The sequence below is a fragment of the Phalacrocorax carbo genome, chromosome 9 (genome assembly GCF_963921805.1).
Source record: "Phalacrocorax carbo chromosome 9, bPhaCar2.1, whole genome shotgun sequence".
NCBI classification, from domain to species: domain Eukaryota; kingdom Metazoa; phylum Chordata; class Aves; order Suliformes; family Phalacrocoracidae; genus Phalacrocorax; species Phalacrocorax carbo.
The window spans coordinates 29,128,203-29,198,446 of record NC_087521.1 but is presented as its reverse complement, the minus strand read 5'-3'; the positions used below and the strand labels follow the sequence as shown (position 1 = coordinate 29,198,446).

The following is a 70,244-nucleotide window of genomic DNA, read 5'->3' as shown; positions in this document are numbered from 1 at the left end:
ATTTGTATATTATATTATTATACTCAAATTTGAAACTATATAGTTCCAAATCCCACTATCTTGTGCATGTCAGTAAAAATGGTCGGTCTGCTGGGTGGAGCCATTGATGCTTTTCCTTTGTATGCTGAGCCTTGCTTATAGAATTACTTCATCTACTAATTTGCTTAAGAAACCACAAACATTTCTCCTACTTTCAAGCAGAGCAAATAATCCTCAGCAGTTTCTTACTTTCTATTAAAGTTAACAGACACAAAAGCTAGTGGCTGGAAAATTTAATAGTTCATAAAGTTTACAGACAGGTAATGTAGGTTCTGCATGAGAAAGAGAAGCCCAGGTTCAGAAGAGGAGTGATATCACTGGTGATGAGTATTGTAGATGGCATATCTCTCATAGCTGGGAACTGATGTCTTACGATACTAGGTTTGAGTGGTCAGGCTGACATCATGTTACTATTCTCGTATCACATAGTTACAGTAGCACATGCTGTGAAGGAAAGCACACAAAACCACTCAGGAGAAACTCAGGTCCTGTTTCACTGAAGGTTGATTTATTCTTTAAAACATGCAGATTGTTATCCTTTCCAAATACTGGAGACAGGAAGGAAGGTGTGAAGGGATGGTGTGTTTTTATCTTAACCATTATAAGCATGACTTTTTAAAAGATTATTCTTAATATCCACATAAACTCGTCAAAATTTTCAGCTCTAACAATAATCCTTGGCTTAGAAGGACGATCAGAAAATTATTAGAAAATTAAAAATATATAATGTGCTCCGCTGATCTAATGGTACCCATGTTATGGATTTCACTGTGTCTTTTTTCTCTTCTGTCCCTCTATACCTCAGGTGAATTAATCCAAAGACTTCCAACCAGTGATTTCTTCAACTATTTTGCTTTTTTTGACTTCTCCCTCTCTTCCCTGTAACTGTACCTGCACTTTGCTTTTTTCCCTTTCTTAATAGGGGTTACTTTTATCACTCCAACTTCTTTGTTGGAAGTTGAAACAGTTTTACATGAGTAGCTAACAGGCAAATAAAATAAAAAAGGGGGCAAAATGAAGCCTTTGCTTTTCCCCTTGTTTTCACTTCCCTCTTTACACCTCAGTGTTAGCAAAAACACTTCAGTCTCTTGAGGGAAGACCAAATATTAATGCACTGGCCTGAATGAGCAGCAAGAACACCCAAACCCAATAAGTCTCTGCACCTCTCAGGACCCTGTTCTGCTTCATTCAGGGACCAGAGTCCAGTGAAGATCTTAACATTCACTCGGAAGTGATAAGCTCTAAGCCAACAGAGTCACCAAAGTCCACATGTTTCTCAGGGCTTAGCAGTGGCATTTTCAAGGCAAAATAATTGAAGACAGCGATGTGGTTAGAGATGCTGTCCACCTCCAGGTGACTCCAACAGCCAGATGCACTGTTTATCCAAAGTGGTCTGCTTAGCATTTGCAGTGCCCACAGAGAAGGTGCCTGGTTGGGTAAATCAACAAAATTAGAATAGAATAGAATAGAATAGAATAGAACAGAACAGAACAGAACAGAATAGAATAGAATTATTAAGGTTAGAAAAGACCTCTAAGATCATCAAGTCCAACAGTCAACCCAACACCCCCAGGCCTCCTAAACCATGTCCCAGATTGCCACATTTACACATTTTGTAACACCTCCAGGAATGGAGACTCCAACAGCTCGCTGGGCAGCCTGTTCCACTGCTTGACTACAACTCGGTTGCAAAGACCCCTAAATAGTCAGCAGGGATCAGTAGTGCCTCTGGAGACTGATGGAGGGTGCAGCTCACACTACCGCCAGACTGCTCTCAGTACATCCCCTACCTCCACCTGCCTTTGGCTGCTCCACTCCTGGCAATGTGCTACTTACTGCTAATTCCCTTATGCCAGCCCTGTTGCTGTGACCCTAGTGAGCCACTGCAGAAAGGCCAACTGGTGGACAGCTGACCCAGATAGAAAAAGGGGATAGTTTTCTGCTAGCTTACCACTCTGTGCACTACTCTGTGCATGTTCATTGCATGTAACCTACTGGTCAGGGACAAGGCAGAAAGGAAAATAGATGACAGACAGGTTGTTATTCTGGTGTGTCTGTGATCTGAAACCACACCATCACAGCATCCCAGGTTCATGATTTAACCTCCCATGACATGCAGGGCATGTCTGTTCAATGATCCCTGATGCTGGGTAGGAGAGAAGACAGGCGACCATTGCACAGGCTTTCCTGCACAGCAAAGCCGTGTTTTGGCCCCTGTCCACAAGATGGAAGTTCTGATTTCTAGACCAGATACCTTCTGGTATTTGAAATCTGTGACTTTCTAGGAAAGCCTGAGAAAGAGCACCTTTCCATTGCTCCTGGTAAATCCAGGCCACCTGCCACGAGGAATGCAAGGTACACTGGATCAAAGAGAAGGTAAGGAACGGGCAGTCAATCTCAATCTGGTTTCAGCCCTGCTTGGTAGGACTGCAGCAAGACACTTCTGCTGCTTTCTCACCACACTCCAGGAAAATGGGATTTCACATCTGTCATGCCTCTTCCATCTACAACCCTTTTCCCTTGAGCATCTCCAGGTGCCCTGCCCTTTTCCAGGATTTTCCCTCCATAAGTTCTCAATAGATTACAGCGTGTAGGCACTCCATTTTAGGAGTAAGAAATGTAATTATCTATTCATCTAACAGTGTGAACATGACACAACAACATTAGAAATGCTAGGTCTACTGAGCCCAATATTGTAGCTATAACCTAGCCCAAGAGCAGATGTCCAGGGAAGAGTGTAAATACGGAGCAGGCACACAGCAAATCTTCCTTAGTGGATTACCCCACCTTCACATTTGTCCTCAGGCATTTCCTGAGCCAGAGGTGATGTCTCTGTCCTGGAAGATGAGATATTTTGCACGTCTTGAAGGTGAGAAACATGCACATGCTGACTGCGGTTTGTCAAGTGCAGCAAGTCGCACAGAGCAAGGAGCCTCAGAATGCTGCTAAATGTATGTTGAGCTGTTGATGCAAAACACAGCCAGGACCTGGTGTAGCACTTAGTAATGGTTAGTGAGCCCTAGCAGAATAGGAAAGTCACAGAAAGATGAGAACAGCTACTTTGGACAGGCTTTGCTCAATTGAAAGCTACAAAACATCTAAGAAAACTAATGCATTGAAACAGCTTGTGTCTTACAAATGCATTCTTGGATATTGCTCATCCTTGGCATCACAGCTATGTTTGACCCTTTATGAATGCTTGAAAATTGCTGGATGTGATAATTCTCTTAAGTTCTGCTCTTCCAACTAATCAATGTTTCTATTACTAAAATTGTTCATCACAAATATTAGCAGAAAATGAACCCAGAAATGTTGTGTGTTTTTTTTCAGCTGTGTAATTATTATTATTTGTAATTTGAATTTATATTTAAGATTCAGTCCTGCACCAGTGTGGGACCACAACAAAGTGCTTGCAGATAACCGGGTGCCTCTTTAGATAAAGCAGTACAGTTATTAATTCTACATTAGAGAGATGTGAGGATACATCCATCATAGCCCAGTCACCACAGAAGAAGACAGAACTGGGAATCTTCTGGGCTAAGCCAAGTATCAAAACAGCAAACTCTAAAGGCCTAACAACAGGACGAAAATGTGCATTCAGTTGCAGATGGGCAATGTCACAGGGAGAAATTTCATAAATTGTCTGCTGCATGTTGCTTTCTGATCTTCAGTTTAAGGAGGAAACACCTCCACAGGCCTCAAGAGCTAAACAGAGACAAGTGAAGCTCAGAACTGGGGCTGGATGCAGTGGCCAGGGCCAGAAGACTTCCCTGGACAGGGCAGAGAGTCAGGAGAAGGTGAGGGAGGGAAGTAAATGGATGTTCTCTCCTCCTTCCTGGTATAGGGCTGAGACATAAAGTATTACTGCTGGGAAGGATCCAGGCTCCTGAGGTGACAGGCCAGACCTTCAGGAGAGGCATTCAGCACGTTTTTTTTCTACAAGTGTAAATTCACATCTATAGCTGCACTTTGCCAGTTAAGGCTTTGCGCTTGGTGGCTGACAGCCATTTAAGGGTGAAGGTCTCTTCAGCTCAGTCTCAGCCCTGTGGCTTAGGCCTTATGCCAAAAGCCAAGAAAAAAGCATGCCCCATGCAGGCAGCTTAAAAAGTCGCAGACATCTCCTTCCTGAGGCTCACTCACGGGTGCTAAGCGTGGAAAGGAGACTTGCAGCAGGGAGGAGGCAAAGGAAGGAGGCAGGAGAAAGAAACATTGGGAGCCATGTGTCTACAGAATAACTCTTCTACCACTTCCTTCCTGCCCTGCACCATCGCTGGCTGCTTGCTGGCGAGACAGGTACCTCTGGGGGAAGCATGCCTTCGCACAACGAGCAATGAACAGCAGGCATAGGCAGTGCAGAAAGGAGAACATTCAGACAAACACAGGATCAAGAGAAGTGTACAAAGCCCAGGGGGTGGGAAGAAGAGGGCACCTTCAACCACTCTTGAAGGTTTTTTTGCTCAGGCACAAGGGGTAGACAGCTGCTGAGCAACCAAGATGGGTGCGACTGTGCAGCGTCCCCACCTCAGCTGCTGCCATCTCCTTCACGTATGAATCCTATTCACCTGCTGTGCTTCACCTTAGAAGGGGAGGTCTCCAAGACCGCTTTGTGGTGTGCAGGTGTACAGCAGCTCTCACATCAGTCAGACATGTCTGAGTCGAAGGCAAGTTTTCATATGCCACAACCCAGGTGAGGTCTGGGCAGAGAACTGCTGCTGACCCTAAAACCAAGCTCTCTTTTTATCCCCTCTCTACAGCAGTTTAGTAGGTGGCCCAGAGAAGGCCCCACCTCGTTCACCAAGGGTGGCAGATGCCCAGAGGCAGCAAAAAAATCAGGTCACCACCAGCCCTTATCACAACCATCGTTTTTCTAAGTTAACACCAGCTATCAGTACACTTTCACTGCTAGGAAAGAAAGGAAGTAATTTTACACCCTCTCACGCAGAAACCTTGCAGCAGCCCTGCTGAGTTCCGTGCCATCTTCCTCCCACACAGCAGTGAGGATCCTCTTCTACAGTTGTTCTTACGGTGGGACATTTGAAACTAAAGGAAACATCAGATCCCTCTTGAGAGGGCCTGAACATACCCACTGGACTCTAGATGGTCCGATTCTCACACGTGGAGGGATACAGCCCTCTGGTAAGACACTTTGGTCCAACCAGCACAGCAACCGCTGCCTGCTAACCCTCATCAACTTGTCAGTACACAAGCGCAGCATGTTTTGCCACAAGGGGAAGTAGAAGGTAGTCGCAGAATGTGGTCCCACCCTCCAGTGTACTTCTTACACACACAGAGCACCTTCTCAGTTCCTCTGTCTGTGGAGGCCCCTTCCAAACATCCTCACCCGGGGAAACAGCTCACAACTGCTGCTGGGGATGGGGATGACAGGTACTGCTGCCTCTGCCCCGCCTGCTTGCTCGCTGGGACGTCTTCACTCAGAAGCTGCTGTCATTGAGCGGGCTCTGACTGCATCGGGGTACTTGCTGCAAACAAATGCCTCTTGGCATGGGCAGGGTGAACCTCTCTTGGTGTTTGTGGCTAGCACCATTCTGCTGTAAGGGTCTCGCAGGCAACTTGTGTCCATTTTCTCATACCATTCTCATCATCTGGTAACTAAAGTCAGGGGACCTGATTGCCCTTCAAGCTGTAGGGATCTCGCATGGCAGGTGCTCTGTAAGGCATTCACGGTGGATCTGCTTGTGCCACCCCAGGGACTGCTCTTGCCCATATGGAGGGGAAGGTCGGTCCCCACCAGCTTGTCCACCCTTCCAGAGATGCAGGAGATAGTCTCACTGCCCTGGGAGCAGACTGCTTCTCCTTGGTCTGCTGGAGGTGGGCCCAAAGAAGCAACAAATAAATGTTCCGAGGCTACTAAAAGCTGCCTTCTCCCCTGCATGAACTCAGTGTTAAAGAAACTGCTCATACACAGTGTAGACCAAGAAAGCTCACGCCCCTCCTCTGTCTGCAGGGACTCAATCTCTGTCAACACATCTCCTGCTTCTGGAGTTAGCTGACTATTCCCTGGAGCAGGTATCCATCCCATAAGGGAACACCCAAAAGATTAGATCAGACAAGACCTTTTTTTTAATCAAGGATGTTATACAGTGGACACTTTCAACTCATAAATACAGCAAAGTACAATTTTAAGGGCACACAACACTGTTATGGTACACCCACCTCCATATTCTACTCTCCACTTGGAGTAGAATTCTGCATGGAAATCATCATATGACTTTGCAAGACACGCTTCTCCTAGCACTACTTAACACTAACCAAATACCAGGTCTGCTCTTGTGTATGTTATCATGGAAAGGTGGAATTTTTTTGTAACCGCACCTGTTCAAAGAGAATTAATTTTCTTCACCTCCATTTCTTCAATGTGTGTATATTCTTCTTTTTGGTCTTGTTTACTTCCTCCAACTGTTCTTATTTCCTGTTGTTTCCCAGAGGCACCAAACAGATGTGGTAGGCAGTTTCACTGGTTTACTATGGTCAGGATTATAGAGCACTACAAGTTTTTGTTCTTCAGCTACTGTTATTAATTAAGAGCAGGGAGAAGTATGAATTAGCTAGATCTGAACCACTATGTTGTAATACAGTGTGAAGGTACACACCAGTGGCCAGATTCCAGTTCCTGTATGCCGGGTAGTCTCTGACACAACAACTACCACCACCCACTTCAGAGAGTTCCCCCATCTGACCAACCATAAATGATAGCTTCTTTGGAAGTCTGCCTCTGAAATCTCTACAGTTTACATTTTTTCTTTCTCAGTGAGAAAAAAATTAATTGAAGACTAATCCCCTTAATTTCCTCTGGGAATTTACTAAGTAACTGATCAGCAGCCCTGTCTTATTTATGAGGCAGCCTGGTTTAGGGACAGTCCCCAGTACCCTGTTTTAGAGAATAGGCATTCTGTAGTCAAGAAATTCCTTGTGAAGAAAGGCGTTTTACCTGGAAGTAAATCAGACCTGATTCCCAGAAGACCAGCAGGTTTCGGAAAACTTGCCTGTCTCAGACACTTCCCCAAGACAAACACACCACTTGTTCCCCTGACATGTCCTGTTGGCACCTATGGGACGATAAACTTTACTGACACATTATTAAGTGATGCAAATGCTAACTTTCCACCTTGTCTTCTGATTCTCAGGAAACACCAGCTGGAAAAAGAATAATGGAAAATTGTACAGACACAAATAATAGTTCCATCTGCCACAAGATGTCCTTTGGAGAAACCAAGACACTTCTGGTTGCTGTTTACAGCATCGTTTTTGCCGTAGGCCTTCCAGCAAATTGCTTAACTTCCCTGCTTACATGTGTACAAATCCAAAGGAATAACGCAATTGGCATCTACATTTTTAGTTTATCATTGTGTGAGCTGATGTATTTAAGTACCTTGCCTCTCTGGATTATCTATGTGCAAAATAATCACAAGTGGAATATGGGTACAATGGCTTGCAGAATAACAGGATACATCTTTTTCTGCAACATATACATCAGCATTCTGCTTTTGTGCTGCATTTCTCTGGATCGTTATGTGGCAGTGGTGTATGCTCTGGAGTCAAGGGGGAGAAGAAGAAAGAAAATAGCAATCACAATAGTGTGTATGCTCTTTGTTCTCGTTGCAATAATCCACACTCCTGTATTTTACATGGATGATGCAGAACAAAAACTTCAGACCTGCTTTGAGACTTTGCCCCTCAACATACAATTGGCTTCTTTGAGCATTGCTAGATTCCTATTTGGATTTGCCATACCTTTCACAATCCTCATTTTCACAAACTACAAAATTTTCCAAAATACAAAAACAAGCAGCAGCTTGACTTGCCATGAAAAAGCCAAAGTGAAGTATCTGGCAATTGCCATTATTGTCATTTTCCTGATCTGCTTTGCTCCCTACCATGTGGTACTCGTAATAAGATCCATATACTTTATGTTTCATCAGAATTGCTCATGTCCATTTGAAAAAAAAATATATTCCGTTTTTACAGCATTTCTGTGTTTAGCCACCGCAAACAGTGTTGCTGATCCAATCCTCTACGTACTGGTTAGTGAAAATGTCAGAAAAGATTTTTATAGGAGTCTGAGAAGATGGAGACTGAACTCATCCAGGCTGAATTCATCCATTAATCACAAGACGGAGAGCATTGAATCAAAAATGTCAAAAGAATCACAGGAAGAAGGGCTAAGAGAAGAAAACAAAGAAATACCAGAATCATCTGACATTCAAAAGACATATAATGGCAAAGACCAAGAAGGTGACAGCTAGCATTTAGCTGCTGGCACAAATAAGAAGTTCCGAACACCAGCTATAGGCTGCAGACAGCAGCACACAAGTATTTACATGTTGACATCCATAGGAAGTTTTGCCACATGCATGAGCCAGTAACTCCTTGAGGATGCTACAGGAGTGATGCTTCTTATTTCTGCTCGTCTCCTACTATAAAGCTTGCCCACGAGTATCATTGGTGAAAATACTGCTTTGCTAAGAACATGCGGAATAAACTAAGTAATTTACTTTGACTCAAACTGAAATCTTAAAAGCTTATTTTTTGGACTGGCTCTTTTTCTCATGTAAATTCAGAACCAGTTTTATCTTCTGAGATGGACAAAAAAATAAAAAGTCCCTGCTGAGAAGAACAATGTAGGGCCCATTCTTCTGGTTGACATTTTTAGTTCTTGAGGAGTTCAGGTTCAGGTTCTCATACACGTACTCTTGTTGTTTATGATCGTGGTTAACCAGTGGAAAATATTAAAAATGAGGAAGTCTTTCAACAAGAGCCTTGAAAATGTTCCTAATGCTTCAGTATGCAGCTTTATCTACCTTGCACATTCTGGGGAGAATTAAAAGGGCCTGATAATGCAGACCAGCAGCACTTCTACTGTATTAGTCAAGACCCTGCACTGTCCTGAAATTCCTAAAATGTACAAATCTAATGCTTGATATTTTACAGTTAGTAGATTTTACTTACTTTGCAGTCAAATCTGGAATGCACTGAAAATGTATACATTTCTGAGTGGTGTCATGGAGTGGTTTTACGCCATCTCCGAATGTTTGTTGAAGTTGTGTTTCATTTCTGACTAAGCTAACGCTTCCCTTTTGGTATTGATACAACTTTTAGTGTGTAGGAGTCTATACAAGTGCTAAGTGCCTTACTGGCAAGGAAGGGATGGCAGCATGGAGGACACAGTCCCTTCTCCCCATAGATGGGAACTCCCTCGGACATGCTGGTGGTGCATACATGATGCTATGCTGGGTAGATTTTGTTGTTGCTGCTGCCACTTTTGCTATTAATAAATTATTGATGGTAGTTTCCTGTGCCTTCAAACCAGAAATTAAAAGTAAGAATGATATGAATCTGGCAAGACTGTGGGGTTTGTATTTTCATATGCATCCCAGAGATCAAACTCTTTAAGGTATCAAGAGATCTGCAAAGTGCAGAATATCTGTAACTTTGCTGAAAATCAAACTTTCCATTATTAAAAAATCAGCAGCAGGCATTGCTTGTAACAGTCCAGTCACGCAGGGCATTGGTGATTAATCTCTGAACATGTATATGCAAACTGCGCCAGCCTCAGGATATTCATAGTCTAAATGTAAAACTCCGATAAATAATAGCAGTGAATTTAGAAGAAACCAAAGATACAGACTTCTGGACTGATTGAAATGGAAGCAAAATAAATATTCACCTCAATGAATTCTGAAATCTCTTTGATGTTTTTCCTCTGAAAAAATGTGAGTGTCTTTAGAGCAACCAATATTGGAGCCCAGTGCCGTAGGTGCAGGGGACAGGGATTAGAAGGGTGCGATGCAACACCTGTAATTCTTTTGCCTTGCCTAATTTACATAATGTTCTAAACTATTACATCGTTATGCATCTTCTTTTAATGAAAATCCTTGGATCATCTTTGTTCAGATGCGGGCTGAAGTAAAAGCCTTAGGGGTGACAAGGTCCTGTACATCCCCATCCAACTTTGAAGATGACCTAGATGATCTCCAGAGGTGCTTTCCAAACTAAAATATTCCACGACAGGGATTAGGGGGCAGGTACCAAGCAATGTATCCACATTGGAAAACAGCAAATCCTGACTAAAGACTGCAGTATTTAAGTAATTTTTTGGGGGTAACTCATAAAACTCTATTCCTGTTTAAGAAATGCTTTCATGGTCAGTATTAAATTTTCCTTCAAGACAATAGTTGTGAAAAACAGGCAAAACCAGATATGAATGAACTCAGACTCTCCATGCATTACAAAGTTTCATCTGCAGCTGGTGACCCAGTAGCCAGTCTGATTTAGTCCCTGCTGTCATGTACAAGCCAATGTCAAATTTCTGTTGGGAGGTGAGTGATGAAACCTAACTCAGAACTAGGCTCTCAAAAACATCCACAATCTAATTGCTTTTCTTCATGAGCATATTGTCATCCTACAGGTCACGCTGTGTGATAGGTCTTTTAGGAAACACCCTCTATATAGTGAAATGACACCAAAGTTACCGCACAACTTGGAATACCTGTCTTATTTTCAAACCAGCACAAACTAAAGGTAGCAGATAAGGGTGGGGGGGAGGGATTCCATGAGAGATGGAATAATTTTTTTAACTTCTTTGGTGTTCAGGGAAGCATACAGGTGGCAGCAACCCCAAAGCTGGATCTCCCAGCACGTCTTCTGCAACTAGTGTCTAGAGATGAGGATGTCATATCTACCAGTCCTCTCCACCTCTTCTAGTGCCTCCTGGGGTGGTTTGCATCCCGCTGCAATCCCTTTCCCCTGCACGATTAACCTTTGCACAGGAGAGGGCGCTTCTCATACTCTATTTGCACCAGGGATGCAGTATGGCCTCACCATGCAATCTTCAAGTGAAAGGAACGTGAACCATAAAAAGAGAAATCCGCTATCCCAAATTAGACTAATACCGATATCGTGGTAATAGATGTTAGTTGCTGCTATCATGAGCTATTGGTAAGAAAGATTAGGACTCTAAACTCATTGTGTCTCATCACTGTAATTCAGATCACTGATAACTTCTAGGGTTTTACTCTCTTACTCCATCCTGTAAGAAATGATTAGAGGTAATGAAGCAAAAAACAGCCTTGCAGACAGACGAAAAGTCTGCTGAGGAGAGATGATAAGCTATGTAGTAAGAACTTCACAAAACATCACATGAATATCATCTACACGAGCAACCGCCAAATAAGCCTTCTCAGTACATCATGAAATTACCCATCCTGTTTGGCAGCCTCAGTCTGTGGCAGGGCCCAGGCATTTCAGCCCAAGATCACAGAGCATCCCCTGTATGTTCAAAGGCCTGTCTTGAAACATTTTCTTGAGGGAGGTGAAGAATCAAAGGGAAGAGATATACTGTGGGAAAAGGGTGTTGTATGATATACAACGTCCTGGAAAGCCTTGTAAACCTGAAGTCGCAGATGTTCTGAACAAGTATGCAAATACTTGAGTGTTAAGAAAACTACTTCGAAATGCATCAGCCTGCATCACAGTTCCCCATCTGTAAAATGGGACACTTCTTCCCTTGAGCATTGTCTGTCCTCTTGGTTTAAAATAAAAGCCTTTGCAGGAGACACTAGAAAGAGATACCAGGTGTGTCATATTCATATTCAGAGTTTACTGCAATGGAGCAGTGAATGGCATGGAGGCAAATAAAAGGCACCCGAGCACAGTGAGTCAGCACTTTCAGGGTCAGATTCAAAGCACTTTATTTGCTTCTATTTATGTTGGGGCATCAGAAAAAAAATATGCAGACTTTCCTTTTACCTTTGGGTCTCCTACTGGTATCATGGGCACTAGATCCTTGGGGACTTCACTGGGATTTTTCCTTACTGGGATATTTTGGTGTGTGGAGGTGTTTTGTTTCTCAAAAAAGTTAAGAGTAATACTGTTGTAGAGAGTTGCCTTCCAGACTGGAAACACTGAGGGCCAAGCGCTCACAAGGCTCATAGTACCTCTCTGGGTAAAGAACTGAAAACAATCAGTAATGCTAATAGCATTTGCTGTTGCAACTTCTGTACACAGTAGGCCACCAGTAATAATCTCTAAAATCCTTAGTGCTTTGAGATTTACCCATGTGGACACTTCCTCTCAAGTTCTTCCCTTCCTGGCATTCCTATTTTTGTGGGTTAGGAAGCACTTTCTTAGCACCAGATTACTTAAATGGGTCTCTGACAGTGTGAGCCTGATATGCTTGAGGCAACAGCACTATTGCTTACCTATCTGATTAATTTAGGGGGGGGTTTAGCCTTTCTTAAACATAGTCCAGAAGACTAGGCTCACACTACCCACTACAGGTAGCTTTTATTATTGTATGTTTGACATTTATAGGTGACGTGACAATAGGTTGGATAAAGGATATTTAATAAGGCATTAAAAAAAATGCTGTAATTTTCCTTTTAGCTGCATGTATGGTCCTGTCTACTTATAATTACTTTGATCAAGTCTTTCCTAAAATAAGGCTTATGAGAGCCCACAGCTCTCAATGGAATGGTGCACTTAACTGCACTGCTCGCAGTAAGAGCTGTGTCCCAAAGACAACAAATGCACAAGCCTCAAACTAAAGTCAGGAGTGGATGAAGCAACATACTAAAGGGAAGAAAAATATACATTAAATAACAAGGGAACTCAGGAGTGTGACTGACTTCTTGCCTTCTTGACTCTTACTGTGGGGAAGGCAGGCGATTCTAGCCAGGCCAAGTACAAATCTGAAGTTTCTATCAGAAACAAGAAAAAGCGGGTGAAAGGGGAACTTCTTTTGTAGACAAGGGTGTGAAGCACATATAGGCAGACTGTAACATAATAACAGAAAAGATCAGATGAGAAACGAAAGGTCAGCAGGTAACTTCAGTACTCCACAAAAACAGAATTCAAAGGCTGGTGTGATTTTATAACTCAGCAAGGGGCTTTCCCCTGATGAGAGGCTGAGTGGACCCTGCTTGCTTTATTCAAAGATGAGTCACTCCCTCTCCTCACCAGAAACATTCCCCTCTCATGAGAGGGAAGAAGCCGGAAGTTGTACTAAATACTTGTCTTTTTGTTTTCTTAGCATTCAGTTTCAGACACTAGAACCATTTCTCAGTGAAATTCCAAGATTAGAAAAAAAACATTGTACAACATAAAACCATAGAAAATAATCTCTTTTTTTCCTCTGGAGATACTGAAAACCATTACAAATAAATCAATGTGAAGTTAAAGCAAAGCTGTGAAACCAGCCCTCCTCCCCTGAAAGCTCTGGAAGAATGAATGTGAATCTGAGCTTTTTTTGCTGGCCTATAGTTTCAGATCATAATGACTTTAAACCTCCAGAATTTGGAGAAAATACTATTTTTTTTTAATGTAGAAATGTAGTTTGGACATATCCTTCCATGATACAAAACAATATTAATGTATAATCCTGACTTGTCAGTGCTTCAGCATCCTACATCTAATTGACTAACATGAAGAAAAGTTTTTACGAAAGCACGTATCATTCAAATATTCAACACGTCAGTCAACTACAGGTCGTGAGTCTACTGCCTCTCTGCTGAACCACGCAGCAGAAGTTTCATTTCAGAAATGACACTGAGAGGTTAATTTCCCTTTTCTATACTTCCAGCTTTTGTTTTGAATAAATCTCTTCAGGTTTTCCAGTGTAATTCAAGCCCTGATCCCTTTTAGGACACAGGATGATGGCTTTTCCAGAAGTTTAACATAGTCACAAGAGGGCACCAGACTCTAGCCTATTTCTCCTGCTGACCATGGTGAACTTCACCGTGGAAGAAAAAAAAATAGTCTCTCATATCTCTTACGTTCACAGCCTTTAACCATAAATTTGTAAGACTTTGAGCTGCTAGGTAATACAGTCCATACAGATGCACGTGTGCATGGTCATGCTTACCATACAGATGAGGCAGACTTACCATGCTGTTGAGGCAGATGCAAGATTGGGTTATAATGTTTATCCAGCTATGGAAGAAACATGCAACATTTTTCAAATGGTGGTTACAAATAGGCAGGAAAAACAAGAAGCAAAAAAAACAGAAATGAAAACAAGCAAGAAAAATCATGGGGATTAAAAAAGTGAGTCAATTCTCTTGCATCACGCAATAAAAAACAGAGGATGATGGAACTTGCCAGGATCTGCCCTTGATTCTCTGGATAGGATGCAAGTGGCAGGAGACAAACATACCATCTAAGGCATTCAGCTGAGCCAGCCCCTGTGGTATCTGAACACCCAGCAAATTCTAAACAACTCTTTCAGGAGCCCCACTCTGCCTCCCTGCCTCGGCAAACCACTCCACATAGTCCAGCACCACTGCTCACTGCAGCTCCGGTGACTTTATCCCAAGTCTATTGGCATTTGGTACTACTTGTTAGTCAGATTAAGTAAGGCCAATTAAAGATTTATTATTCTGTTAACATTAGAAATGTTGAAATGATTGCTGGGAAACCACTGGCTACCGACAGAGCACCAGGAGATGTGAGTTAACATTCCTTTATTGCTACAAAAGTCAAAGCTGTCATTCCCATCAAGGCACAGGAGCAGAGCAGAGAACAAGAGCAGCTCACAGCCTGCTATCTGTGTTCATACTCACGCTTCTAATTGGGTTAACCCTTTAGCCAGATAAGGCAGACAGGCATTAGCAATCATTCTCTTAGGAAAAAACCAGGGTAAAAAATACTTTTTAAATACGCCCTTTCGTGCCCTAGCTCACCTACTACTTATGCTCATTTTCGGATACCCTCCCTAAACTACAATTACTATGTTCCTACTATAATTTATGACATATGTTTTCTTATAGGCTGTGTAATTCAGATAAGTCACCGTCAAATCAACATCAGCAATAATCTGTGTACAGTATATTTTCCAGTTTAACCTATCAACTCACCAGACCCTAAAACAATATTTTGAAACACTCCAACAAGCCATCACACGTCCACTCTTCCAAGAAGCTCAGAGAATCAATTTAACTTGGAGATAAAGCGTTAACTTCTATACCAGCATATTTCTCTTATGGATGCTTAATTTTATTCTCCTTGATATTAATGATGGGTCTAAAGAAAATCACATTTCACTAATATTGTCAATGGCTTGTTACTGAAGTCTCAACCACTAGAGTTAAGTTACTGATAAGAAGCTAATCTTTATTTTTCTAATGTCTTTATTTTTCTAATTTTTCCCCTGGTTTTCATGGTCCAAATGCTTAACAACTTTAAGGCAAACTTAAAAATAAACAACTGACCTACATATTCTTAAAAGTTTTGTTAGATTTAACTGTGGTTTTGAATTATGACTCTCCAGTTTGTCACTACTGCAGAAATTAGTTTCCCACCAACACTGTAATTTTCAGGGACACAACTTCTAGAAACAGCACAGTGCCTTCCAAAAGGCTGGTTTCAAGAGTAAAACACTGTACACAGCAAAGGTGTCAGCCTCAAATCTGGCCTAAAAGATCTGAAAGCCATACTGTAATGTATGTTCAAGGATATACAAAAAAGGAATTATTCATTAACTTCTTCAGCTTGCAATCGCTTCAGGCTATTTTGTTCTTACAGTATCTGCAGTTTTCAAAGGAAGGTAGAGCTGGTGGGGGGAAAAAAAGATCTTCATACGCACATGCCTCAGAAACAGACTAACTCCCAAGATGAAGATATGGTACTTAGCTTGCTGCAAAGAAAGGAATACCTTGTGTAGTGACAGGCTGCACATGTTTTCTGCGCTTGTGGGTGCTATTTAATAGTAGATGCTTAGTTGCTATAGCAACTGTCATGCCCTGTGGTATTTATGCTTAGATATGGAACACATATTTTAAGCCACATCATACAACATGGCATTCAAGTGTCCAAAGTGTATGTTTAAAAGCAAATCCCTTTTATGAAGGAAATAGGTGTGTTCCTCTGGTTATTGGAAAACCTCTATAAAGCAACACTTTTGCAACAACAGTCTTGTCCCTCACAAACATAGAACTACCATGATGATTCAGAAGAGGGCTTAGAAGCCTTGAAATAAAACCCCAAACAACATTCTGTGCTTTAAAATCCATTGTTGCTGGATGCCACTGCGTATTCTGAAGACTTTTGCTCTTTGGTCAGTGTATGGTGCTTTGCCACTAGAGGTTTCTATTGTAGTTTTAGTATCTCGCTAGGTACTGCTTTGAAAATCTTAACTTTGTGTCACCTGGGCTTTGTTCCTACCACAGATGCCCACCAACAACACAAAGCCACATACTGGCTGTTGGCCCCTGCCTGCCAGTGCACATACCTGTTGTTTGTGGTTTCATGGCTGGAATTTCTCAAGCGTGCTTTGTAGCCCCTTTGGCTTTTGTAGCTTTGCATATCACCCAGTGGAGAACACTTTCACTGAATTGGCTGACAACTGTAAACCTTGCTGAAAACACCTCTTTTATTTTGTCACATCGTGGTGGTTATGGTGCATAAGCAAATATTGCAATATGAGCGTACTCTTTCTTTCAGGTCCTTTCCACCATAAGAGGAAAGTGATGGTCAGTAACTTCTACAGCTGTCTGTGAAGGGTCCTCAGCTCCAACATAACCACTTTAGCCAGGCGAACTAAAAATGTTTGCAGACTAGTACAAACCTAACAGCTTTCACATGTCCTGTTTCCACTGTACTTCCTGCAGTCAAAATATATTCATACCACTCCTCACCAATTTATTATCAGTTCCATAAAGTTGCCAGCTGAGCTGGATAAACAATGGTGCCAGTTTTAGCGCATAGGGTTTCTTAGTCTGAACAAGTTCTTTTTAGCTCATTCTTTGCTCATTTCATAGCTCATGTCATCCCTAATCCCCCTGGCCTCCTAGTAGATAGATCAGATACCCACAGCCATAAAACCTAGGGCTGGAGGCTGGTGGCCTGAGGCAGAGACTTCTGCCTAGGAACAGATTTGCTTTGCCACTCTTGTGCTGACAGCCACACACCCTCTCTCCCATCACCTGTCTGCTACTGCTCTTCAGTTTTCCGCCAGCACAAACACCCAGCCGAGCCAATGCAGCCAGCCAGTTGCTGCCATGTTCAGACATTCATTAGGTGGAGCATGGATTAGTTAGTGTGATGAGTGCTCTGACTAGTCTATTCTCCTTTTGTAAGCCACTAGCATTTGATGCCAGCATCATTATCATCCAACATCAAGCTACAGTTAGCCCACAAACATTCACTCACTCACTATGAATGCTTTGGTTTGTGTTACAGGCACCAGATGCCTGCTGTTCTTTGTCCAGCCCCCCTCTACAGGTAGCGCAACAGCCTTTCCAGGCTCAGAGCAGTGAAGGAAAATATTACCCTCACTGAAGGCTGAGCAGAACTTTCAGCCACCTTTGGTGGTCCACATATTAACACACTGTAACAATACAAAAACACTTTCTCTTAAATTCAGTGCACCATGACTGCAGACCACACGCAATGAAGTTGTACCCTGTACCTGGCTTACAGGGCCCAGCTGAGCGGCTACAACAGGCTTACTTCTTAGGGAACAGCCACGTTTAATTACCCTCCTTAGCCTTCCTTCCATCTGCTCCTGGATTTTTTAGGCTAGCTCTGCTGCAGGAATGTGCTCCTCTGCAGAAGCACTCAGGACTGTTTCATAATGCTGCGTATCTCAGAGGTAATCAGAATTTGCGAGGTTCGTCTTAAAGGAAATGGGACATTGTAAGTGGGCCTCCTGCCCTACTCCGGAGCCAAATTAAGACAAACATGTCTTAAACACTTTAATCAAACAGTAATTATGAGAGAAACAATACAGACTCAGAGCAAGTCCACATTGCCTTTAGCAGGCAGAGGCAAGCAAGCTCTGTCCCCGCTCTGAACCAGCGGGATCACAGCCAAAACTCTTCCAAACCTCACGCAGTCGTGCCGGTACAGCACAGAGCGTAGGCCAACACACCTAGTCTCTCAATGAGACTCGCTAGCCAGAGCACAGCGCTACACTGACGACAGCTCACGGCTTCCAGTTCAGGGCTGAGTCATGTCTGGTTGGCCCCAAGCACCACCCATGCAAGCACACATTTTCCTGGCTCTGACTGCACCGCCGTACTCTGAACTATTTAACTATTTGCCCAGCTACATAAACCCCAGGGCCCTCAGACCAGAGACAGAAAACACTGCAGCCACACAGAGTGCAGAGCGAAAAACGCTTCACTGTCAGCTCAGTATTGGTATTGAGACAACTCCATCCTATCTCGCTGAAACCGTTTGTTTCAAAGCTTAAGCAAACTCCTGACTTCTTTTCCTGCCCTCTGTCTGAGAGCTTACAAGGCACCAGTTGTGAAACTCTGCACTAAGCCTCATACAAACATCGAGTAAAAGACAGTGCCTGTCAGAACCCAAGAAACACTCCGAGAAACCTTTCCACGGGCTAGAAATAATATCAATGCAGTGACCCAGTAGAAAGTGAGGAACTTCACCCTATATATATTTCTGTTTCTTATATACCTATATAAAGATTATCTGCATTAGCCCATTAAAAATATTAAAACCCATTATTATTATAATAATTTGTAATGCAGAAATATCATGGACTGAGATCCTCTGTGGAGCTTGAAATTGCACAAATATACTGGAAATTCTGTCTACTTTTTTTTTCATTTTTCAAAACCACAGTTTCAGCCCTGCTCCCGGCCATTGGGTTCCTATTAATTTCTGCGGTTTTATAAACACTGTCCAACTCTAAAGCAGCCTTCCCGTCACCGCTGATGTGTAAAAGTCTGGCCAGCTCAGCAGGGGCTGAGCAGCTCTGAGAAGGAAGCAGCAAATCTCCCGAGGCATCAAGCACAGCCCAGCACAGGCTTGCTCCAGAAGGGAAGGGAGGGGGCTGGGAGGGAGGGGGTAGTGGCAGCTTTCCAACGAGCATGGCAGGCAGGTCACACCACCCGGTACCAGCCACCGCCGGAGGAAGAGGCAGGCCAGGGCTCCCGGCAGAGCAGGCAGGCTGCGGGATGGGGAGAGCCAGAGCTGGCTGCCAGCACGGCTCCTGCAGCCGCTCAGCCTTGGGGGAAGTGGCACAGCTGGGGCCTTCCGCACATGCGGCCCTCACAGACTGAAGTCGGGCCCGTCCTTCACCCATGCCGAGCAGAGGCTAACCACCGCCCAGCCAAGGCAAAGGGCTCAGGGTAGCAGCTCCACTTGACCTGGCCCTCCTGCTCCGGAGCAGGGGCTCCAGCTCAAATAAGCCCCAACACTTGCTAAGGATGGATCTGCACCTTGGATCTGCTCAAGGAGGTCGAGGCAGTGCCTGCTCCTGTTAAACCGGCCCTGTACCTCCTGTTTTCAAAGAGGAAGGGCACCCCAGTCAGGGGTTTCCTCTTTGGTAATCACACTTTTATGAAGGCTGCCAGTGCTTTTAAATCCCCTTTGGACGGCCACTCACTCTGAAGATTTTGCTGAGTGCCAGTGGTGACCTGTCTTCCTAGGAGAGAACTGCTAGCTGGTTTGCATCACTTTCTCCTGTCATCTGTGGCAGGCATTTCATCAGCAAGAAGGTTGCTCTGCAGTGTCTCACCAGGTGCAATGCCTCTCAATTGTCTAGAAGCTTTGAGTACATATTCTGAATCACCTTTCAATTAAAATGCCTCCTGCCATTTCTGACCTATAATTTCCCCCACTTTTTTTTTTCCTTTTGTATGCAGTTATTGTCTTGATTTCTGTTTCCCCTATCAGGCTGCTTTGCAGATGTTTCTTTCCAGTTCTGCTCCATGCTTTGCCTCTAGACGTTCAAGTTAGGCATCAGTTCTGCTTTTGCTTGCAGATTATCTTAGCTGCAAAGGTTTCATGGGCTGAGATAGCTTTCTCAATATACAAATATCTGTGTAGGAAATTACCAGGTTTTCACCTGTTCTTTTTAACTCTAGTGTTAAAATTTCATTTACTGAAACCTGTAGGAGGATGAAAAACTTTAACAAGTAGCTAGAATTTAATCTTTCTCTTTATCACACCGCTGTTACGATTTAGTTAAATTCTTTGTAACACTATTTTAGGACTATCAGAGGTGGTTTGCTTTCTAGTAAATACTTCGGGCTGTTTGGTTTTGCATAGGTCTGTCCAGATTCTTCCATTTTGACTTTTCAAGTTTTGTTCTCACAAGTGAGTTGTGAGATTTTTCTCCTGAGAATAATCAAATCTTGTCATACCTCGATGAGACATAGTTTCTCAGCTTTTCAAAGACAACAGAGTGCTGAGAACCTTTCAGTTTTTCTTTCAGTGGCTTAATCAGAAACAGAGATTATGTAGTTTTTAAGCCATCATACATTGTCTTGTTTCACTGAAGAATTTATTGGGGGGAAAAAAAACCCACAAACAAAAATGTCAAGATCCTCTCATTGTATGTAAAAGGAAAAAAAAAAGATAAGGAGACAGTACTTATGTACCTCGCTATATAGATGAGCAACACCGATGAACTCTTCTAGCAGTGATCCTGCAGGGAACAGCACCCACTACCTCGAAAGGGAAATCCACAGAGGCTCAAAGGTTCTTGCAGGATTTATTGTGGGATTACCTATTTGAATTCTTTGCGTCAAAACTAGAGGAAGCCAACATCAAGCCGAAGAGAGCATGAGAACATCTCTTTGCGGTACCGTTCTTTCAAAGTTTTGACTCGTAATGATGTCATAAACACGGTGCAAGAAACTCTAAAAAACCAAGGGGAAATACTGCACTTTGCAACCTCTCTTGTCCCAGAAGCCGATCTTGCTTTGCTATGGAAATGATAGTTCCTCCCGCTTTCTCGTACCAAGCCACAGCTCTCTATTTTAGAGCCTCTCCCACCGAACCCGAGCCCCAAACCCAGCTGATGCCCCCCTCCTCCTGCTGTCCAGACCTGCCTTTCTCCATTTCCTTCCCCCCCTCGCTCCCCGCCCCGGCGGCTCCCTCCCGGCGGCCGCGGCCGGGACAAGCCCGGCTCCCCCCGCCCTCCTCCTGCCTCCGTTGGCGGCAGAGGCACGTCGCTGCAACACCGGGAAAGCGACCGAGAAACGCTCTGTCGGCTTAAGCGCTTGCAGATGTGCGGCCGCATCGAGATGGACGCCACCGCAGCGCCCCAAAACTTTCAGGTTCGGTTGTTTGTTCCCGTTCAGCAGAGCGGCCGGAGCTTTTGGGCCGGCGGCTCCCCGAGGGGTGCGAAGCTTCACCCCCTCCCGCCCCGCGGAAGCGGCTTCCCCGTGCCCTGACTCCGAGCCCCGGGCGGGGAGGCCAGGCTCAAACAGGAAATGCCACAAGCCTTGCTAATGGAGTCGGGAGGCTCGGCGCCCCCCGCGGGGTGGCAGCACCGGGGGAAAGAGCGAGCGGCTGCCAGGGAGGGCGGGCCGGCAGCGGTTGGCACCGGGGGCCCCCCAGCCCTGAGGGAAGCGGCGCCCGGCGTTAGAGAGAGGCCGGGCCCAGCAGGGGAGGCGGCGCAGCCTCAGGCTGGCTGGCAGCCGCCCCCTCTCCCTGCGAGCTGCAGCGCGGCCGCGTCCGAACCTGCTCCCGCCGGAGCCCGCGGCCGGGAGCCCAGAGGCACTGCGGGGCCTTGGCCGCCGTTTGAAACCGGGGCTCCGCCCCGCCCCCGCCTCCCGCAGCCTCTCACGGCCGAGGGGCGGGGCTCGGGCGCCATGGCAACCCTGCAGCCTCCGTGGGCTGTGACTGGGGGCGGGAGAGGCCGGTCGCCAGGGCAACGGCCTCGCCAATCGCAACAGTGAGCGGCGCCTCTATGGTTTGGCGAAAGCCAATAGCAGCCGCTGTTTCCTTTGCGGGCGTGGTTGCCGGGAAAGCCCGCCCCCCCAGCGGGAAGGCGGGGGCGGGGCGGAGGGAGCGAGTTCCTTTGTGGGCTTTGACAATAAGATGGCGGGCGGGGGAAGGGCGGGGCTGGGCCCTACGGTTGGCCACGCCTCTCCTCTGAAGCGCGGAGCGGTCGTGAGGCGGGAGCGGCGGCTCCTGCGCTGGCAGGCGGCGGCGACAGCGGCGGCGAGGCGGTGAGCAGGGCAGGCTGGGCTGGGTCGGGCGCAGCGCGGTGCCCCAGGCCTACCCGCCTTCCCCGGGGCTCCGCCTAGGGACGGCGCGGGCGGGGAGCCGGTGCCCGCGGAGCCCGCGGAGGAGGGAGCCGATTCAAAATGGCGGCGGGCCGTTTGCCGCCAGCGCGGGACGTTGAGGAACCGCCGCCCGGGGCCGCGGTGAGGGGGGCCAGGGCGAGCGGGCGGGCCTACGGGGCCTGTGTCCCCGCCGGCGCCGGGCGCCCCTCTCCTCCTCTCCGTCCCTTCCCCAGCCGCGTCCCCTCATCGCCCGTGCCTCCGCCCCGGGGCCACCCGTCCGGCGCCGCCGCACGCCCTGGCGCTGCTGCCCTCCGGCCGCCGGTGCACTGTGGCCGGGGAACCTTCCCCGGCTTCCCGAGCGCACGCATCGGGGCTCAACCCGGCCTCGGCCCCCGCCGCGCTCCCTCTCCGGCCTGCGTGCGCCGGGGCCCGCTCCCCGCCCCGGCCGCGCCCGCGGTCACGCCTCTCCCCGCCGCCCCCCCACGCCCCGGCCTCCGTCGTCTCCGTTTCCACGAGATTTCCGCTCCTCCGCCGCCTGCCCTGGTCGTGAGGTGCCTTCGCTTCCCAGCGTGCCCTTCCGCGGGAGCTAGTGCCCCTTCCCAAAGCCCTGGTGTTCCGGAGCGATGCTTGCCATCCCCCTACGCCTGGGGGGCGGACCAAACCCTGCTGCTTTATAGGTGCCTTTGTCCCAGTCCGAACAGGGATGTTTCTGGCCCTGCCAGCCCTCTGCTGTGTCTGCAGCCCATCTGGTAACACCACCATACGCACACATGTGCATGCTTAAAGAGGAGTACCTGGCTTTCCGTTGTCTTTGCATCGTTACACATAGCTTTGAATTCTTGCCACAGTTGTTATAAAGGACAGTTGGGGGGGCAGGGGGTTGATAAGAGTGGTAGAGGGGAGATAAAATACCTTCTTACCTTCCTTTCCTAACCATCATCACTATTCTGATGGCTGTACCAAAAGAAAAAGCACCCTGATTAAGTAAACCTCCAGCACTGGCCTAGGTAGTTCTTGTCTGCTTCCTAAAGAGGAACAGTGCTGAAATGTCCTATCTTCTCTACTACCCCAAATCTTAGGAACCGACTTTTCCCCTTAAGTACTTCAGTATATTTTTGGCAGCATATTACTACATGAGTCTGAATTAAGTGTGAATCTGGAATGTGTAAGTTGATGTTCTAGTAAGAATTGGATCAAATTTCAAGCACCTTATTTGTAAAGCAGACTGGGAATTTGTCAGTCCCAGAAGCAAAACTTTTAATGAATTGCATGATACCATTCTCCCTGTGCTATTAAAAAAAAACCACAACACCCAAAACTCAAAAAACCTCATTTTTTCCTACTGTATTATGCTACAGATAGTTGTCTCCTTGTCAGCTTTTTTTGTACAGCTATTTCAAACAGCGGTTAAGATTAATACACTAAGTTTGGACTCTTGACAGTTGGATAGTAGTGGAAGAAGGGAGATGATATAGCTAGTCTAGATGTTGCCTCTTAGAGAATGATGCTGCTTAAAATTGGGGAGTTTTGAACACCTTGTTTCTAAAGCAGCAGCAACCTTGCTGTCGTGTACCAAGAGATTTTACACAACGGCTAAGACCTTTTTGAGTATGTTAATATGTAATTCAATAGAGAAACATACTTACATTTTTATTAATTAGGTTTCAAATTTAGTATTCTCTTGAGATGGGCGCTTGCTGGAGATAGTGCAGGGAGGTGTGGGGAAGATTGTTTATTTCCAAGGTTTTAATTGCATCTGATAATGACTATGAAGTTAATTTTATTTTTTAGTGAGAACTTAGGATCTGAGGCGTGCTTGTGTGCCAATTAATAGAATCTGAAGAAATAATTGCTGTGATGGGCATATTCTTCATGCTAACGGAGCTCCACATGGTTTATTTATTGCTCTAGGGAATAACCTGGAATCGCATGCAGGAGCTCTAACACGTTATTATTTTGCATGGGAAAACTGTTTTCTTCTTTAATATGTTAATAGATTACAGACTGGACTGGTCTGCCAGCATCCGCTATGTCTTTTAGTTTGTGGATGTGATAATGGCTCTTCTACCCAGGACTCATGCACTGCCATTAACAGTCCCCTCCTGTATCAGTCTGCTATTTTGGGAGGCAAACGGCCAAAGTGTCTTCCTCTAATATTATCAAGTGTCCAATATAGCAGCAGAAAATATTTTCATTTATTGTTCTTGTGACTGCATCATCTTCATCTGTAGTTGTTGTGCATTTTTTGTGCCTTTGTGTCTGTTTGGGTTGTTTTTAAAACAAAGTTTATGCCCTTGTCACCTACCATAAACTAAGAGCGTATCATCTAGCAGGAATGTGGTATTCAAGTAGTTACCGTATACAGGCTCCCAAAGAGATTGCCCTTCATTTATAGAGTTTTTTGAAAGTATACCCAGGGAGCAAAACCTTCTGAACTTTTATAGCATGATAAGGTGTTTGACAGAAAAAAGAAATACTTTATTGACTTAATATCACGGTGTCTTACTGGAGCTGTATTTCATACTTCCCATGACCCTGTCTTGAATGTTGCTGTGAGCTCAGTCTGTAAAAGAGAATGAGACTCATGAGTTGGTTGAAATACAGTTTCCATGACATAACAGCATTTTAGTCTGAATATTTTGGGACTGAATCAAAAGACTTTGGCTTGGGAGTGTTTGAGGTGGGTTTTTCTTGTTGTGGTATTTTTTTAACAAGTATGCAGCTTCTTGAGGAAAAATATATTTTCTGGCCTCCCCCCCCCCCCCGCCTGCCACGTCCTCTGTCAACCATCTCATTCCCCACCCACTAATTTTGAAAGCAAGCACTCTTCAAAACTTTTTTATTACTGGCCACAACAGAAAACAAAAATAGATGTCCATATGCATCCTCTTCACTTGTTTCTTTTCTAGGTGTGCACTTCAGTTGCAGACACTGAGCTGTCATGCACTGTACAGACATGTCTAGAAAAGTATCTGAATTGTTTTCATATTTTATCGTGTAAGTTTTTGTAACCTGTTGAAATGGAGCATTCTTTTAGGTTTCAGTAATCAAATGAATTGTTGCATGTGTTTGGTAGTTGTATTTGGTATATCAAATCTTATTTTGCCTTAAATGTGTTTTTAAAACTCGGCCTTTGTCATTAAAACAGTTTAATTACTGTCATTACTTTCGTTATTGTCATCTTGCAAAGTAAATCTTAGTCACAAAGTTTCTGTGTTGGTAAAGGAAAATTCTCCTTAGTTTTGCTATGTTTCAGTTTTGTATTTGTGCGTACTTCCTCTTTAGATGCTGCAGAGATAAGTGGTTTTGTACAACAAAGGTGAAAACTGTTTAGTTTTGCAATAAAAGTTGTGAAGACTTGCTTTCAGTATGCTTTTGTGCACAGTTAAGTTTTTCAGATGATCACTAAAGAATCTGATTGCTCTTTAAATTGCAAAGGTGTAGGGAAAAGGGAGAGGCTGGACCAAAGGTCAGGGTAGTAGCCTAGGACTTGGACTTGAACTGGCAGTTTCCTTCTGCCCAGATTTTGCATGTATTGTTGGGCAAATCACCTTTGTGCTCTAGCTGTAAATGAGGTTTAATAGTACTATTCAGGTTTGTAGGAGTGTTGTGAGGATAGAGATACTAAAGTAATTGACAAAATATAGAGGTATGTAAGTTTCTGAAATGGGAAACTGTTTTGTTCTGTATCTCCTGTACCTGGCAAACATCTTGCTTCCCTGTACTTGGTAGGTGGTGCTGTAACTTTTACTGTATGGACTCTTGCTCAGTAGCATGGGAGAAGAGGAAGGACTACATCAAACACAATTACTGGTATGTAATTTTTTTGCTTCTTAAATGAAACAGAAATGTAGTGCTTTGTGCAATCTCAGAAACAGGGTGACAAAGAACTGTTTTTTTGATATAAGATGCCAACTGGAAGTAAGGGTGTGCTGGCTTTGGCTGGGGTAGAGTTAATTTTCTCCACGGTAGCTAGTATGGGGCTGTGTTTTGGATCTGTGCTGAAAACAGTGCTGATAACACAGGGATGTTTTCATTACTGCTGAGCAGGGCTTGTACAGAGCCAAGGCCTTTCCTGCCCCTCACCCCACTCCACGAGCGAGTGGCTGGGGGTGCACAAGGAGTTGGGAGGGGACACGGCCGGGACAGCTGACCCCAACTGACCCAAGGGATATTCCATACCATGTGACGTATGGCTCAGCATATAAAGCTGGGGGAAGAAGAATGTGGAAGCAGGGAATGGTTGGAGTGATGGCGTTTCTCTTCCCAAGTAACCATTACGTGTGATGGAGCCCTGCTTTCCTGGAGATGGCTGAACACCTGCCTGCCGGTGGGAAATAGCGAATGAATGCCTTGTTTTGCTTTGCTTGTGTGCGTGGCTTTTGCTTTACCTATTAAACTGTCTTTGTCTCAACTCAGGAGTTTTCTCACTTCTACTCTTCCAATTCTCTTCTCCATCCCATCAGGGGGGAGTGAGTGAGCGACTGTGTAGGGCTTGGTTGCCAGCTGGGGTTAAACCATAACAAGGGGTTATAGAAAAAAATCCAATGAATGCTGTGAAAGGTTTTCCTTTAAAATCCGTCAACATTTTTCCCTCTGCTTCTACACACCCAAGTGCGTGTGATGTATTGAGGCTTTAAAGTTCTCTATTGCATTCTGTTCTTCTGTTGGTGTGCCTTAGAATAGTAGATATATGAAAATCAGGTTAACATGCAATTAAGTTTTAATTATTCTTCACAAAAATGTAAGTTGAAATAAAAGAAGCTTTAAACTCTGCACAGAGCGTTTAATATTTGATGACATAATCATACATTGTTGATTAGTAGTCCCAAAAGGTGTCTTTAGAGGTCAAGTTTCACATGGAGGGGGTGTGTTTAGAAATGACTGTACATACAAATTTGTAGGAAAAACCAAATGGGATATCCTTTGAGAGGAAGTTGCAGGAATATCTAAAAATCTGGAAAAGGTACTATCAAGTTAAAACTTGGGTTGTATTTAATGGGAATAATGCAAATATGTTAGGTTACAGGAGGAAATTTTAAAAGAAACTTCCAAAGCATTTAATATATTGGTAATCCATGCATAGCTTTTAAGAATTGTATGAAGAATGACCATAAGATCAAGTTCATATATTCTATATTGTAGTCTGCATATTATGATTTCTGCATATTATGATTTCTAAAGAGTTTTGCACCTTCAGTGGAAAGAAATGTTTAAGAGGCAGCAAATACCAAAAAAAAGGTTATTTCATGGATATCTAGAGTAATGTAAGAAGTGTTGTACAGAGTCAGTCCAAATGTTTATCTAGCTACTGTGCTATCCCCAGGTTTTCAGCATAGATAAGCATGTAATATATTTTGAAAGGAACAATGTTTTTGCACTTTGGTGGATTTTTTTAGTGACTCTGAAAAAGCTGAGAGTGCACTCCCTGAAAATATATGGAACATACATTAGCAACCAGAAAAGCAAGGCAGGGCTTACCAAGGGAAATGAAAAATTTTATAGAAAGGCACTGCGATAGTATTTTGGTTTTATTAGCTTTTAGTTGAAAAACTTTGTTTTATTTGGGTCACTAGACTAAAAAAAAATCCCCAAATATTAGGCAAACAGGAATTCTAAGGACAGAAGACCTAGAAGGGACATAACAAAGATGCATAAATATAAAGATCAGGTACTAGCTTGCATTTGCGGCCTCATTTTTATAAGGCTAAAATAAGTGACATCTACTGTGTTTTTTTTAAAAAAAAGTTTGTTTTTCAAGATATCAGCTGCAATATTTGCATGGGGCACTGTTGTCAAAATTAGTGTAATTCAGAGGAAGATCTGGAGGCTAGTCCTTGAAAGTCATACCTTGGAAGATTCAGCAAGTGATTTTTAGAAGTAAATAATGAGAAGTCTGGATGCACCCCACTTATTTTTAGTTGGTGAACCTAAACTAGGGATATGGGAATTTTCCTTTCTTATAGTCCACTGGGAAAGAAGTACAGAAGCCCATACAGAGGATGGCTGTGCCTATCCTTATTGGACTTGCACAATTCATACTGGAATTACAGAGTTCAGTTACTCACCTGACTTAGGGAACCAGAAGGACTGCTTTAGGCACGTCAATTGAATTGAAGTTGAATATCAAGTTTTATGGAACAAATCAAGATCTTACTCTCCCGGTAGCCAAAATAAGCTAACCTTTCAAGTATGCTACCGATGGTATTTTTTTCATGTCACTCTGTTAGGCATGTTGATGTTCTGGAGGGGTCAAATCTTTTAAAGTCGGTGTGCCAGGTTGTACATTTCCAAAATTAGAGGTTAAGCATGCAAGTAGAAGCTCAGGGAGACTGAGGAGAAACTGCCTCTCCAGTAGGTGAAATGCAGCCATGGAGAGGTTTGCTTCCGTGTGAAGCAGCAGCTCCTGGCTTCCATTGAGCGTGGGGCTTAATGGAAGGTAGGAGGTGGGAGCCCCTGCCTCTCTCCGATGCCATGAGTTGTGGACCTGCTCACCTCTGGTTCCTTAGTGCCACCTTTGGGATCCAGTCCATATGTTCCTGACCCCTGTTGTACCACACTGGCCATTCCATAAGCTAGTATGACAGTTCTGATGTTTGTATCTTAAAAGCGTTTGCTGTTTATATTTAAGATTAAAGTTTTCTGTTCTGTTTTTTGGTCTTTTTTCCCTCCCTCTTGAGCTGTTATGTTGTACAAGAACTTTTTATTTTATCTTTTTTTAACAGGACACAATGTTTGTGCGAGGATTAAAGAGAAAATGTTTTGATGGTGAAGAAGATATTGAAGGAACTCTGGCTGGTATTAAGGCTATTCCTTCATATAATCTTCAGCGGCAGTCACTTTTAGATATGTCCTTGGTTAAACTTCAGCTGTGTCACATGTTGGTTGAGCCTAACCTTTGTCGTTCGGTACTTATAGCCAACACGGTACGGCAGATCCAAGAGGAAATGACTCAGGATGGGACTTGGCAGATGATAAATACCCAGAGTACAGGGCAGGCATCCCTGGATCGTCTTGTTTCAACAGATATCCTCTGTCGTTCATCTAGGGAACAAGCTGAGGGGAAGCATGTTCCAGGCTACAGTACTTTCAATAAAGACTTTGAGGGTGATCAGGCAGAAGATAGTTCAGGAACTATGTCAACAGCCTCTTCAGCGCAAGCTCCAAGAAACCTGCAGAGCAATGTGTGGGAAATGGAGAACCCACAAGAAAATAAAGGAAACTTTCAAAAATCATTAGATCAAATATTTGAGACACTGGAGAATAAAAGTCCTAATTCTGTTGAAGATCTGTTTTCAGAAGTTGACAATTCTTACTATGATCTTGATACTATGTTAACAGGCATGATGAGCACCACAAAAATGGGACACTGTGATGGGCTTGAAACGTTTTCTTCTCCAACAACTACAACTTCTAACTCTAATTGTAAATCTGATCTTAATGAGCTTGATCATATTGTGGAAATCCTTGTCGAATCCTGAAACTCCTTGTGTAGGAGATCAAGATCTGTTAATGGGAAAAAAAGACTCGAGAAAGCTATTTCCACAGTTTGTTCTATCAAATCTGCACGTGTATTTTACAAATATCTATATATTATATAGATATATATATTGAAAAAGCACTTCATATTGCAAAGTAGTGTTAACTCTTACAGTTAACCTGCAACTTGTAGTGTAATAATCTGGTTTATTGTCCATTGAACTGTAAGTCCATATGGTAAATGTTTTTAAGATTGGGGTCCAAGGCTCTTGAAATTGGGTTCCTTTTACCAATTTGTTTTAGCCTTTGATGGAGGATATGCTAAGTGAGAGGGAGTCTCTCATCTTTCTTACACTTCTCCCAGTAAAAATGGTAATAAACATAGAGAGAAGTTGGATAACTGGTTTCCTATTTTCCTCCGTTTTCCACTTTGTTACACCACATAACTCCTACTCTGCTGCTTCTGTTCTAAGTCGCTACGTGGCTCTTAAAGAGCAGTATGCAATAGTTCCTGTTACCTTAGCTAGCTTATTCTGTTTTTTGCTACAATTTTTACTTCAAAAATAGTTCTAAAGTGTTTATTGGTGTTTAGATTTTTCCAGGTATTTTCCTAAAATATATTTTTACTACAGATGTTATGTCAGCTGCTAACGTAGTAACTTCTGATCATATTTGCAGTTGATGTATTTTTTTGAAAGATTTTCAAAAAGGGATGTTTTTTTACTGTGAGCTACCCAATGTAGTTCAGTAAAGTGTATGTAAATGTAAATATACAATTTTATACTTTACATTAAAATGTAAGAGCTGTTTTCATGATTCTGTTTTATAGAGTAGTACTTTACTAAATTGAGAATTGTACAATTATGCTTTTCATACCCCGTATACTTGAGTATAATTAGAGGAAGAGCTTTGATCCAGCTAGATACAATTACATTTAATTCATTTCAGACCATATTTTTTGTTAACTACAAACCTAAATTATGTAGGTTTTTATTTATGTGTATTTATATGTAAATGTCATCAGGTGAATTGTTTATCACTGAAGTCTACCATCAAATATTTGTTTATATCAGATAACTATCTTGCACTAATTACTAGAAAAAGTGTTATTAGCGGCCTTTAAATCTCAACTAGTATGTCATGATCTCTTGTCATAATTAATAGGCTCTTCTCTTACCAAGGGTCTCCTCTTGGCTTTTTTTAAATAAGAAAAGATAATACAACATGGGATGGTGTTCTTTCCTTCAGGTACTCACATTTGGTTTTTTGAGTGTATATAATTAAGCTTATTCCTCAGATTTTTCGGGCGAGACGGATAGATCAAGTACAGTGTATTATTTTTGTTATAAAATAACAAATGTTTACCTTCATAAGCTGGTACTGGGGAAGAGCTCTGAACTAGCAGGGAGGTAGAGAAGGGGGGAAAGGTGGATTGGTTTCTGATATGTGTTAGCACTGGCTGTGCTAGGGGAAGACCGCTGCCAGTAACTCAGTTGTTTTCTGTAGACCCGAACTAAGGAAGGCACTGAACATGAAGAGAGTACATTTCTGCGCCTGAGAGACTCTGCCTTCCCACAAGTGACCTCCCCTACTACACACTATCCTTTTCAGATTCTCAAACCTCTAAAATGGGGAGGGTGGGAGCAGGGGAGTGTTCACGAGATAACAGTGTCACCTCCACAAAAATGAGGCCACTGAGGTCATGATTTCAACAAGTGCTTTAGAAGCATCTGGTTTGGGGAAAAATGGCATTGCTTTGCTAAATTTTTTGAACTTGATAACTCCGTCACATGAAACCACGCAGTTGGTGTGAGTCTTCAGTGAATTTGAAACTGTTTTTTGTATTAAACTTGGGCATGAGATAACCCAGTAGTTAAACATTGCTTCCTGAATTAAAGCTTGATTAATTTTGTATTAAACTATGAAAGACTGTATAAATACTTGAAGTTCAGTCCATATAATACAACTGAACCAAAGAGACAAGCCTATACTACATGTTTTCATCAATAGAGACATCACTCATAACTGAAAGGTGTTGCAGTAGTATATCCTGCTTCAGGAGGATACAAATATTGATGTGAACTGCCGTATCTCACAGCAATGTAACAGTCAGTTTTATTAGGCAGTGTTGTTTGCAGTATCAGAGATTCTTCCTTCAAAATTATAAATCCACAGGAGATTTTTCCTTGATGCTTTTCCCTGTGAATAGAGCCACTGAATTGGATGACAGATGCCTTAGGGTAAAGCAGAGAGCCAGGCACTTTCAGAGTTTTATAAAGGGGAACATTAGCATTGAGTTGAATAAATATCTTCTGCCCCTCTGGGAAAGTTCCCCAAAACTGCTATGAACTGCAGTTCAAAATCCACAGGTTTGAACAGCTGTGGGTGTTCCCCTCTGCCCTCCCTCGCCTTACATTGTCATTAACTGAGCAATTGTATGTTAAGATGCTTTCCCCCTACCTCCTTAGTGTGCATCAGTCTCCACGTTACAGGTAGGAATTAGTATAATTTGTTCATAACTCTGCAACTGTATATGTCAAATGCATATGTGTGTGTATATATATATGTATCTGTATCTCACTGTACCGGGCATCTAGCTGGGTGCATTCCTTTACTGAGGAAACTGTGCCTTGTTACAGCAATTCAAAGAGACTGTTTGGCTTAACAGGAAAGGTATTAGGTAAGTATGCATTTATGTTACGCATTTAAACAGAAATAGATATCCTGTTTTATTACGTTCTTAAAACTTATGCCAAATCTTATGTGCTTTTACATGCCTGATATCTTAGCTCTAGTCTTCAGCAGGTATAAGAATTTGTACTGCTGAAACTTGCACAGTCACTGTCTAGAACTGATGTGTGCCTAGAACTGGTCTGACTTTGCAAGGACCAGTTAGTGTAAAATCAGCTTGTCTCCCTACTGCTTTATTGGGGAGTCTCACTCTAATTCAGCTGCTTGTTCTGGGTAGCTTCTCTTCCCATTTAAAGAATTAAAAAAATATTTTCTAACTGGCATCATAATTTCTTTGCTGGTCCAACGAGGTCTTAGTTAAATATGCATCACTTAAAAGTTAATACAGTATATTTCCCCTCTGTGTATTCCTCTAAGATACTGAGTGACATCAGAAGTGATAGGGTGCCTGTAAGATGGTGAATTTTAATTATTTTATGAACTGTTACTACAAATGGCAAGAAATGATACTTGCTGATGGTGATTTTCTTGTATACACATAAATGGGAAATAATTGAACCTCTGTTAAATTAGGAAGGGCTTCTGTAAGATTTTGCTACCACTTCTAGCAGCCTTTTTTCTTCTATGTGCTCCTAGGGAAAAGAGTCATGAAACTTGCATGGCAGTCAACTCTGTCTGAAACAAGGCTGCTGGTCTGAATGATGTTACCCAGATTTAGACTTGCACAAAAAGAAGTACTTTCAAGCAAATAGCTAACATCAAATCTGCTTCATTCTCAGGTAACCTTGAATATTTGTCTCGTTCTGCCTCTGTGCCTATGGTTTTATTTCTCCTTCTCCCTTGCCAGAAAATCCAGAACAACTGGAGTGTCTGGAGCTTGGGCATTCAGCAAAGGCAAGAAGTGTGAGGATCCAGGCTGCGTTAGCCACGGCTTGTGTATATGAAAGCTTGTCTGCTTATCATTTCCCCATTTGTTCGGTGTTTGTTGGCTTTTTTTAATCCCCTCTCTCTTCCGCAGCTCTGTGAGTTTATGTAGCAAAAGATGCTGCCTGCCTCTGTGAATGCAGCTGTATTTGCCTAAAGGACAAATCTGGTGAATGAAGAGGGAATTGTCCCTTTGGATGAAAAGCATCTTTCCAAACTGCCTCGGAGATCCGGCAGTGAGGGGTTTCAGACCTGAACAGGTTAGGGATTCACATGCGAGTGTTCACACTCAGTGGGAATTGCCTGTTTTCAAAGCTGTCCTTAGACTTTTTGAAGTCTCAGGTATGTCTGGACTGCTTTAGTAGGCATTTTAAAAAGCATGATTGTAAATTGATAGTACAGTTTTATATTGTAATCATCAGTCCATTACGGATGTCTTGTGCCCCAGAACATTGATTTGAGTGTATGACTGCTGCACAGTTCTGCAACTTATTCCATATTCCCATAAAACTAAAAAAACCCTGTCAAAAGCTAGGATGAAAAAAAATACCCATTTATTTGCTGACATCTGAGATAAGACAAATAAAAATGCTTTCAAAAGTGACTTCTGTTCAAGGTGAAAGTATGCTCATGTCTCAGGTCTAGGATGTGTAGTCCCTTATGCAAAAAAATAAAAAGACTGATCATGACAAATTTTGATGGCTCATCAACTCTTAAATGAGTGTGATTTCACACTATGGGAGTAATACTAAAAGTACAAAACCACCAAGTTCCAAAGAAATTAAATATACATCTTAGTAAAATATGTATTTTTGTCAATTTGGCTCGTTCAACTAGAAGTTTTCCCAAGGACTGTCTAAACTCCTTTTGGTGACTCTTGCAAAGTTGACAGTTAAATTTTCCTGTTTTTTTCAAGGAAGTTCCACGAAGAGATGAGATGAGATCCCGCTGAATAATAAGTTGTCAGGGAGGAGATTTACTTCTGATGTCTGTAGTGACTTGACTTTTTTCTTGTTTTTAGAGCCAGTGAAAAATACTAGCATTTCATTGCCTGACATGATTTTCATAAGTTTGTACGGTAGCTTTTTTTAGAAAAAATAATTACTCCTTTGTTTAACCAAGATTCCCCCAAAATGAGTGTTTTATGACCTGAAGAATTATTGTGGTAAATGTTGACACACAACCAACATATCAACAGGAAAATATAAAGCTAGAGGCAACTTTCCATTGCAGGGAATTGCAGTAATTTCATCTGTCACCTTTTTAGGGAGGAGTAATTGAAGATACAGGTGATTACATGACTTCTTGCAAAAACAGAATTAAAAGGAAATGTATCCACATGTCTGCTGTACTTGGAAGTCCCCTAGGAGCATGTGGGAAGTGGCAAGTAATACTGCAATAGTAAAATGCTACAACAAAGGAACGGTGTATTGTATTTTTCATGTGCCAATTACAGATAAGACTTGGAGATCAAGAAAATGTAACTTCAACATTGGGTTGTGCAAGCTTCCAAAACAGGACTTCCAAAGGGAAGTGCAGGTATGTTGCTTTAAAAAAAAAAAAAAAACAAAACTGAAAGAGTTTAATACTCAGAGGAGAAAAACAGTACCTACAACAAATGCACTTTTCTGTGTTTGAGATCAGTACCGAGAGCAAAAATGCTAGATATGGGAAGTACTGGGTGTTGTGATGGTTCCTTGTCCAGTGAGCTGACTGAAGGTCAAGATAAAATTGTTGAATTGTTATTTAACTGAAGCCCAGTAATCTGGTTTGCTTTTGTGTCTCTGCTTTCTTTGAAAGGTATGGGGACAAAGTGCTTTTTCTTGAAAATTGTGATTCTTTTGATGAAATAGAATAATGGCTTAATTAGTACTCTGACAAATATTCAGTGTTGTTTTTTTAAAAAAAAAAACATCTTGAGTCATGGCTTTTTATTTTTTTTTAAACTTGAGTAAGTGTAGGGATTAGTTAGTACTTCACAGAGGCTTTACCACCAAAAAGAGGTGATAAAACTAACCAGGCTTTAGTGCATTAGGCACTACCCTTTCTCCCTTTCCTAGGAAGTATGGCATACATGATCGTGTCATTCAGCCTCCGAATAGCTAATTAATTTTAACCAAATCTGTCAGATCTCACAGTCACTACATTTTTAGAAATTTTTTTTTAAAGTGTGGAGGTGAAAGGGAGATCAGAAGAAAACTGCGTTCTGTATTGATATCCAGTAATCCAGATAAGGGAGAGACATACATAAGTTTCCAGGCATGAGACCAGCTTCAATTAGAGCTTGTACCTTAGACACAGAGGCCATTAATCACAGGCATAAATCCATAGGAAAGCTGTCTTCATTAGTTCCTGTGTTCCTGGAACGTTTTGAATAGATGCCTAGTCCAAGGGTAAGTAGAAAGAAGTAGCAGACCTCCAGTAATCCTTTCAGATGAGTTATGTGGAGACCCTGGTTGGTTTTAGGGTTGGGTCTTTTTCTGGTTCATATGAAATTTGCTGCAAAAGCAAAACTGCTCATGAGAATGCTATACTGGCCTGCTGCAGTGAGTATAGTCATACTGAAAGACCCTGTTTAAGTCATAAAATAATCATATTAAGTCCTCTGTTTGCTTCAAGGTTAGTTTAAGGCAAAATGGGAGAGTATTAAAGACTCCTAGAACATGACCTCATTTGAGAAAGTAAGGGCCTTTTAGAAAACTTTTGTTATGAAAGACCTTACATGTGAGCTCAGACCTCTGAATTCTTCAGCTGGCTCCTCTAGCTTAAGATGCAAGTTGCACGGGACATAAACATCGCTAAGCTGAATTAGGTTCCAGTTCTCGTACACGAATCCCACCATTGCCACTTTACACAAGCCGAAAAATGGCAAAAACTTTTGCAAATAAACAGTGTCTTTTGTGTAAGTTCTATTAACTTCTTCAAATGTTGGGCCATAAATCCAAAGTTCTGATGTGTGTGTTTAAATAACTCCCTGTTAATTTTTTTCATAGAACTTGTCAGAGCATGTATGAAACAGAACTGACCTTTCTAAAAACTCCTGCTGTAGAAGGCATGCGCACCCTTTCTGTTGAACAAAAACTGGTTACAAAACAGCTGACCGCATCAGGTTAATAACTTAAGAAAGAGCGGGGAAAGCGGAGCGACTGGTGTTGGTGTCTGCCAGAGGTCTGCTGACCGGGGACAAATGTGCTTTACCCATCTAGGCCCCTGGCAGCGGCAGTCAGAACGGGAGGAGATGGAGGCGAAGGGGCTATGAGAATGGCGGGGTGGCTCAGGTACTGCAGTAACTCGCTGTAGCTCTGGAGAGGAATGAATTGACCGCTGTATCAGTGCTGTGGGGTTGCCTGGAGAATGTGTAGTTTTGGCCAACTGGGGTCAAGTCTAGGAAACCTAATTTTTGCTTGAGTTATTAAAACATTTTGGTGGTGCTGCTGGCTAGATTAGCCCTCTATATGCTGCATTAGACACAATCCTTCTAGATATGTCCCTTCTACACCAGCTACCTTTGTACGCCTATCCTGTATCTACTCCTCAGAGATAACCCCTACCATATGGCAGGGGTCGGTCCTGGTGCAATGCTCCTCGTTGTCCCTGGTTGACTTGGGCAAAGAGAAGAATCCTGAACATCTTGGAGTTACTTTTCCACTTAAGCCACAGCGTATGGTAGGAAGGGAAGGGGTTACAGGGGGGGATATTTGGTCCACTCCTCCCCCTCAGCACTCCCACCGGTGCCCTGTTTATACCTGGTGCAGCAGATGGACTGTGGGGTGGGGGTGTCACCCCTCAGCCATTCGGGGAGGCATCATCCTCTCTGGCACAGCCCCGGCAGCATGTCAAAAGGATTCATTAATGCTTCTTGCAGCAGCGCTCGCTCCCCTTCTGTGCTCCGTGACCCCCAGCAGTGAGGTCAGGGCACAGCTGTGGCCCAGAAATGGGTGGCGGCACGCTGCCGGAGAGGTGGCCTGGAGAGACAGTCCCCTCGCCTCCAGCCATGGACCCTGCCGGGGTCAGCCACGGCTTTCTGTGCCTCTCTGCTCTTCGCCCCTTCCTTCGGGTCACAGGCCCTGCGTGCTCCTGCCCCTTCACGAATGCCCATCAGGAGACGCAAGGGTTAAAATCCCTTGGACCTGAGGGGCTTCATAAAACCATCAGTTTTCTTTTGCTGAATAATGACAAAAAGCAACTCCTGTTTCATCAAAGTTGTAGTTTATCTCCACCAGCCAACTGCAAGTGTTTCTGTAGAATCTATTAGACCAACATGCAATCTGTGTGTGAATTTGGTCTGTGCGCACATTCCGTGTAGGGAGAAGCTGTCTGTCCGAATGTGCTTGATTTTTGTTTGGTTTCACTGTCCTAGGGATTAATCTAAACCCATCTCAGAGAGCTGAGAAGCTTTTTGGGGATTCATCACGTAACCCATGGCAAGGTTCGACAAAGGCTCAAAATCAATCCTTACAAGTACTTGAATGTCAGATTTTGAAATCTGGTTTGCACAAGCACTTGTGCCAATGTAACTCGATTACGCAAATGCCCACAGAAAGCAAATAGGAGAGGTTTGAACATGGCCAAAACCACCTCATCTCTAAAGAAAAAAAAATTAAAGGGAATATTTATGGAAGAATTGTGCAATGTTTGATGTAGCTTTATCGCTGGCTGAGAGACGTGTGCGTCTTCTTTCCCAACTGCCCTGGAAACGGGAGTTGTAGGAACGCTGCTGTAGGGAGGCCCTTGCGATTCCCGATTTAAATCGGGGAATTTCTGTCACAGCTAACTCTTGAGTTTAAACCACAAAAAGAAAAGGGGGGGTTGGGTGGGGAGGGGGTGCAGGGCTGGGGTCGGGGTGGCCGGCGCCGCCCCTGGGGCCCTGCCCGGCCCGGCTCCGCCCTGCCTGCCCTGCCTGCGGGCGGCGGCGCGTGCCGCCCCGTGCCTGCCCGCGCGCTCCGCCCTCCCCCCCAAGCCCTCGTCAGCGGCGCCCGCGCCGCGCGGGCGGGGCCGCCTGCCGGAGCGCCGCGCCGCGGGGACGGGGGGACTCAGCGGCGCCCGTCTTCCGATTGGGCGAGGCTGGCGGGAGGCCCCGCCCACCTTATCCCTGTCGGCTTCCTCATTGGACTGTGTAGCGGGGCTAGTTGGGAGTCCAACCTCTCGGCTTGTCGGCCAGTGAGAAAATGGTTGCTGGGCAGGTTGAAAGGGCGGCTGGCCAATGGGAAGGTGGCCAGCTGGCGGGCGCCGTGCACGCAGCGCCCCCCCCCTCCCTCCCTGCTGCTGCCGCCGCGGGCGGAGGGAAGGGCGGAGCGGAGGCTGCCGTGGCCCGGCGGGGGTGGCGCTCGCCTCCGCCTCCTCCCGGTCGGAGTCCCAGCCCCGCTGAAGGGAACCCGGCCGGCTGGGTAGGGAGGGCACGGCAGGCTGCGAAGGAACGGGGGGGGCTCCTCCGCTGCCAGGTGAGTCGCCGGGCCGGGCCGGGCAGCTCCGAGGGAGGCGCCGTGAGGGGGCAGGGGGCGGGAGGGCAGCCGCCACCCTCCGCGGGCGAGGGGCTGGCGAGCCTGGGGCGGGGTGGGGGGGGAACTACGGCGGGGAGCAGCGGCGGCGGCGGTGGCGGAGGGAGGGTTGGGCAGGGCGGGCGGCTGGGACGGGAGCGGCCGGGAGCTCGGGGGGGGGGGGCGGGGGGCACTGCCCGGGGTGGGGGCAGGGCGCGGGGGCCGGCGGAGCAGCGGGGACAGGTAGGGTCCCTTTGGGACTGGCGGGAGGGGAGGCACGGCGGGCCCCGTGAGTTACGGGGCGGGGTGGGGGGGGGGCGGCGAGCGGGGCAGCGGGAGCCGGGAGTGCGGTGGAAGTTGGGAGCGCAGTTATAATTAGCTTGGCCGGGGTCTCCGGTGAGCCGGGAGGAGGAAGGGGGCGGAGTGTAACTTTTCGCAGCTCGGGAAGCCCGAGGACGTCTCTGGTTACGGCCGCCGCGGCGGGGGCGGGGGGGGGCGGCCGCCTGCAGGAAGCACCGGCTCGTCTCCTTCCACAAAGGCCAAATGGTGGCCGGCGCCCCGGCGCCCTCGGGCTCTGCCGGCGCTGGTGCGCTCGCAGGGGCGGCGGCGGCGGGGGAGGCTGCCCCTGCATCGCGGCTCGCTCATCCCGGCGCCCGGGATCGCCGCTTCGGCAGAGTTGCGACTGCTGCGTTTGCTGCAGTTACGTTCTTTAATAGCAGGGTTTGTTTGGCTCGGTAAACGCGTGTGTTAGTCTGAACTGCGAGTAGGTGGGCAAGGCTCGGGGAGCGTAAGCTCGGTCTCTCTTGCGCATATCGTAAATTCATCTCGCTGATAGATGCGGTCAGTAATTTCTGCCCCTAGATAGGCGTGGAATTTTTCAAACTATGTTGGAATGCTTCATTTCCAAAAACATAGGTAGGAGCCCTGAGCGGTGCTTTTCTAGTTTGTTTTCGGATCAGCTGAGATTCTTTAGTACAGGTAGTTAACTGCAATATGAACAATACCATAAACATTGAAATTAATGCTATAATCTAAAGTGTCCTGTAAGCCAGTACTAGGAAGCTGTGAGGGAAGACAGTGACAGAAAATGAAAGGAAAAATCTGCTGCACATACAATTCCTAGTGATTTACAGCTAGCTACCATGTGTCTTTTATATATCTCCATATATATTTTTTTAACAGACAGTAAAAACTAAACTTAGTACATTAGCTCTGTACTTAGTCTGACAGTCATCCCAGTGTGAAATCATATAGGAGAAAAATCATAACCTCAACGGTTAATTTTGCAGGAGTACTTTTAAGTATATAATAAAGGAATTAAATTTGAAAACTTCTTGGACTTCTAGTAAAAGTTCTAGCTCCTTCTAGCAAAAAGGTTGACTTCTAAAGTAAAATTAAGAGTATTAATTTTTTGTCAAATGCTTTTAGCTTTTTTTAAAACTAAGGTGTGATATATAAAACTTTTCAACATTTTAGTATGCTTGTTAGCATTTTTAGGATTCCTTAGCGCTAAAAAGACTTAACATTCTAAAACATTTGTTCCTTTATGTTCATTGTATAGAAAATGCAATTAATGTACACCTCTCCCTGTGACCTAACAAGTACACTTCAGTAGACTTCAGTAGTGACCTTCTGAAGTCCTGCTGTTTCAAAGCAAACAAGTTATGAATATCCATTTTTCTGTTTATTTCTTATCTGTTTTTTATTTACAAATACCATGGATCTCCTTGCGATAGGAAAGAAGTCGGGTTCTAGATGGAGGGAGAGAGATACTAATGTGTTTATCGCAGTGGGTTAGGCATGGCATTCTTAGGTCATGGGCATTTTACTGCTGTTTTACTGCATCTTTACAGTTCCAAGATTCTGTAAACAGAGGAGCCCTTTGCTTAGCGTCAGTCTATGACTTGCTACGTAAGATGAACTGTATTCATTTACTTGTCCATCTGTCTAAATGTAAGGTAGCCTTTCTCACTATGTATTAAGATCTGTAGAATAACATATAAACTCTTGATCATGAAGGAATGTATTTATCTGTATAAGTACTAATTCCTGCTCTTGTGGTAAATTTGTGGAGTAATTGGTTTGCTGTAGTTGCGGGGCAGGTGTCTCTGCGTGTATGTGTATTGTACACACAAAAACATGTTAAATACAGTCAAGAAAATAGGCTGTTAGCTTGTATAAGGACTTCAATTCTTGGAATTAAAAAACTTTGATTCTTCAGGTGGAGCTGACACCTCAAGAGCATAGATCATGCAATTCTCTCCACATCCCCTAGCCTAGTTCATAGTTTACTGTCACTTCAGCCTTTTCACATTTCCCAGAGTTTCCAGTGACTTGATTTAATCCATTTGGTCTCTGGCCAAACTGAAAATATTGCTTTATCAGGGTTTTGATGAAAATTGTGCCACACTGAATATTATATGCAATCACAGGACATCCTGCCAGCTATCTTCTCGTATTGGTTTTGTGTATGCTGAAAAAGAGGAAAGTGAGGAAATTTAATAAAAATATAACTCCTTTTGCAGCCTGTAAATGTTAGGGGATAGCTCTGAAATGTACTTCTTCGGTTTATGGTATTGTCTCTCCTGATAGGTGATTTCTGAGACAATTACAACTGTAAATCGGTGTTCAGTAACCTGAAGAAGTATCAATGCAAGTTCTTATCCTAAAGCCTAACACTTAAAGGATCAGTGTTCTGTTCTGTGGTATTCATTTATGAAAGATAACTTCTATGTTTTATGTGTTCATAGGGGAAACTATTAGGTCTTCTTATTTCAGTGTATTAATGAACTTCAGTTTTTCTTATTCAGTTTAACTTTTAATAGGATTTAGCACAAGTCGTTTAAAACGTATTGAATTGTGAGCTTAATACTTGTGGTTTAAAAATAATTTCACACAGTAATGGAATACTCTATTTTCGTTTTTGTTTTGTTTTTCCCCTTAAGTCACATCATCCTACCTCGGTGGATGGCTTGGCCTCTTGAATAGTTCAAGACTCTTGGATGACCACACTTTATGCAAAATCCAGAATCTTCCTGCCTGGGCGCCTTTCTGTTTTCTAAGGGTAACTACTTGTATGTTTTTATGAAATTGTATCTTATGTGCGTAGCGCATGTTCTGATAATCAGCCTTAGGTGTTGTATTTGTGGGTTAGAATGGTAAACTGAAAAACAATTTTTAAAAACAGGGTATAGAATATAAAGTAAAGTGCTTCAGGCTTACTGAATAGTATAAGCTCTTTGGTTTGACTATTCTGAATTTGCATTTCCTTTATAATGAGGAAGTACTATAATTAACAAAGAATATTGCCGTAAGATCCCGTTTCTTGGAAATTAATTAAGGCCTCAATCTTACAGCGAGGGCCACTGTTCAGCAGATGAAATTGAGCGTTACAGTCTTATCTAGTGAGGAGAAGGCTCACAACTTGAAAAAAAGTTGTTGTGCGCTACTCTTAGAGAAAATTTAAAGTGATTTCTGATTTGGTTAATGAAAATTATTTACCTAACTATCCCATACAGAGAGCTAGAGTAAATGTATGGTCTTCTATCAGGAAGATAAAGCTGTTTTTCTTTGGTTTTTGGGTGTTTTTTTGGGGGGGTATGTGTGGTGGGGTTTTTTTGTGGTTGCTTTTACTGTTAATGGTCTGGTTTTTCTGTTAAAGTATGGGCATGCCAATTTGATGTAGTTAATAAGTTATAACTTTTGTTATTAATGGATCTTTATTTAGATCACTGTAACCCTAAAATACATGTCAGTGTTCTGTAGGCAAATACATCCAGTATCTCTGTATTTGAAGTGAATAGATACAGTAAAGAAAACAGATTGAGAACTGTTCAGTTGATTAGAACAAGCTGCAAAGAGGTATGTCATCACATTTGCAGGTCTAATGATTGTTTGTCTCTTCAGTGAGATAGTTTGGTGGAACCCTGGTGGCTTGGTTCTTGTTGTTTGGATTCCTTTATGTTCTCATTTAATTACAGTTTAGTTTTACTAGGGGAGTTTCTAGTTTTAGTAACTCTTGATCATGTGTTAACTTTTCCCAACTACTATTGACCCTTGGTTTTAAATGCTTCTGGACCCTTCTGCTAAAAAAAAATCTACCTAAAATTCCTGAAAAAAAAAAAAATCTGTTAAACACTCTTATTAAAAATATACACCTGTGAGCTTTATTTGTAAAGGTGGACATAAATACACAAGTGTAGAGGGGGAGAGGAAGGAGAAGAGTGACGTGACGGTGGTTTACTTTGTTTTCCTTTAAGGATGGAAGTTCTTCTCTACCTAACACTGGTACTGCCTCAGCAGCTTTCTCTATTAGCCTCTAGAGATAGATATCAGCTGCTGAGAATACGGTTCATTTACTGTTGTAAACAGCCCAGCTCCACTTGTTTTAGCTTGTGGAAAGTGCACATCCTAACAGAGGTGTTTATTCTTCAGAGCAAAATGTTGTGCTCTGAAATTAGCTTTGATAGTTTGTAAAGCAAAGACCTTACCAGTGCTTTATGAAATAAAATAGGAGTAAGGAACTTAGGAAGATGTCCTTCAAGGGGAGGAATTTTCCAGATCCCATTAGACATAAACAGGTTGTGTGGGGTGGGATTCAAACTAACTTTTAAATCAAGGCAAAACTTACTCCCAAGTGCTTTGTAAACATCATTTCAGCTCCTAAAATATTAGTGTATGATACATATTTATTCTCTAGTTCCACAAATAGTGAAGTGACAGTGGGAAGGTTATGAATTCCAGACTAATTCTGTGCTAAACTCGGTCTACCTCTCATTCCTTTCCTCTTGTTAATGAAACCTATTCAGCCTACTTTTATTTTGAAAATGCGGGAAAGGATGTTAGGAACATCCATAGGTCTGGGTTTTTTTTTCTGTGTGGTTTGGGGGGGTGGGGGTGTTTGTTCTGGATTTTTGGGGTCTGGGGTTTTTTTAAGTCTGAACAGTAACATATCTTCGTTCTGTGTTCTAGTTGCTTTAGTAGTAACTTTTTGGTCACCAAATCCTGACCTATAGTACACCTAGAGTTTGATGTTAATTCTCCCCTCTTTGAGAGCAGCTATTTTCTGATCATTTCTAACTCCTGTGAAGAAGTTGTTACATAGGATTTTAGGTATGGGAGTAAGCTGGTAGGACTACACTCCTCCCTTTATGCACACTTTTAGCCACTTGCGCCTTCTCCAGCAGTTACTCATCTTGGCTAAACTGGGGCAGAGCTTTGGGGGGGTGGGGAGGCAACGGACTTAAATACATTTTTGTGTATTTTTAAAGTGTCTTCAGGTCCAGATTACTTTTTACTTTGCTGTTTTCTAAGGTGTTTAATCCTTCTTCCTTCGCTTCCTTCTTAATTTTTGCGAACAGCCAAGATGTGATGTTATGGGGATCTCCAACACTTGCTGAAGACACCAGATCAGATCCACTGTTCTGTGTAGTCTGACAGCTTACTGTGTTACGTAAGTCATGTTTAAGTGATCAGCGTTAAGTCCGGATGGGAGGAAAGGATTTATACTGTGTCTGTCAACTGTACCTTCAGTCTTACCTTTTTCTTGTGCAGCTTCTTATACATGGAATACTAGTCAAGAGCCAGTCCACTGCTTAATTAAAACAATGGACCTGTGTTGCCTAAGCTAAAATGTATGTTGGGTAGGGGAAAGATTATAATTAAAAATAGCATGCAGCATACATCAAATAATGCTGGGAAATAACCATAACTGTAGGGATGTTTGTCTTCCTTTGCACTTCCTGCAGATAGATGTGTGCTTGCAAAATGGGTGTCCATGGAAGAGACGAGAGAGCGGGAGATCAGGCTATCAATTGGCTTCAGTCCGTCACTAACACAAGTTTACAATCCAGAGAAACTTCTGTCCTTTTTTACTGTTACGTGCTGTCTACAGTTACAAGCCAAATGAGACTTTGAAAGGGAATTAACCAAATTACAATAGCAAGGAGTCTCTAATTTTCATTCTAATATTTAAGTTTCATTACTGAAAACTAGACAGGCAGCTTTCACTCATGAGGTGCTTACACCTATTCAAATCTTCTATTTCTATCCTATGAGAAAAAGCAGTTTATCACTTTGAGACAGTCTTGTGCTGAAAAATGCAATGCTGTGACAGTATGAAAAGGATCAAGCAAGTCTGAGTTTAATAATATCCTAAAAAGAAAACCCAGTCAATGAAATGATTTTGACCTGCATATTGCAGGCCAAGTACTTTAGTGATGATCTTGCTTTTTAAACATATTCTAATGGTAAATTAATAACTATTGTGTCGGTGACTGTAGTGCTTGTCTTGTGCATGAAAAGTTCATGTTCAGCCAATACTAACTGTGGCAGTTGTGTCTTACATACTCATGTTTTTTGAAGCTTTACTGAAAATTAAAGCTGTGTGCAGATCTGAGTTCTAAACATTAACTTGCTCTTAAAACCTTTTTTGGAAGGTGAGGAAGAGGAAATTAAGTAGTAGTTTGCCCAGATAGAAGTAATTGAGGGTTTTCACATGCTGCATTCTTCTTTGTGACTGTTTCCAGCTGTACTTCCTAACCATGTGTCAGCGGCAGCTGCACTGCACTATCAGACCCTGTGACAGATGGAGCTGTGTTTTTCCTCTGAAATGGTGGCACGAGTCCTGTATTGTCCACAGCGCATTGCAATGTGAATTTTTCTTGGTAGCCTGGAATGTTTCTTCTGAGTAGCTGCACACTCTGACCAGGCCTGTTTGTTTGGTATTCTGTGTGGATTTGCCAGCCAGGGACGTGCCTCTTCCCTCCCAAGTTTTTTTCAAACCATGGTACGGTGTAGGATTACAGTGCATGGATGCTTCTTCCCATCTTAGCAGGGAGGAGTTTCTTTAAAATGTCCTCCATGGAACTGGAAGAAACTGAGGAACATGCTGTCAGGGGCAGAATTTCTACGTAGAGACTCATTTGTAGTTCAGTGACGTGGATGGAGAGTTTGGTTTGGCACTCCTAAATGTTAAGTTCCCTTCGCTTCCTTCTCTCTACATCTGCAAAATAATTTTAATTAAAAAAAGCGTTCTGCCATAAATGGCCTGTGGCTCAGTTTGCATTACTATAATGAGGGAAGATGAGAAAATGCCAGAAAAAACTTGATGTGGCATTCCTCATTGTTCTTGTTTTTTTATGACAAAAGATTCTAAAATAGGGCATCTGAACTCAAAAAAATTTGATCGTTGAACTTTAAGAAAAAGTTCAAGAGAAAGGTGACTTACAGCTTTCTTCTTTTATTATTGAACAGCTACGTATAGGACCTCACATTTGAAGTTGGCATCAACTTTAATTTTAGTTTAGCTTATTTACTTACAAATTACAGAGTTATCAGATTGGCGTGTTCCAAAATCCTGTTACTTGATCCAGTTTTTTGAGATCTGAGTAGGTTCCTAGGATTAGGCTGGAATAAGGAGAGTGCAGTTTCTGGACATTCTTTGTGTTTTAGTATGGCCAATTTGTGTTGCTTTGAACTGGCTGTGCTGTTCTGTCAGCTGATTGAAAGGACTGGCAGCTGTGCAGCAGTCACTCAGTAACACAGGACTGTCTGGGCATGGTAGCATGGATTTTTGTGTGGACTTACGTTTGTTTTCCTTAGTACCAAAAATTGAGGTGGGGGAGTGCTGCATAATTAACTAACGTGATCAACACCTTTATATTGCAAAATAATGCTATCAAAAGAGAGCTTTTGACAGGTGTGTGAGTTTTGGGTGCAGGATGTGCGTGTTAATACGCAATGCTACAAAAGGAAAAGTTATTTAGAAAATACGGAGTAGTTTATTAAGGATATGACCCTGTCAGAAATTCTTGTGCTAGAAAGTAAAGCAAAAGGCCTGATAAAATGTAGATTAGCTAGTAACAAAGACGCTTTGTATCTTTTGTAGGTCAGCAGCTGAGTGTGTTTGAGAAGAACTGAAATTTAATGTCTCCTGTAGCAACCATGAGACTAGTCATTTTTAAATCCACTGTACCAGTGGTACTCTGGTTTTCATTAGCCTTTTCCAGATTTTTATGTAACCTCTGAAGTAATATATCTCCTGGAGGGAGTCTTAGGGATCCTTGCAATTAGGCAAAATTCACATTAAACAGGCAGAATTTCTAAAACATAAAATAGGACTATGTGTATTTAAAAAAAAAAAACAAAACAAAACAAAAAAAACTTTGACATCTAGAGAGTGGGGAGCTGGTTAAGTGAAAATATTTGAAGTTGGAGCAAATAATGTTTATTGCACTTCATTTTTATAGTTTAGAATGCTGTCATGCTCAAGCTTTGTTACATATTTCTAGAATGCTCTGGGACAAATTTTATGAAGGAGATTTGAGGAATGAAAAGGAGGATGTCTGTATGTGGGCATGAAATATTTAGCCTAATTAGACTGCTGTATGACTTCAAAAGTTAAACGGTTCATTTTGAGTTGTTTTCGTGAAATTATGTATGTTTCGTATGATGGTTTGCCTGCCTTAAGCTTGCTTACAGAATTTAAGTACTAGCACATTTCTGAGATGTTAGAAATTAACATTATTTATATAATTCAAATAGATAAGTCTAGTATTTCCTGTGTGTCTAATGAAGTGTAAACATATTGAAATATATTAAAAGCAATAAATTGTCAAAACCAACCATTCTGAATGCATAAACTGTCAGAATTACTCTTCTCTGTATGGTCTTAATTTCATTCCCTTGTGTGAATTTTGGTCTGCTTTAATTAGTTAGTGGGGAGGAAAAAACCTAGTGTGCAGTGTATAGGAAGGATAGTTCTTAGTCAATGAATACCCATTTTGATGTATATTTTTTCTTTATAGTGATGGTATGGGGTAATGCCCTAGGTAGTACACAGCATTTAAATGCTACTTAAAATGAAGCGCTAATAATTTTATTGTCAGTTTTCTGTGATTTCTTTGACACTAATTGTCTTCATGATATGTTAGGAGTTGATATACTTAGCAACACTTTACAGTAAAAGTCCTGAATAATTGTGATTTTTTTGCCATAGATTGTGTCTAAAATTATCAGTTGCTGATGGTGTTGTCAATAATCACCGACTGAGGCATCCTCACACACGCACTGCCCTCCCAAATACTTTTTATTATTTTAGTTGGTGCCTGAACTTTGTATCCAGATTTCTGCTGACTTTGTAATTGAGTGCTCTGTTCTGTCTGGTTCTGTTAGCTCTAGATGGGTGCTGGGGTAGGGGAGCAGTATGTGGTAAGTGTGAGAAGATCACCTAGGTGAACAGATGCACCACATCCAGACACCTTATGTTTTCTGAAGAGATTCAGCTGGTGCTGTGGCAGCTTAGGAGAAAACTTTGGAGTAAAACAGACTTCCAAAGTTAAAAAATAGCAGTGGCAAAATGACAAGTAATTGAAGTGTTTGGTGTTTTTTTAAATACTGAACATGTTCATGAATGGAACTATAGGCCAAACTACTACCTGTTAAGTAAAAATGCATTCTTAGGACAAATTTGATTTCATCCAGGTATGTCCCTAAAAGAAAAAGTGGGTATGATCTAGAAGTCTTAAACTCCTTTACCAGCTGCCTGTTTTTTCCTGTGTGTCTCACAGAGAAGTAAGCACTGTTTGCTTACTTTCTGTTCCTGCAGAGGAGCTGAGTTCTCCAACAGCCTTGTCTAAGTGGGTGGATGTAGCCATGGAGTCCTGCAGTGCTTCCTGCAAATCTGGAGAAATCCCAAAAGTAAAAGAGGCTTTATCCTGCTGCCTTCTCCTTGTCCCCAAAAGTCTAGCAACAGGCTACCAGCTGGCAGCTGCGGCAGTCAGCTGAGCTCTTGCTGGCAGTATCCAGTGCTCACATGAAAAGGAAGTTGGGAGGCCCTCCGCAGCACGCGGGGTCTGGATCATTGTGTAGGAAGGATCTGCCCTTAATCTGCCACTGGGTGTCTAATTTATGATTGCTTAATTTTTGTTAATTGTTTGGGAGTGAGGTGTCTGATTCACGGACATATCAAGATGTGTGTAACCAAGATTTTACCAGTGTTTCCTGTGCATGGTGTACTCCTTTTCTGTGTTTATACAAGTGATTGCATAGTGCTTGTCACCCCTAATGAAACACATTGTATTTTGAATGGTAATTGCAAAATATCCAAGCACGTCTTTGTTTGGATTGTGTGTATTTCAGGTGTGCGTGCGTATGGTTTTTTTGTACTGCAGTGTTCTGTACCTACCATATTTCAATACAAAAGAACACAAAGCAGGCTGAAAGCAACTAAATTCTATTTCTTTCCTTTTAGCTATTTACCAAAATTGGTCACTTTTAAAATGCTGTTTGATAGCCGCCTGCTGGATGCCCTTAGTGCTGGGTGGTTCAACTGTAGTAAACCAACTTCAAGTCCCCAAAGAAGAGGGAGAGAAATGAGTTCTGAGACACTGAGCAAGACACTAAGAATACCTTAATGAGATTAAAGCTAGTTTCAATATCCATTTTTGTCTTAACTACTGTACCTAGGAATGAATGCTAAAAGGAAAATGTTGATATATTCTGTATATTTATTATAATCCTTAGTGTAAGCATCTTCATTTCATGTGGACATTCAGATGTCTCTCATCAATGAATTTTTGTATGCTATGCAATTTAAATGGATAAGAGGCTAGAAAGCTCACCTATTAAAGATTTTAAATAATTAAATTCATAGTCTTATAGTAGAGTTAAGAGTAAACCATAAAATTTTTTTTTTAAATGACTATGTTTCTTTCATGTTTTCTGATTAAAAGAAATTGTTATGAAAGAATAGAGGTGGAAAATGCTTCTCAATGAAAGTAGTGTCTTGTGTAGGATTTTATTTTGTCTTTCAGTGCTCTATGGCATTAGAGTCTAAGTTAACCAATACGTTGTGTGCTACAGACTTTTCAGAAGTGTCTGCTGACATCGTGCAGAAGAAGCGGTAGGCTTGCCCAAGATTAATTCATAATTTCTCTCTTTCAGGTTCATGTTGGGGAGAGGTCTAAAACGCAAGCTGAGTGACTATGAGGAGAACATGGCTGGTCTCTCGAGTGCCTTTGATTCCAGTCGAAATCTGCCATATCCGCTTAAGAGGCAGTTGGTGCTTAATATGTGCCTCACCAAGTTACAGACGTACAAAATGCTGGTGGAACCGAACTTGCACCGCTCTGTCCTCATAGCCAACACAGTACGGCAAATTCAAGACGAAATGAGACAAGAGAGTAATCAGCAGCCAGTTAATGTCTGCCCTGGCATTACTCCTAGTTCTCACAGCTACACAGGGATGGAGTCATCTGGGATTTCTCTTCAGTTGCCTTCAGGTATCAGTCAGCAAGAGTCTAACTGTTGCGACTTGCGGCCTGTAGAAGACCCAATTGAAAATAGCCTGCTGATAGTTTCAGATGATGATATGTCATCTGCTATCTCGTCTATTCTGAAGGATTTAGACTTTGTAGAAGATATAAGCCCACCTACTTGTCTGGTTCCTACTGGAGATGACCAGCCAAAGTTTCCAGAAAATTCTGGTCTAAAACTAGAAGATGATAGACAGGATTTGAAGGCAGCTGAATGTGTGTTTGGTTCCTTTGAGATTTCAAATTCAACTAGTTACTTGAAGGATTTGGCAATAGATGACATTTTTGAAGATATTGACACTTCAATGTATGATTCAGACTTTTGTTGCCCTCCGCTGATGCCGCCCAGACCACCATCTCTTGCTACAGAAGAACCATTGAAAACCTTTCCATCTTGTAATTCTTCTTCAGCAAACAACATTCAGATCTGTAGAACAGATCTGAGTGAGTTGGACCACATCATGGAGATTCTGGTTGGATCCTGATACCTGTTTTACCCAAAGATACTTCTTAACTGCCACTTTCCATTTGATTTCAGGATAAAAGCCACTGGAAAAGTTGTAAAGAATTCTTGAAAACATAAACTAAAAATAATTTGTCCATAGTGGGATTTCATAAATGATTCCAAAACTTATAAACCAAAAAAGTGGCAGATTTTTTTTAAAGAAATATTTATTTATCAGAACTGTGCAATCATCTTTTTCCTTCCTGGGTGTATGTGGAACAATAGGCACATACCCTTATCACCCTTCATGCCTCTTTCAATAAACTTTTTTTATGTGCAATTCTTAATTTGTCAGAAGAATTTACATGCAAAGCAAATTTCATATAAGATGATCTTTTACAAAGCCTCCACTTTATTTTTAATATCAGAGTCTATGCCAGGTTGGCATAATTCAAGTTGCGTAGTTGGATCGCGTGGATTGCAGACACATTACTAGAGATGGGTATATTTTAAAAATGAGACACGCTTTGCTTTCTTTCAGTCAGAAAAGCAGATCAAGAAGCTTATCAACGAAGTCTCTTGCATTTTCTAAAGCATTCAGAACTATTTATTTTTGTAAATTTTATAGTCTTTCTACATTTTACTACGTTATTTCATCATAGTTCAAATATAATGGACTTCTAGTTGGATGTGTTTAGCACTACCTCTGAGCTGAAATGCTTTAACTCTTTCCAGTGCTTCGTCTAAGACTGCAGATCTTTTTGTTTCTATTTTTTTTTCTGGGGGAAAGTACTTCTAACTCATTAAGCTGATCCTTTTGACGGTGACCTAGCTGATTTGTGAAATCAAGGGTATTCAATGTTTAAAAACCTTTAAGTATTTACAAATGTAATTTATATGTAGATTGTGCAATTTAACATTTTTCTGTCAGTATTACGTGCTTAGATTTTGAATAATCTTGGCGTTCTTTAAATTAAAACTTGCTATGTACAGGTAGCTTTTTAATCCGTTTTGGAAAACACTGTCCTTCAACCCTGCTTTCACTACAAAGTTTAAGATGATTTTTATGTGCAATATTATTTAAAAAGATACACATTTGTATACCTGGCATTGTGGAAAGAAACGCTTCAAATTTAAAACTTCTAGCACCTTTGGAGGATACTCGAGAGTCAGCATTTCTGTATCCTTTAAGAAACAAAAGTTGAAAACACTTCTTAATACACCAGTGCTCACTGCTCGGAGTACTCCTGAAATACGCGTTGATACGTGGTGAGTCCGTGCTGGCGACCGAGAGCCACCCTGCAGCCGTGTCGTGGGAGCTCGGGGCTCTGACGGCGCAGCTGCGGCGCCAGGGCTGGGGCCCGGGTGGGCTTTGGAAGCGCTGTGGCGGTTGCTGCTGATGGCGCTGCAGGTTGTTCTGGGGAAGGAGGGGTGCGTGCCTGTGGCAGGTGTGTATATAACTGTATATAAGCGCACTCGATAACTGAAGATGAGATTTGCAGTGAGAACTATTTTCCCGTAAGACAGTTTGGATACTCTGTTTCAGCTTGAACTGAGGTCTGTATTGATCCTTGCTGTCATCTTCTGAACTACACACTTGCACATTAGTTTTGAGGGTTTTTTTAATTATAAAACTTTTACTTTGTTCTTGAAAGCTGCAGCACCTGTCCTGTAAGAAAATTTGCAGTTGTAAAAGCTTTGCTTTGGTTTGTTGGGTTTTGGGGTTTTTTTTGTTGTTGTTGTTCTGCTGAAACTTTTCATGAATGGGGCATCAGCAGAGGAAAAAATGTTGCCTGTGCATTGCATCTCACAGAAGTTGAAATCCTGGCCCTGTTGAAGGGGCCAGGGTGTCACCTAGTATTTTGAGTCCTTACTGATGCTGTGGGACACCTACCTTGTGCAAAGAGCTCTCTCTTTTTTTTTTTTTTTTTTTTTTTACTGTGACTGTTTCAGTTAACAGTTAGCTGCCGATACAATTGGGTATCCCGAACCAATGGAGAACCAGTTCAGGTCACATCCTCGCAGCCATCGGGGTTGTTTAGCAACCTAAGGGTATAAATGTATTTATAAGCATATAATGTATTGATTCTAATATAAAACTTCTGATCTAAAGTATTTTGAATTGCTGGATAAAGGGATTTGTTTGAAGAGTGTATAAATAGTTCTTGAAGAGGTACAGCTTCAGAATGTACACAGATTGTGCATTGTGTATAGACTACTCTGGCTTTTCCTCAGCCTCTACTTTTGTATTAAAGATATGACTGAATAAATCCTTGAAATATTAAGGGCCTTCTGCACTGTGATGAAGGAGAGTTGCGGTTAAAAATGTCTTTAAATTCAGTGATGAGGAATAAAATAAAAGACTGCATCTAATTTCTTTTTGCATTTGAAAATACAGAATGTTACTATGCAGTAAAGATATTTTGGTATGAAAATTATATCATGCAGCAAATAGTGAACCCTTAATAAATCCACTTACTCACCTTGCAGCCCCTACAGAAACATGAGAGAAGACAACTTTTCAACAATTACAGGCTAAAGTTTTTTGTATACTTCAGAAATAGATTAAATTGTTGGTAGATGTTTTATGAACAATTCAGAATGCAGTTTTTGTTCAAGTGCTTGCTGCAAAGCTCTGTTTCTGATTGGCTGCTTGCATCACAGTGCCAAGACCGTGAGCTGGTATGTAATGCAGTTCGGTTGTGTATGGAACTATGTGCAAAGGGAAGTTTAATTTTTAAATATGCACAAACTAATTTTAAAATCCTTCCATGTAAAATGAAGTTAGAGGCTAGTTGTGGTGGACCTATTTATTGTATGTTTGGAAATAAAAGCCACAGTTTTGCAGTTTAACCATTTATGGTTTGAAGCCTTCCATTATTGTTTTAAGAACAAAACAAAAAAGTTCCATGGCACCTTGCCACCCTTCATCTGGTCTTTTAATCACAAAGATGTAACACTTGCCCTGGCTGACTGCTTTTATACCTTTTTTCTTTTTTTTTCTTCATATTTCCCCAGAAATAATAAATACCATAAACAGCTTCACCTGCCCTTGGTTTGTCCTGTCCCCACAAAACAAGGGGTGGCCCACAGAGCATTTTGTCCCCGGCCGGTGGGGTGGGGGGTTCCTCTTGTGAACAGGTGGCACGTGTGTGTTAGCACTGAGCTGTCCTCTGGTTCTTGTCTCGACTGCCCTACGCAGCCTTCCTGGCCCGTGTGCCTCTTCGTGTTGCTTCGGGGGTTGCGTGCTTGAAAGCAAGCCTCGGAGACAAGTGTCCTTGATGCATGTACTGTTGACACATTGGGCTTACATACTTGTCTGTCTGGGACGAAAACAAGGCCACCCAGTGCTAGTGGAAGGCTGTTTGCTAGTCTGTGCTACTACAAATTACACCAGCAGATTTAGAGGTTTCCATCCTCATAACTCTTGTGGGCCTCTAAAATGAGATCCTGACTCTTCTGCAGTGAGCTTCATCTTTTGATGAGGCTGCATTGGCTGCTACTTGCAGACCGGGAGTTCTGCCTGCCTTTTGCCCTGGAGCCTGCTGATCACGATGTGAAAAGTGCAGGTCCAGAAGTAACTTCTTTGCAGAAATCTGGTTTTAGCTGTGAGGTGGTTACGATGGCAATGTGAGCCCTGGGCCTGTCCGCATTGCTGAGCAGGACGTTACCGATCCTGTAGTGCAGACCTGCGCTCGTACTGATGGGTCCTGAGGTTCGGCAATAGAAAATGCTGCCTTACGGAGGCGTGCTCAGGTTAGTCTTCTAAGAAAATATTTTTGAAATATTGCTTTCAGGTCACATTGAGGATCTTTAAAAGTGGTGTAGATTTTCAAATATCTTCACCAGTTTTAGCCACACTGAAAGATCTGAACCTAAAAGTGCGCTGAGCAGCACAGCTGAGTGCAATGCTGGTTTAAAGCAGGGCTAGGTGGGGAGGTGCACGTGCTGCCCGAGTGCTCTGTCAGGCTCAGTATTCTGTATGCTGGCAGCGAGACTTACAAAGCCTAACTTTCCTGCTCAAGCAAGAGTAAAATACACAAAAGATAATAACCTATTAGTTCCGTGAGAAGGATGAGTTACAATTAGTTGCAAAACTAATTTTGAGCTATTAAAAGCCAATATTAGAAGTGAAGGGTTAAGCTATTAAGATGCAGAAGTGTGTCTCTAAAACTATGTATTATTGAGGCAGAAGTTCAGGAAAGCTGGAAGACTTTTGGCATTTAAGTATTTGCCCAGCGGTCACAGGCATCTTGCATTGGTTGAAAAAGAAAAAAAAAGTTCCAACTTCATGCCATACATTTTTCCCTCATTAGGACCCATTTATCCCAGCAGAGTGCTAAGCCCCGCCGGCTGTGCTTTGGCACCCGGGCTGGGCTGTGGGCTGACGCCGCCGGAGGGTCTCATCCGTATTGCAGTGGGAGGAAGGGAGAGCTTCCGCTCGATGTGGCTGAAGCAAGCCTCTTGCATCTGCTGGCTGGGTGCGTTGTCTGTTTCTTTTCTTTGAATCCTACGAGTGAATCTGGCAAGTTAAACTCTGATCCACAGAGAAGTTTGCGGTTTAACAATTAATTTGAATGCAGCTCATTTTTAGCCAAATTCTCTCTGCCATCTTAACAGGAGTAGGAGTGTTTCAGGAAGTCCTTCTGCTAAAAAATGGGAGGACTCTTCAAATTGATCTCCACTATTAAAAAGGTGAGAGTGCTTTTAAATCCTGTAACAGCCTTGCGCTTCGAAAAGAACTTCTAAGCTTCTGCAAGATTTTTTTTGTTTGTTTTTTTTTTTACTCCCAAGTCTCCTGCTTATGTGCAACCAACAGTGGGCTTATGGTATATTAGAAACCATCCTAGGGTCTGGAATCTAGCTCCCCCCCCCCCCCTTTTTTTTTTGTTAATCAAATTCTACATGTCATTTGGACTTATTTTTAAAAGTCTACAAATACTAGCAACATGCTGTTTCTCAAACAAAACTTCCCCAAACTTTGCCTTCCTACTCTGCTCAATTTGAAAGATTTTTGTTGAAATAAGTTCCCTAGAATTTTCCTTATGCTGTACCTGTGAGCAGAATATGCATTGAGTTATTTTCAGTCTTTCATGATGCAGTTGTTTTTTTTGCAAAGCTGTTTACAGTGTCCCTTCAACAGAAACAGGTCAGTAATTACACCGCTGATCTGAACTTTTAAAAATTTTGCTCTATGGATGTATTTTCCCTCTAATCTCAGCGCAAGAAAAAGGCATTTCTGTCTAGCTCTGTTCTCTAAGACTCTTACCATGCTTTAGTTTTCACCTTTTCAAAATCCCAAGCAAATATCAAAAGTCTATGGTATTTGCTTTCTGCAAACACAGAGTACAGTAACATGTTTAGTTCATCAAAACTCAGTATTTCACAGCTGAGAGCTCACAACTCAGATGAGAAATTATGAAATTCAGAGCTAAAATGTTCTAAGATACAAAGTTTTTCTTTCCTCCCATCACCTTTTTCACAGACTAGAGACCTGCTACTTCTCAGCGCAGCCGTGCACCCGCAGAGTGGGTGCGCGCGGTTGTTGGCACGCCTGGCTGGGTGCTGGGGAGGGCAGGAACGAGGAAATGACTAAAGGAAATGAGTAGCCGGTACTTGTGCAAAACGCACCAGAGGGGTTTCCGGCACCCCTCATTTCCCAGGATAAGAACAGGGGGCCAGGCTACTTTATACAATGTGATACGCCTGAAAACTGGGCTAAAATTTGGTTTGTCGCCCTGAGTGTCCTCTCCTGTCAGTTAATTGCACTTCATTTCTCTTTTCTCTTTGTGAATACCCCCAAATACACAGGTTGTGTCCAAATCTTGATAAGGGTAGGAGGGCTGCCAGCATTCCACAACCTTGAAGCTGAAATGAATTACTTTGTCATTACTAATCTGCTAGTCTTTTTCTTTGAAGAGATGAACTTGTTCATGTCAGACTGAAGACGAGTCAGTGCTCTCTCTCTGCTTTCTTGTGCGGTTAGTGATTACAGGCAGTGAGGGCTCAGGTGGCCCAAAGCATCTGTCTGAGAAAGAAAAACCTGAAACGTGGAGCCCATCACCTTTGCAGCCCCAGTACTTTTTTCCCCACTGAACCACAAAGTGCTGAAAACATTCCCCCCTCCCATAGGTACCTGGAGAGGGCTGTAAAACCTGCTACTATGAGGGAAAGATTGTGTGTTCACCCTTCTCCTGGGGTAACAGTGCAAAACATTCTTCAGGATGGCCATCTGGTGTTAGCCAAAGCGAAGGCAAACTTCCAAGCCCAGAGGAAAAAAGAGGGCCTCTGGGCTCTGGTGCATCAGCCCGCCGTACACGCTAGATTGCCCTCTCAAGCCCCTCTGCAGGGCCCTGCTTGCCTGCAAGCAGAAAAATAGGATGTTGTTCTTACAATTGATTTCAGTAATGTTTATTACCAACCTCAACTATCTATTCATTGTTCATTGGTAATTGACTTTTTTGTGAGTTATGACTACAACCTATTTAATACATGTTTAAGGGCTCTGAAAGACTTTTAGATTCAAATCCAGCATTAAGTGAAAAAGTTAACCCTGCTCTTGTACCACATGGCATTTTCAGCCTGGCACTGAAGAACTCCCTCTGGGGCCAGGGAAGCGGCTGAGCCGCTTTCAAATAGCGCTTTTCCAAATGGCCTGTTACCATCTACTGAGTAACCAATACACCGGTCATCCTGTGGTAATAGCACTGAGGTATCATAAACACTACTAAAGCTGTAAGTTATTATAGCAATTGTAATTTCACTGCTGAACTGTTTACTAGATGAAGGGTTGGAGTCTGCCAGTGCTTTATAGTATGCTTAATGCTAACAGAATAGGCACAGGATTAAATAATTAACTTAGTTTGGGAATATCCACGTTTGTTCCCTGCTTTTAACACATGAAGTGTCAGTTGCAGCACTTAGCAACTCTTCAAAATAAAAAGCCAAGTCAAATTCTCATTCAGAATGGCCAAAGCCATAAACAGATTAGTAACTTGCTTAAAAGTTATTACTAATGAATCAAGCTGTTGCAGCAAAGAAGCACAGATTACATGAATGCTAGTGAAGCGCGTCCCCTCTGGCGCTCAGGCATGCAGGAAGATGGGCAACACAGGTGACAGTTACTGTAAAATTTATAAAGAGCAGCAATTTACAGCATTGCGCAGTGTAGGACCTGAACTACACCACAGTTAAGCTTTTAACAAGCATGGTTAGGCATCATGTAAGTGTTTGGTAGCTGAATAAATCCAGGAAGTCCTGATACAATTGGCTTCAGAAAGGTGATTTACTTCAGTTAGAAACGAATGCTAGAACAAAACGTTTCACTGGCTCTACCCATATTAGCACAGCAGACTTTATCAGACAGAAGTTGAGAGTTTTATTTTCCTAGGCCCCAGTGAAAGCCAGCGGATGTAGACGGCTCCTCTCGTTATGTTCAGCAGTGGCAAAGTAACTTTGGATCTCAGCTGATCCAAACTGGCCCACACATGAGGAGAGGCAGTGACAAGGCACACTGCAACACACCTCAGGTGTGTTTAGATTTTGGCCGGGAAACAAGGTTTTTGATCAAAGAGGCATTGAGGCCCTAAAGGTCCACGGTTCAGGAGAGTACTCCACCAGAGTATCTTTGAAGTGAGGTTGCAGCTGAATTTACTGCAAGAGGCATGACTCTGCAGGAGAAATTAGCAGGACAAAACTACGCCTCTGATTTCACAACTAAATAGGATAAATGTCTCCTAATAATGTGGCTTTAGGTACTTCATATACAGTAATACGTTACTTTCCTAAAGAACATATGTAGTGTATAGTACCATGCCAGTAACAAAATGAAGGTAAACTCCATTCAGTTCAAAAATAATAAAGCAAGTGCATTTGGTTCAACAAATATCACTACTGAAAAATTTCATTTTTAGGTTGTGTGTAGCAAAAATGTTGTTCTTCCTTGGGCTTGTTATATATTTCATGTTTCCATCTGATGATGTGGTTTTCATGAAGAGGTTACAGGTGAAAAGATGACTGTGTCTGGAATCTGGTGATACAGAAAGCTGAGTGAAAACAAAAAACTAAGTTAATTTTTTTCCATCCTACAGTAAGCTAATCACTTAGCATACTTCAATCTCTTACACAGATATCCTAACAATAAAATTAGCATAAGAAAGAAGAAAATGACATAACTAGGAAGATAAATTGAAAAGATCCCACTATATGATTTAACTTGCTTAGGAATTAGAAACGGCAACATACATTTCCTGATGAGCTCTACTTTGAGACCCCAAGATGCAGGCCTTGTTCTCTCCGCTCAGAGGCTACTCCAGAAAAATATTGTCCATTTACCTTAACTTTGTATCATGATTCTTTTTACTTTTATTCCTTCTTCGTCTACCTTGAACCACTTATCCTTTGCCTAAACCCTGTCTCTGTATTTTACACATTTCCAGTTACTGCGATCCCACCCCTCACGTATTCATTGAGGAAAGCCGAACTGAATTGTGAAGAAATAAGCTGGACAGTCCCTTTCGGTTTTTCTTTATGAATTTTCCAGCCTAACAGCTTGTATGTACAGGGTTCCCAGAACAGCGTACATCCTCTGTGTCCCATGCAGTAAGTAGGATAAAAGATAGCAATGAAAGTGTGCATTAACCTGTCCATCTCCACAGAAACAACAGTTGCTCGTTTGTTCTCTGCTGAGGAAGGGACCTTGCATTAAACCCAAAATACTTTGCTGGAAACAGAAAGTGGGTGATATTTTTTAAAAGCAATGGGGAATCACAGAATTTTCCTTCTAACTTTCATTGCTTTAGCAAGAAAGAAACGGAGCTCATTAAGGCCTGTTTGACCAAAGACATCAACGCACTAACAACAAAGTATTTCACCTCTCCATATGTTCTGTAACACAGTTTAAAAACCAGTAATGTTCTTAAATCCTTGTAATTACATCATCAGTTCTGCCTTCCTCCTTAAGTAGCTCCTGTTTTCTCCCCAACTGAACAAACCAAATCTGAATCATTCTGAGTATCTGAAATGCAAGTTTGAATGCAATTTCTTCTCTACCAGCTTTGCTTCTAATGTCTCCGTTACCATATGTTTTAGGAGTGAGTTACAATCATCACTTTCAGTGATTGACACGTTGATCCTTCTACGGACACGCGAATCTTCCTTTGCCATCAGAGCATCCTGACTAGATTCTATGTATCACTGCTCTCTCTCAAGCAATAGGTAATGTGGCATAAGGTCCAGCTTAGGTAACGAATAACCTTACACATCAGTATCCCCCGCGTTATGTTGCTTTGCATTCGGTACCTTTACTAAAGCTGTCAGACAGATTTCAAAGAGCAAAAAACAATTCCACATCCAAAAAATCGTATCAGGAGCAAACAATTACGTTAGGACATACGCTAGAACAGCTGGCTATGGCACAGAGGGACATGCAGGAAACACTCTGTGGTTCTCTGAAGTACCTACTTTCAGAACAATTCTTACCTTGGTCTGGATCAGTGCTTTGCAGTCATTCATACTGAATCCATCAAGTCTGAAGTCCTCAATATCTTTAACATTTGATTCCTCAAAGATGTCATCCTGGCTCTCAAAAAATTCCTAGTAAAACATAATTTACATTTTATGTATAAATTTCTGTATGATCTCAAAGCATATAACCTAAAGAAGTTTCCCTCAAATAACAATAACCACTAAATCCTATTTTCTGAAGCTGTGTTTTGATTTATCATGTGCTCCCCTTGCATTAAAACAATTTTATGCCAAAACAAGTTTTACACAGCTGAAGCTAACTGTGACTTAAAATTTTTTAAAAAGCCATTTCCAGTTAAAATTAGAACTAACCATAAAATAGCCAAGAAATACATCATCATCATCAGTATTCACAGAGCAATACAATCTTCCAGTAACAGAAAAGAAGTAGCGACATAAGTTTAAGCTGACTGTGCTTTGATTTAATGCCGATGTGTCTATGGGCAAGAAAGGAAGAGAAGGGGAGTTGAACTCTGTTGGAGAAACGTCTCCCATTCCCTCCTGTTAAGTGGCAGTTCTATAGAAGTCACTTTCAAGTGCAGAATAGGTCCTAGACCTTCAGCACTGTCATTCTGTTTGTCCACAACTTGTATGAAAGGTCAAATATGACTGTAAAATGAACGCTGAATGCAGCACCCCACCCCTCATGCTTCAGCAATCAAATTACTGATAGAAATGGTTACTTCTGAGAACAAGTGACTAATTCATCCCAGCTAAGCAACCAGGCTGAATACTAAACCATCTCTGATACCCTTATCTTCTCAAAACAAGAGATTGAACAGAGATATTTCTTTTTGAGATCTTTAAATACTGTAGGTTTGTTCTCAGTTCAATTTAAAACATTCTCCTCTCCCTCAAGCCTTACAAAAATAGAATAATCTGAGGAAAAGGGAACACACTTTCAGTTCGTATACAGTAAAAACATCCAGTAATTACTTTAACAGCCTCTCTGATTCAAATCTGATTTTCACTTAATGGAAAGGTATTAGAGGCTAACAATTTTCTCACACTCTGAGCAAAAAAAGAAAACCATCTTACTGCACACACATCTGAAAGCTAATTCTACACCTGTACTAAAGCTGAACGAACGTACCACCTAATGCAACAGGGCACCACATAATGGAGACTTCAATGTAAAGACAATCGAAATCTGATCCTGCACAATTTCACAGTCACTTACACATAATGATGAGAAAACACCACACTATCATTTTAAAAGGGTGTCTGTAAAAAAAACTTATGACTCACCCAGTTCTAGTTCCTCGTGCCCCTGCATGTACAGCTTACAGAAAATCAGATTCATAACCAAGGGTTTACACTGGCATACTAGCAAACCGATGCTCAATTACCTTTTGATTTGTATCTATTCCAAGGACACTCAAGAGGTTTTCTTGGCAATGAGATTTACTCGGGGGATGTCTTAAGCTGGGGGTATTACCAAAATCTCTAAGTGTCCTCCATATGTTTCCAGAATGAATGCTAGGAAAGAAAACACAGTCTGAGGTTATAAGGTGTACAAAGTTTCCAGTAGATGTATATAACTTAGTTATTTTCACTACACAAGTCGTGTACTAGCCTACCTTGATCTAAAAAGCAATTTATCTTAAACCTATTCATTCAAACTATCAACCCAAGGTACTAATAAGCTTGCATGACAATTAACGGAAACAGTAAGACAACATAACTGTATGTTTGGGCTCCTCAGATAAGTGCGTTAGAAGTGTATTTCAGAGATTGTTGTATGCCAGCAGCTCAGATTATTCAATTGCTGTGAAATGTGGGTGGAGTTCAGCCCTATTAATTCTGCACTTTGCATTTTCTGTCTCTCAAACCTTTCTCCCTCCTGTCAGTCGTGCTTCTCCGCTGCAGCAGCCTGCTGCTCGGGTGAGTGATCTGCATCTGCTCTGGACACATAGGGACTGCCAACCAAGCCAAAGGCACACGCTACTGAAACAGTGAGAATTAGAGAGTTCCCTCTACATAGTACTTTGGGTTCTTATATTGCATTCATCCTATAGAAATCCAGTTGCTTTTTGCTTAGTACAAGATGCAATTATCATTGACCTTAGTTATTCACCACAGTTGGATCAGGGCCTTTTTTCTGTATTTGGTACTCTGCTATAATATTGCAGTCCCTTTTACATATATATCATATTTCTCCACAAGTTTGAGGCAAATTAGAATATCATGCACATACAAGGAACTTGCCAAAAGGATGCCCACATTAGATGTTTTGGCTAAATTTCTTGTGATTCTTATGACATTTCCAAAGTATGGCCTCACCCAGCTTTCTAGATACAAAGCCTCAGACATATGCAAAAATAAATACAATACTGTTCTGTAACTGCAACACTGCTGAGAAGCTGCTGATCCTTCAAAAACAGGTAACCAATCTAAAAACATTCCATCTGTCTCAAGGGAAGCTAAGTTAATGGTACTAATAGCTATTAACATAACCCCAGCAAAGAAGCCAGATGCACCACAGACTCTGCAGCACATCTGGTTAAACATGAGAAGAAGTTACCACCTGGGAAAACTGGGGAGGGAGTGGGAAAAAAAGCAGTGGGTTGTCAGTAGAAGCAGCAGGAACACTCCTGCCTCAGACGGTGGAGAAATAAGTTAGATGTGTTGTAAAGAAAGGACAAGTGAACCGGAAGAACAGGCTGCCTGTTGGGTGTGCTGGCATTCCAGAGGCTTAGTCATAAGGAGGCACACCAGCAGCAGGAAAAACCCCAAGCAGGAATTTGTAATTTTGACATCTTCCTTTCCTTGTTTTTCAATGGTTAAAATACAATCCATTTCCTTTAACAAGACAACACAAAATTGGCAAGATCTATATGCTGAAGAGCATAGTGATGGAAAAGAATTTTAAGTTCACCTGCAAGTACCACTGATTTTTAAATTATGAAATAAATAAATAAATGGTGTAATTGCTAAGGAACCTTTAATTTTTTTTTTTAACTGTTGATCTCAACTCATTACCAAAGCTGATTCTCCTTGAGTTCAGGAATTCCAATATCTTCATTATTTGTATCAAGTACTTGATCTAAGCTTCTTATGCTCTCTCTGGACTGTGAGACAGAGACTTCTGGAAAGCCCAACTTAAATGTATCCTCATAGCTGTGGTTTGCCTAGAAAAAAAAAAAGTTTTATTACATATTATTATTATTATTTTATTACAAATTATTACATATTACAGACCATCCCCACAGTTAATGAAGGGCCTAGTCCAAAGACTACAATGTTTCCAGAGATTGTATTATTGACTGTTTTTAAAATTTGTGTCAATATTAATGGCACAGAGGGACTGAGCCCATAGTTCAATGTTTTGAACATTTACCTAGAATTACAGGAGGAGAAGCAAGAGTTCAAGAGCTTCTGATGAACCTTAGTCTCTAGCTTCCCAGCTACTAAGTTATAGACTGCTTTGCCTATCAGCACTCAGGGCTCCTTCTTCGGCTCAGCTAATTCAGTCCAGGTCAAAACTGATGTATACATCAATTCAAAAGCTTGTAACCAATAAACACTTGCACTGTGTAAGCCTGCATAAAAGCTGGGGTCAGCATGCCTCTTATATCCTTGCATTTGCACCAAACATTTTCCAGCCTATGTTAAAAACCAGTGCCAGATTTACATACTTGTTCCTCCTCCAGCAGTGATGAGGAGGAAGTTTGGAGGACTGAACAGAGCCACATGAGCGATCCAAACAGGCCTACTGGAAGTAACACGGTTATCTGAGGGCTAAGAAATACATGTACAAGGAAAAATGTGCATAATTTACATCCTATCCTAAAGGGATGTTATCATGCCATCTGGTCCAGAAGCTTTGTCCTTTTCTTCCTTCAAGGAAGGAATTACTGCAGTTTTCTAAATCAAAGCAATTAATTGACTGCAACACCCTGCAGAGGGACTGCAATCCAGGAGCAGCAATGTTGTGTGAAAACTAGAGAATGAAACCAGTCAGCTTGCATGCTTTGCCTGCAACAATTTAATCAACAATTTAATCTGAAAAGCATAAGCATGGATGCTCCATATTTTGACAGTTTCATTTAGTTGTCATTCAAACAGCTGAAATAAATGGAGAAATTTCCACAGTTTCGTTATACTGAACTCAGATGAATGCAGTGAATACTGAAAGAGTGCGGATTTAATCTAATGATGAGTGGGCAAAATGAAGAAAGCTGGTAAAAGGCTTCTGCACTTCTGAGCATCCTTCTAGAAATAGAATTTGTGACCCACGCTGCTCCTTCTGAAGTAAGGCCTTGCTATACTGCCTATCCTGAAGGGTGACATTCAAAGACTCCTGGGCAAAATCCTTTCCATCTTGCCCAAAGTGTCATAATACTTAAATCAATTTGTAAATTATTTCAGCAGATTTAACTTAACAGGGATACTATATGGAGCAGGAAGATGCCTGAGAAGCAGAATTCTGTGAAAGCACACTTGCTAAAGCATACATGGGGGCACAGTCAAGGAAAAAAAAAAACTTCCAAGTAAATACCAAAGCCTAAATGGGATGGGAGCTCAGGAAAAATCAGGCAGCTGCTCTTGGCTTTGGGGTGGGAGGGAAGTTACAGCCACAGAAGTGTGAATCGAGGGAAGCACAGGTCTGCCGCAATAGTAACAACTTCTTAGAGCCTGTGATGTTACTCCAACATGCATAAAAGTCACCGGCTTAGAGTTTAGCCAAGCCAGATAACAAATGCAAGATATTTTTTTTTAAATTACCTTGATTACTGTCCACTTCAGTGGGCATTTCTAAAACAAAATTTGGGTATATTTTCATTTACCTTGCAGGTTTGTACTAATTATAAAAACATGAATGCACAAATTTCTTATCTCTGCTTTTTGACTAAATCCTCTATATCCTATTACATCAGAATACTCCAGTGCTTAAGCAAGTGCACTAGTTCCTTTCACAAAGGCCAGTATTTAAAGGACACAAGAAAAATCCTAATTCAGTCACATAGGCAAAATATCCAGCTACTGCAAGGAAATTAGTGACTGTTTTAATCTTCAAATACAGACTGACATTGTTTAATTAACTGAAGCATTAGATACTGAAGGTCAGCCAGACATCTGACCTCAGATGATCTGTAGATGTCCCTTCCAACCTACCTGGACTTTTTTTTAATTGACCATATTGAAGACAGAGCCCCAACCTCAAGAGTTTAAGATCTCAAACAAGCAATGCAAAAACCACATGGACGAAGGACAAGCTACATGTATATTCTACACCCAAAGAAATCTCCAACAGCTCTGCAGCTTTTTCCCTACCCTGAGACAACTTGAAACTCTAGGCACGGTTAACTTATTTAGCTTGTACTGGACATTTCATTTTGCCTTTAATAAATGCAAAAATAAAGCAAAGGCTTCAGGAAGATTAAGATCTACTGCTGTTGGAAAGAAACCAAACAATCTGCTATATTCTATTTCAGCTCCAGTCATTACATACTCTCTTTTTTCAACATGAGACTTCTTGTCCCAAATTTCCAGCATTACAAACAATCTAAATTCTCCGCGCAGCAGTAACCAGGTGTCTTGTGATCTCCACTCTCTCAGTGCTGGACAGCTTACCCCATGCGCACCTTTGTGCTTTCCCCAGTAATACCTCTGCAACAGGTAGGCTTCACAGGCAAGGGCAAGAAAGCCTGTCTCCAGAACCCCCACAGTTCCCTACGCATACTAAAACTCTTCGAACAGACCACAAGCAGTAAGCTATTACTGCTACTGATTAACACCCTGGAAGTCTTTGACAATCGTTCTCTTTTTTCAAGTGTTTTAAAGTAGGGTAAAAGTAGCGAGAATGAGGGTGGTTTGTATTTGTACATTCTTAATTTCCTTCTGTTACTTTGCTTTGGTGATGCATGTTTGGTAAACATAGAAACTCATTAATTGCACCAAAGTATAACCCTTAACCTGAACCTTTCTTTTGTGCTGATAAGAACACATTACACTATTTATTCAGACTATTGGTTCTAACATTGTATGAGCAAACGTAACATCCTGTGCTAGAAAGTGAATGATATTAAATTATTTCTACGCAGGTTTTTGTGTCATTAACTTCCACACGCAATCAATCTAAAAATCCAGAAAGACCGTTAGATTACTCAGGCTGTATATTAAATATCAAAAGTTATTGGTTTTGACAATTTCTAGCTCTATTTTATGTTGGTTTATTTCAATAAGCTTGCAGGCAGTCCATAGAATTTGTGTCCCCCCTGTTTTTCTCACCCACCTTCCCGATTTTCTGTCTCCTGCGCTCATTCTTGCCTAGCTTTTAAATTGTGTGTGCTTCAGGGCAAGGTTCACCCTTTCTACTGCTTACTCATTCCTAGTGTCTAGAAGCAAAGTAGTGCATTACATTCTTCAAAGCTCTCCAGCAGGATAACTTAAGTATTTGTCAAACACTGTAAAGAAGTTGCTTTTGTTCCACTTGAGTTAGCTGCAAAGTAGCTTGACAGTTTCCCTCCCTGTACAGCATTATCCTCTATAGAGAAGACATTCAGATACAAATCCTGAGATGTAGGAAACAGTAACCCAAACATTTCTGGTCTTTGGTTTACTGTTAGCACATACCTCATTTAGAGAGCTCGAAGCCTCCTGTTTCCCACTGTGTAGAGATGGCTCAGAACTGAGGTGCCCAGCAGAAGTGCTACAATGTCCGCTGCTTGAGTCCGTATCAACTCGAGAAGTTTTTGTTGACTTCACCAAAACTTCAGAATTATGACCGAATCTCTCTGATTTGTCTAAGGACTCCTTGAAGCCTTCAAAATCGCCCCAGGAACCACTGGGTTCTGAGGCACCATAACTGCCCTCAGAAAACCCCTCACAACTTCTCCTTTTGCTATTCTCTAACGGGAAGCTTGGCCGCATTAATTCAAGATTAATGATTTCTTCATTATTTGTACTTTCATTTAAGTCATGGTCACTTTCATCGAGAGGCACACCGCCTGCTTCAGCTGCTAGATCTTTTAGAGACATGCGGTGTGATGTGTCTGTATTAGTAAGACTTTCTACTAGTGACAGGTTCTGCATCTTTAAGAAAAATTCATTTGTTGAAATCTGTACTGCAGAAAAGGCTACTGAAGTTCAGCTGCATTAGAAATCTGAATACTTAAAAAACAGAATAAAATTCTTCATATCACCCCAAAGAATAACAGCACTGCGAAATCAAAACAGGATGTCCTTCAGCCTCTCCTACAGTAATCGGCATGGGCATGTTATTGTCTCACTTTCTGCGTAGGATATTAGCCTGCAAAGAAAGAACTGTAAATAAATACTTCTGTGATAAGGGCTGTGTAGGAATAAAGAAGGACAGCGGATAAGGTCGGAGAAGGAACGCTCAGATTAAAATAAACACATTCCATGATTATACAGCTGAAAATCGGCGTAGCCAAATTATTTAACATTACACGTAACTATCTTCCCGCACCACAAGCAAGCCACTAAATTAGTGCACGATAGTCAGAAAACACTTAACAGAAGTTGTTGGATATTAACTGAGTACTGATTGAGCATACAGAAGACAAACCGAAATAATTAGACAACATCCAACACTTATTACGTATTTCCTACAGTGATTTTCTCCCAGCCCGTGCACGCTCTGCGGGCCCTTTCCGTGGGCGCGGGCTCCCGCCGCCCGAGAGGAGCGCGGGGGCGGGCGCGGCCCGGCTCGGCTCGGCCCGGCTCGGCCCGGCTCGGCTCGGCTGGGCCCGGCTCGGCCCGGCCCGGCTCGGCTCGGCTCGGCCCGGCCCGGCTCGGCTCGGCTGAGCCCTGGCAGAAACACAGCGCCTCCGACCGCGCGCGCGGCTAAGGCGGCTTGACAGCTTCGGCCTGACACCTGTAAATCATACAGGCAACGCGGCATTTATCGGTTTCGACTCATCGCACCTCCTCAAGCGTTTTCCCGACTGACAAGCTCTTTTTTTTGGGGGGGGGGGGGGGGGGGGGGGGGGGGGGGCGGGTCAGGAGCTACACGAAAACCGCTCCTGAAAGACCGGCCGATATTAGATACTTTCTGAGCTTAGCCGGCGGACCCCAATCTCGGGGCTTTTCCTTCCAAGCTCATCTGGGAGGGGGCGCAGGGCGGGCCGGGCACAGACCAGGGGCGGGGCGAGCCGCAGCGGCGGGGCTCGGAGGGGCCGGCCAGGACAGGGGGTCCTGCGGGGGCCGCCCTCCCGCCCGGGCCTGCCCCGGGACCCCGGGCGGAGCGCGGCTGGGGAAGCCCCGGCGGGCGGCGGCCGCGCCGATCCCGCCCCACCGGGCACCCCGGGGCGCGCCACCCGTGAGGAAGCAGCCTTACCGCCCATCCAGGGGCCGCAACCCCGTGACCGGCCGGGGCACAGCGGAGCCCCCCGCGCCCGCCGGAGCCCCTCAGCCAAGGCGCTGCCTCCCGCGGCGGGGCCGGAGAGGCTCCCCCGGCGGCCAGCCCGGCCTCGGCCACCGCCTCCTGTCAGGCCGCCGCCCCGCCCAGGGGAGCGGCACGGGGCAGCGGAGCCGCGGCCCCAGCCGAGCTCCTTCTCTCTCGGCAAGTACTTCCCCGGTGCTCCAGGCTGGCCCCTCGGCCGCCGCGGGTGCCTTCACCTGCGTCTCCCCTGGGCTGAAACCGCTCCGCCGCCTCCCAGCCAGAAGGCAACGGCCGCCCTCCGGAAAGAGATTCGTTTTAAAATTGTGAAGTGAAAAAGAAAAGTATTCACGTTTTTCCAGCTTCTTTCTGCTATCTGGCAGGCTAAGGACATACGGTTTGATAGCAGTGGTTTATGTTTGCTTTTAATTTGAGAACAGCTAAAATCCTCACATCGTTACAAAATTCCAGGGTCCGGACTTAAAAAAAAAACAACCCCAATCAATTCACCCAGTAATATAACCTCATGACAAAATGGTTGCAATAGGCCACTGACAGCCTCTCGGGATCTCCTCTTCCTCTCTCCCTCCTTTTGCCCCATGAGGTGTTTGGTTGTGTCCCCTCTCTCCTGAGGCTGGGATTTGATCCGCTTGTATCAGATGAAGCCAGAAGCTGCGGGTCTGGGCGCTGCAGGCAGGTCACCCCGCAGCGTGGGGTGACCCTCTTCTCACCCATCTCTGAGGAGCGGCAGTGTGCCCAAGGCTGGCTGCTCCCACATCTGTGTGGGAGAGGGAAGAGCATGAAGAAAACTCCTCAGTATCCCTGTCCTTGGGGCTGGGTTTAACATCTGAGCAGTCCCAAGCAACTGGGGACAGTTGTAAAAGCAAGAAGAAAGGTTTTCTGGAGCAAGGCCCAAAGTAAAAAGCATTTTCTAGGCATTACAGTATATACGTTTTCCAGCCGAGGCACAGATACATGTGCTCCCCTCCCACACATCTGACTCTCATTCCAGGCTGTAGTGCTTTGTCTGAGGGTGAGAGACTGAATTTGGGAGCGATGCCCAGACACACAGCCAAAGCAACTTTATCGGCAAGTCTCTGAAAGATTTTTTAATTTGTTTTCTTTCTGCTTTGGAGCAGTTTCTTACCCTCCCTGGCTATCCCGTGGCAGCCTGCAGCTCTGAGGATATCCAGCCAGCTCAGCAGGACCACGATTCAGCCCCAAAGCATCTGACACTTGTTAGGATAGCATCATCCTACACTGCAGTAAGTTTGTGCTGCAGGGACCTCTGGGGTTGCAGCTCTCTTTTCAGTTCTGAAGGGAGCTCAGCTTTTTTCAGCTACCAAGGTTGTTTTGCACAGCTTTACATTTTCTCCTTTGCCTTCTCAAAGGAAAAGGCTACAAACAGACTACACAAAGACTGAAGCCCTCCTCTTCATACCATGCTTTGCATCCACAGGGGAAGGGGCATGTGGGTTTTGCAAACCTGCCCCTGCCTTGCCAAGTTCAAGCTGTCTTTACAGTTGTATGGAGCGGTGGGAGAGCTGGTGAGCATCAGAAGCTGCCCCAGACCATAGAAACCTCAGTGTAGGAACAGAAGAAACCATAGTGCCTGCTTCCCAGAGTAACATCAGTAACTTCATTAAGCACTTGCCACATAATGGTGGTGTTTGTTTCTCTCTCCAGCACACCTTATCACCCACCTTGGGAAAACCAGTTGCTAACCCTGAGTCCCTGCAGAGGAAGCACTCGGCTGCACCATCTGCTGGATGAACCTACTGCTGCCTCCACCGCTCTCAGGAAAACACAGCTAAAAACCCACAGAATCACCCCAAGAAAAATCAGCGCTGGTGTGCTTTGGGCAGACTTTCAAATCAGAAGGAGTCAGCACGAGGTGCAGCGGCCCTGCAAAGTGGATTTCACCTGCCCTCCTCTGCATTCACTTCTCTTGACGCAGCCAGCTGAGTGAGAGTGACAGCTGCTGAGATCCCTAATTTGTGTTTT

General features: G+C 42.9%; 4 protein-coding genes across 12 annotated transcripts; 3 read left to right on the top strand and 1 right to left on the bottom strand.

Annotated features, from left to right (window-relative positions):
* Nucleotides 1-7,190: 7,190 nt before the first annotated feature.
* On the top strand, nt 7,191-8,563 carry GPR132 (G protein-coupled receptor 132). Its single transcript, XM_064459996.1, has one exon. It carries the CDS (start codon nt 7,209-7,211, stop codon nt 8,301-8,303), a length of 1,095 nt encoding a protein of 364 aa, XP_064316066.1. The 5' UTR covers nt 7,191-7,208; the 3' UTR covers nt 8,304-8,563.
* Nucleotides 8,564-20,967: 12,404 nt separating this feature from the next.
* CDCA4 (cell division cycle associated 4) lies at nt 20,968-30,332 on the top strand. 3 transcript variants are annotated; one of them, XM_064460925.1, is made up of 3 exons: nt 20,968-21,083; nt 25,770-25,850; nt 28,763-30,332. In XM_064460925.1, the coding sequence occupies exons 2-3, from the start codon at nt 25,812-25,814 to the stop codon at nt 29,516-29,518; spliced, it is 795 nt and encodes a 264-aa protein (XP_064316995.1). In that variant the 5' UTR covers nt 20,968-21,083; nt 25,770-25,811; the 3' UTR covers nt 29,519-30,332. The 3 variants fall into 3 exon arrangements, with proteins under 3 accessions (XP_064316995.1, XP_064316994.1, XP_064316996.1); XM_064460924.1 differs by lacking the exon at nt 20,968-21,083 and adding an exon at nt 21,834-21,980; XM_064460926.1 differs by lacking the exon at nt 20,968-21,083 and adding an exon at nt 22,025-22,178.
* A 146-nt stretch (nt 30,333-30,478) lies between these two features.
* LOC104043557 (SERTA domain-containing protein 2-like) lies at nt 30,479-53,221 on the top strand. 6 transcript variants are annotated; one of them, XM_064460920.1, is made up of 4 exons: nt 30,479-32,986; nt 33,226-34,670; nt 41,554-41,682; nt 49,553-53,221. In XM_064460920.1, exons 3-4 carry the CDS (start codon nt 41,624-41,626, stop codon nt 50,406-50,408), a joined length of 915 nt encoding a protein of 304 aa, XP_064316990.1. In that variant the 5' UTR covers nt 30,479-32,986; nt 33,226-34,670; nt 41,554-41,623; the 3' UTR covers nt 50,409-53,221. The 6 variants fall into 6 exon arrangements, with proteins under 6 accessions (XP_064316990.1, XP_064316989.1, XP_064316988.1 ...); XM_064460919.1 differs by having other exon boundaries at nt 30,479-33,141; XM_064460918.1 differs by having other exon boundaries at nt 30,479-33,391; nt 34,399-34,670.
* A 4,262-nt stretch (nt 53,222-57,483) lies between these two features.
* On the bottom strand, nt 57,484-68,414 carry CLBA1 (clathrin binding box of aftiphilin containing 1). 2 transcript variants are annotated; one of them, XM_064460915.1, is made up of 6 exons: nt 68,199-68,410; nt 66,473-67,148; nt 62,876-63,024; nt 61,243-61,372; nt 59,849-59,962; nt 57,484-58,413 (listed from the first exon to the last, which is right to left on the bottom strand). In XM_064460915.1, exons 2-6 carry the CDS (start codon nt 66,929-66,931, stop codon nt 58,246-58,248), a joined length of 1,020 nt encoding a protein of 339 aa, XP_064316985.1. In that variant the 5' UTR covers nt 66,932-67,148; nt 68,199-68,410; the 3' UTR covers nt 57,484-58,245. The 2 variants fall into 2 exon arrangements, with proteins under 2 accessions (XP_064316985.1, XP_064316986.1); XM_064460916.1 differs by having other exon boundaries at nt 58,216-58,397; nt 68,199-68,414.
* Between the last annotated feature and the right edge of the window lie 1,830 nt (nt 68,415-70,244).

Bases quoted from the DNA above. Each gene is read 5' to 3' on its own strand.
- GPR132 (XM_064459996.1), top strand. From the start codon at position 7,209: ATGGAAAATTGTACAGACACAAATAATAGTTCCATCTGCCACAAGATG.
- CDCA4 (XM_064460925.1), top strand. From the start codon at position 25,812: ATGGGAGAAGAGGAAGGACTACATCAAACACAATTACTG. The intron at 25,851-28,762 runs GTATGTAATTTT...TTTTTTTAACAG, and splicing joins TACATCAAACACAATTACTG to GACACAATGTTTGTGCGAGG.
- LOC104043557 (XM_064460920.1), top strand. From the start codon at position 41,624: ATGCAAAATCCAGAATCTTCCTGCCTGGGCGCCTTTCTGTTTTCTAAG. The intron at 41,683-49,552 runs GTATGTTTTTAT...TCTCTCTTTCAG, and splicing joins TTTTCTAAGGGTAACTACTT to GTTCATGTTGGGGAGAGGTC.
- CLBA1 (XM_064460915.1), bottom strand. From the start codon at position 66,931: ATGCAGAACCTGTCACTAGTAGAAAGTCTTACTAATACAGACACATCA. The intron at 61,373-62,875 runs GTAATGAGTTGA...TTTCTTTCCTAG, and splicing joins CTCAAGGAGAATCAGCTTTG to CATTCATTCTGGAAACATAT. The intron at 58,414-59,848 runs GTAAGAATTGTT...GTTTTCACTCAG, and splicing joins AAGCACTGATCCAGACCAAG to CTTTCTGTATCACCAGATTC.